This window comes from Bubalus bubalis, chromosome 5, assembly GCF_019923935.1.
Source record: "Bubalus bubalis isolate 160015118507 breed Murrah chromosome 5, NDDB_SH_1, whole genome shotgun sequence".
Lineage (NCBI taxonomy): Eukaryota > Metazoa > Chordata > Mammalia > Artiodactyla > Bovidae > Bubalus > Bubalus bubalis.
Window position 1 is genome coordinate 78,724,266 of NC_059161.1, and position 69,420 is coordinate 78,793,685.

The window sequence follows — 69,420 nt, forward strand, 5'->3', positions numbered from 1 at the left end:
ATAATATTTAATTAAGAGTATATAATTACAAAAGAGTAACAGTGGCATAAAACGTTTGGACCAAACACAGCTGGTTCTAGGTCAGCAGACAACACGAGGGCTGAGCCTCAACTCTGCGTCTTTTCTGAGAGAGGTGGTGGGCTCAGGGGCTTTGCTACACTCGCTCTGCACCAGCGGGGCCTGAAGTCTCTCAGGCAGAGGCTGGGCTGATGGCTGACTGACTCCGTGGTGAGGTGTGAGCAGCACAAGGGGCCCACGCCGAAGCCTCAGTGGCAGCAGAGTCGAGTCCTTTATCTGAGCCTGGAGTCACTCTCTATCTTGATCATCTTTTAGGATACAGATTGGCTTTGTAGAGGAAGAGGGGTTCATTGAGTCTCTCAGTATACAAAAAAGCTTATCAGATTTTTCTTCTCATGGGGGGAGCTGACAGGTTTCAATGACTAGAAACACACACAGCCTTTCCTAAATGAGTAGCTTTGGTTCAGGTGTGCCCTCTAAAGATGGAAAAGGAAATGGCTACCCACTCCAGTACTCTTGCCTGGAAAATTCCATGGACAGAGGAACCTGGGGGGTACAGTCCAGAGGCTACTGTGGATGTGAACCACCACGTCCTCTGATCAGGCCCCCTGGGTGTGGATTCTGGGTGTGGCAGATAGAAATAAAACTGAGATGAGCCTGGAAAGGTGGGCATAGTGCAGCATCTGTGGATGATGAAGACAGCAAGGATTTCATTTTTATCTTATCTCGGCCAGTGTGATGGGTTCTTCCTCCCTCCCCTCTAGGAGGTTGTGTGCCCACCCCCAGCTGCCAGGGGTCTCAGGGAGAAAGGCCTCTGGCTGCCCTGGCTTCCACCGCTCTGCTGAGAGAATGCAGGAGTTGGGAGCTTGGCCAGTGGCACCCAGGCGGATGAGTCAGGGACAATCAGCTCCCATCACCGTTGACCTTGACTGCAGCCACTGCCGGAACTGGAGACTGAGCTGACCATGCTATTCATGACCCCAGTCCCCCGGAATTAGCAAAGAGGCTTGGTGACCCGGGAGCTCTGACTAAACGGAAGGGATGGATTTCTGCCTTTCATTTCCAGGGTCCTGTGATGGGAGCCTGCAGTGAGATGGGGGCCATGGGCCCGAACACTGCTTCCCTGCAAAGGAATCTCAGACCTCTGGCTCTGCGTCTTGAAGAACCCCGGCTTTCTGACAGGAAACTAAGAGACGTCCAGGTCCCTGGAGACAGCGGAATAGTCACAGGTCCAGAAGCTAGAACGTTTAAGCGGGGGAAGAATGTGGAGACGTAGCTTTGGAGCCAGTCAGGCTGGGTGCCTATTAGACTCACCGTGCCTATTAGCACTGAAGGTCCTCAGCGTGATCTTTCGGACCTGTGCCTCAGATTCCTCCTCAGTAAAAGGACCTGTGCCTCAGATTGCTCCTCAGTAAAAGGACCTGTGCCTCAGATTCGTCCCCAGTAAAAGGACCTGCGCCTCAGATTGCTCCTCAGTAAAAGGACCTGTGCCTCAGATTCCTCCTCAGTAAAAGGACCTGTGCCTCAGATTCGTCCCCAGTAAAAGGACCTGTGCCTCAGATTCGTCCCCAGTAAAAGGACCTGTGCCTCAGATTCCTCCTCAGTAAAAGGACCTGTGCCTCAGATTCGTCCCCAGTAAAAGGACCTGCGCCTCAGATTCGTCCCCAGTAAAAGGACCTGTGCCTCAGATTCCTCCCCAGTAAAAGGACCTGTGCCTCAGATTCCTCCTCAGTAAAAGGACCTGTGCCTCAGATTCCTCCCCAGTAAAAGGACCTGTGCCTCAGATTCCTCCTAAGTAAAAGGACCTGTGCCTCATATTCGTCCTCAGTAAAAGGACCTGTGCCTCAGATTCCTCCCCAGTAAAAGGACCTGCGCCTCAGATTCATCCCCAGTAAAAGGACCTGCGCCTCAGATTCGTCCCCAGTAAAAGGACCTGTGCCTCAGATTCCTCCTCAGTAAAAGGACCTGTGCCTCAGATTTGTCCCCAGTAAAAGGACCTGTGCCTCAGATTCGTCCTCAGTAAAAGGGGGGAGTCCGCGCCTGCCTTAGTGTGCTGTGAGGAGGACGACACGCACTGCTCGTGGTGTAGCCACGCGCTCTGGAAACAAGCTCACGCAGAAGGACGGTGCAGGCAGTTGAGCGCGGTGTGTTACACCGGGGGGCCCGAGGCACAGCCTCCTCCTAACCAAGGGCTCCGACCAGTTTCTGCGAAAACCTTATATACCCTACGTGTACGTGCTCAAACCCACCTCCCCAAATTCTCTGAAACGAGTCTGAACAAAGGAAAAGAAAGATACAATCAAAGTTAACCCGTGATTCGTATGCCTTTAACATGTGATTCGCACGCCTTAAACCTGTGATTCGCACGCCTTAAGCCTAGGTAGTTAACAGTGGACAATTATCGATAGGCCTGTGGTCATACCCCAATAAGCATAATAGAATTTATGATTCTATTCGGTTACACAGATAATTAGGGTATTCTTTTAGGCGCTGGAGAGTCTAGGTAGGAGCCCTGGGGCTCTTCCATCCGGGGGTCTGGTTTTCCAGTTGATATGTCGTTTCCATCAAAGGCCACAGTCTGACCCAAGATGGAGTCCTGCTTTCAAGATGCAGCCTGTTCTGTCTGTTTCCTCCTGCACTAGCGTGTTGAATGCTTCCCATTAATGCTAGCTTCTTGGGCTTCCCTGGTGGCTCAGCTGGTAAAGAAGCCCCCTGCAATGTGGGAGACCTGGGTTCGATCCCTGGGTCGGGAAGATCCCCTGGAGAAGGGAATGGCTACCCACTCCAATATTCTGGCCTGGAGAATTCCACGGACTGTATAGTCCATGGGGTCACAAAGAGTCGGGCACGACTGAGCGACTTTCATTTCATTTCATTGTGGAGGATCAGGAGGGGGATGCTGTGGTGTGGAAAGGTGGGGTATAGGTCAGACCTTTCTCAGAAGCCTCCCTGTGCCTCAGTTTCCCTTTCCATACCAGGAGAAGGTACTTTCCAGAAGGAGGCAACAAACCTTGGCAGCAATGCCAAACTGCAATCTACATCCTTTGAGGCTTCAGCATTATCTAGAGGCATGCTGACACATCAGAGCCAGATGGCATGTGGAAATTTCAAGACTAGATCACAGGATTCTCCAGTGACAACCTAACCCAACGGAATTTTCCACAGTAGCCTTTAAATTCCTAGGGACTTGAGGTTGAGGTTCATAGGTCTCCTTCTGATTCTGCCTCTGGCCTCCTTCACCCCAGGCTCCCCAGGGCCTAAAACCTATGTTGTGGTTTTTAAATATGTCTTCAAAATTTTCAATACTCCTCCCTTCTAAAGATGAAGCCTAATTTCCCTTCCTTTTAATGTAAGCCAGACTTCGTAACTCAATTCTAAACAATAGAATGTGGTGAAAGTGGCGCGGTGTGATTCTGAGGCTATGTCATCAAAAGCAGAGCTTCTGCCTGGCTCTCCCGGCGTCTTGCTCTGGTGGGAGCCAGCTGCCACGTCATGAGGACACTCACGCGTCCTCAGAAGTCCACAAGAACAGGAACTGAGGTTTCTTGCCAAACGGCAGGACCACCTACTCATATAGAGAAGCTGCCTTGGAAGTGACTTCTGCAGCCCCTGTCAAGCCCCACCGAAGTCTTGACTGCAGCCTCACAGAGACCCTGAGCCCAAACTGCCTGGCCAAGTCTCTCCCAGGTTCCTGACCCACAGAACTGAGTTTATGATGTGTGGGTTTTATTTTCGTGTTAAGCTACTAAGTTTGGGGATAAATACACATGGAGCTTTAGCTAATAACTATACTCCGTCTCCCTAAAGTTAAGTGTAGCTTGGGCACTCTGCTTTTAGCATCCTGGCCAGTCTATCTGTGGCCCTGGGTAAAGGCAGCAGGGGCTGGTGGGTCAGGAGCAGGGCTTTGAGGACAAAGAGTTTTGCTCCTGAAGATAAGCTAGCCCAACCTTTTACCCTGCAAGGTACTCAGCAGAGAGGTTGCTGCTTCTTAAATGCTGGGGAAGGTCCTGTGACCCAGAGTATAATGACGGAGCCGGTGTGGTTTTCAGAAGGTCTGTGATTGGATGGCTGCTCCGCTGCCACCTACCGTGGGGGCAAGCACTGGACACCCGTGTCCGAGGCCCTCTCGCTTCATTTGAGAAGCAGTCCTGGCCCACTCCACCCCCACGCTTGGCAAATTCACATATGCAGAGAAGGGTGTATTCAACAAAAGTAATCAGGAAGCTGAGTGCTCAGACTCCTCTTGCCCAGGTGCCCGAGTTCTTCAGCGTTTCCTCTGCAAGGGGTTGGGAGCTGCAAGCACATTCCTGAAAAGTGGCACCTTTCATTTTCTGTGTGGCATGACAATCGCAGACTAACGGGAATCTGTTAGAAGAGGAGTGCAGATCAGTTCACGTGGAGAGACTCTTGTCAGCGATGGCACCTTCTTAGCACTTGCCCTTCCCAAACCAGAAATCTAATCCCTGCTCCCAGGCAGGCGCCCCTTGGTGTTAAAACCTGAACACATCTCTTTACTCACCCCTCTTCTTGCTCTACCTTGGATATGTAAGAGATCTCAGCGTGGGAACCCACCTACTGGAGTTTACCCAGCATTCCCCGTGGCAGCTACTGCGACTCCCTGTGAAAAGAATTCTGCACGTGATTCCAGTGTGCAGGTGGGCAGGAGGAAGGAGAGCTCCCCCATACCACAGGAGATTAAGACCCGCTGAATGTCCTACGATTCAACTCAGTTTTGACACTGATAATGTCACACAGATTAAGGGTTTAGTCCTGCGAGACTTCCCTTACCCAGCTGCCAGTAATGAAACCTGGACTTCTGACCAATCAGCTGTAGACTGAAGGTTCCAACAAGCCCCTCCTTGGGTTCATTTAATTTGCTAGAGTTCACAGAACTCAGAGAGCATTTAATATACTGGATTTTCAGTTTGTTATAAAAGGACATAAATCAGGAACAGCCAGATGGAAGAGACACAGAGAGCAAGGTATGGAGAAAAGGTGCAGAGTTCCCATACTCTGAGTGCACCACTCCCCCCAAATTTCCACATGTCCACCAGCACGAAGCTCTCCAAACCCAGTCCTTTGGGTTTTTATTGAAGCTTAATTACATAGGTGTCTGTGCATGCCAAGTCGCTTCAGTCATGTCCAACTCTTTGTGACCCCATGGACTGTAACACACCAGGCTCCTCTGTCCACGGGATTCTCCAGGCAACAATACTGGAGTGGGTTGCCATGCCCTCCTCCAGGGGATCTTCCCGACCCAGGGATGGAAACTGCATCTCTTATGTCTCCTGCATTGGCAGGCCGGTTCTTTACCACCAGCACCACCTGGGAAGCCCAATTATATAGGTACAATTTATTAAATACGTCATTGGCCATTGATGATTGAACTCAATCTCCAGCCCCTCTCCCCTTCCAAGAGATCAGTGGGTGGAACTGAAACTTTCAAACCTCTAATCACTCTGTTGGTTCCCGTGGCAACCAGCCTTCAGCCCTCATTATCTAGGGACATTTTCAGAGTCATCTTATTAACATTACAAAAGATACTTTTATTGCTCTTACCACAGGAAATTTCAAGGGTTTTAGGAGCTCCATGCCAATAAATGGGAACCAATATACATTTTTAAAATTGTCAATCACAGTATTACAACATTTAAAATCTCTTAGAAAGAAAATCTACTTCTTTCCTTTCTAAGAGAACCCAGCTAAAAGACCAGGATTCCAAAGCCTCTCTTGTGCTAGATGAGGTCCTGTGACTAAGTTCAGATCAGTGACATATAATCAAAAGTAATGGTCGAGAACTCTGGAAAACTGTTTAAAGGAAGCTGACTCAGCTGTAGGATGGGGTCTTTGTCCTTCTCCCCTTTCTTATTTTAGGTACTTAGAATTGGGGTGTAGTGGCAGGAGCACCAGCAGCCATTCTGGACCATGAGGTGGCCTTGAGAATGGAAGCCAAGTATTAATACTATGGATGCCAGAGTATAAAATTAGAATATTAAAATACATATGGCACCAGTATGCATCGGGTTCTGTTCAAAACATTTCTTGTATGAAATCATTAAATCCTCAGCAATCCTGTGAGACAGGTACTTTTACTATCCTCATTTTACAGCTGAGGAAACAGAGAGAAAAGATAACTTCTTCACTGTCTCATGGCTTGAGAAAGATGAAAACCCAGACAGTGTGCCTCTGGAGACCATGCTTTAAGCAGCATCTTGCACTGCCTGGGTTCCCGATGACCGAGGATCTGCCACATCAACCTGGGCTGCCTGGCTCTGCCCTTCTTTCATGTGAATGAGAAATAAACCTCAAGCTTGCTTAAGCCCTTGCTATTTTGAGCTGTCTAGTATCAGCTGCCAAGCCTATGCTACCTGATACAGTCTCCAAATTGATTTTCATGCCTCCGGGCGCTTGTTCAAACTTCCTTTTGCCTGGAATGCCCTTTCCCTTGTACCTGCCTGTTAGTGCTTCTCTTATGCAGAACAGCATCATGGCTCCTCGTCCACCCATCTGTCTCCCAAGCCAGAGAGTCACCTTCCAGAGTGTAAGGACTTGGTATATTCTGCACTCACAAAACTTAACCTATTCTCAGTATATTCTGCACCCACAAAACTTAACCTAGTCTAACACACAATAAGCATTCAATAAATGTTTCCTGAATTTAATCAAGTTGGGGGGAAAACTGCCATTCTTATACAAAAGCAGGATAAAAGAGTGTGACATCAGAATGTGTTGGACTGTCCTTCTCTCTTCTCCTTGACCAGTACTGCCAAAAATCTTACTTGCTTATTGATTCTTCAAAAGTTTGTGTTTTATTCCACAGTGAAATAAAGCATTTTTAATAAACACTCTGGGTATGATGGGCACTTTACATATTATTTGATTCTCTGCAACACTGAGAAGTTTGTTACAGAAAGGCTCAAAGAGGTCAAGTGATGCTCCCAGGTCACACAGCTGCCAAGGGGTAGATTTAGATGAACCCAGGACTATCTTACGTCATACACTCATATTCTTATAATTGAGAACCCATTGTTTAAAAAACATCACTTGACATCAAGAGTTCTAATCTGGGATTCCACAGGCCTACTTTCAAATCAAGCCTCTCATCTCTGTTTGGGCCTGTTTCCTCAGCTATAAATTGCGGGTGGTCTGTGAGAACCCTTCCAGCTTGAATGGTAGATGATACTATGACTTAAATTTGTACTCAGTGTAGGTGGTTGAGAGTCTTGTTTATGTAGGAAAGTAGATAAAGGATAGAAATGGTATGGACCTAACAGAAGCAGAAGATATTAAGAAGAGATGGCAAGAATACACAGAAGAACTGTACAAAAAAGATCTTCACGACCCAGATAATCACAATGGTGTGATCACTGACCTAGAACCAGACATCCTGGAATGTGAAGTCACATGGGCCTTAGAAAGCATCACTATGAACAAAGCTAGTGGAGGTGATGGAATTCCAGTTAAGCTATTCCAAATCCTGAAAGATGATGCTATGAAAGTGCTGCACTCTATAGGCCAGCAAATTTGGAAAAGTCAGCAGTGGCCACAGGACTGGAAAAAGTCAGTTTTCATTCCAATCCCAAAGAAAGGCAATGCCAAAGAATGCTCAAACTACCGCACAATTGCACTCATCTCACACACTAGTAAAGTAATGCTCAAAATTCTCCAAGCCAGGCTTCAGCAATATGTGAACTGTGAACTTCCAGATGTTCAAGCTGGTTTTAGAAAAGGCAGAGAAACCAGAGATCAAATTGCCAACATCCCCTGGATCATAGAAAAAGCAAGAGAGTTCCAGAAAAACACCTATTTCTGCTTTATTGACTATGCCAAAGCCTTTGACTGTGTGGATCACAATAAACTGTGGAAAATTCTGAAAGAGATGGGAATACCAGACCACCTGATCTGCCTCTTGAGAAATTTGTATGCAGGTCAGGAAGCAACAGTTAGAACTAGACATGGAACAACAGACTGGTTCCAAATAGGAAAAGGAGTACGTCAAGGCTGTATATCGTCACCCTGTTTATTTAACTTATATGCAGAGTACCTCATGAGAAACGCTGGACTGGAAGAAACACAAGCTGGAATCAAGATTGATGGAAGAAATATCAATAACTTCAGATATGCAGATGACACCACCCTTATGGCAGAAAGTGAAGAGGAACTCAAAAGCCTCTTGATGAAAGTGAAAGTGGAGAGTGAAAAAGTTGGCTTAAAGCTCAACATTCAGAAAACTAAGATCATGGCATCCGGTCCCACCACTTCATGGGAAATAGATGGGGAAACAGTGGAAATAGTGTCAGACTTTATTTTTGGGGCTCCAAAATCACTGCAGATGGTGACTGCAGCCATGAAATTAAAAGACGCTTACTCCTTGGAAGGAAAGTTATGACCAACCTAGATAGCATATTGAAAAGCAGAGACATTACTTTGCCAACAAAGGTTCGTCTAGTCAAGGCTATGGTTTTTCCTGTGGTCATGTATGGATGTGAGAGTTGGACTGTGAAGAAGGCTGAGCGCCGAAGAATTGATGCTTTTGAACTGTGGTGTTGGAGAAGACTCTTGAGAGTCCCTTGGACTGCAAGGAGATCCAACCAGTCCATTCTGAAGGAGATCAGCCCTGGGATTTCTTTGGAAGGACTGATGCTAAAGCTGAAACTCCAGTACTTTGGCCACCTCATGCAAAGAGTTGACTCATTGAAAAGACTCTGATGCTGGGAGGGATTGGGGGCAGGAGGAGAAGGGGACGACAGAGGATCAGATGGCTGGATGGCATCACTGAATCGATGGACATGAGTCTGAGTGAACTCCGGGAGTTGGTGATGGACAGGGAGGCCTGACGTGCTGCGATTCATGGGGTCGCAAAGAGTCGGACACCACTGAGCGACTGATCTGATCTGATCTGAAAGAGACCAAAAAGTACACAAAGGAAGCAACTGGAAGGCTCTGGTTTAAAGGTCAGCTCAGTGTTAATTCTGCCAGACACTGACTCTGCTTGGTATTCCTGTATCTCAAAAGTCATCAAGCCCAACCTCACCTCATATTGTATCCAACGTGGTCACCTTATCTGAGCAGGTGTAAGGACAGCAAGAAGGACATTTGCTGGCAAGAGCCCGAGTCTATGAACAGACCTCTTTCAGCAGAGTCTTGGGGATGGAGGGGGTGGTCCAAACTGGGAGCTGTAGGCCCCCGTGGGCTGTATATATTGATATTCACCACGGAAGCTCCCACCACATCAGGGATTCCAGGGAGGCTGTCACCTTGGGAGTCTGGGCAAGGTGCAGTGACCGTGAACAAATACAGCGGTGCTCTTGGAGGATCCAGAGAGCCAGAGAAACCTCGGGCGCCTTCCAAGATCCACAGAACGCTAGCTGCACCCTGGCTGGAAGGCGGCAGGCTTCCGCCGCTCAGACCCTCTGCTCTCCGCAGGCCTCCCTATGCTCCTGCCCTCCTGTGCGGGTCCACCCAAGCCGTGAATCCTGAGTGCAGATCCAACGTTGATGCCACCTGTCATGTGAACTTAAAATTTTAATCTGTTTCTCAAAATTGCTATTATACAAACAGAATGAAATGAAATGATTCTACTCAAATACATCAGCTCTAGCTTGCCACACATATCTAATAATAATCAATACTGACATTTTATGGCAATTTATAGCTTATAAATTATTCTCACATTGATTACCTCATTTGGGCCTCCCTTTAGCCCTACATGTAAGAATTATTTCACGGAAGCATATGAAATTGCTGACATTCAATTGTTTTTGTCCTACAAAAATGGCAATTTCCTACGGTTCAGCTTAATGTTTGTGCTATCGTTCTCATTTTGCAGGTGAGGAAACTGAAGCTTTTACTTGCTATGTGACTTATCCAAGGCTTTTTAGTAAATGACACAACAGGGATTGCATTTCTGACCCTAATCCAGACATTGTCTGTTCTCCCCACATGTATTTATCGAGAGCCTGATATATGCCAAGCACTTGCTGGATAGTAAATACACGGAGAGGGGAGAGTGCCCTTGCCCTGTCTGATTGGGCCTGCGTACAGGGCAGCAGGGAGCACAGGGCAAAGAGTATCTGGTCAGCACATTCTGAGTGCTCTGCGTCAGGCCCAAATCCTGTTTTATGTTTCTGCTTCGGTATTATTTACATATATATATATATAAAATGTTTTATTATTTGTAAACATAATATTCATCATTGCTGCTGCTGCTGCGTCGCTTCAGTCGTGTCCGACTCTGTGCGACCCCATAGACGGCCTCCCACCAGGCTCCCCTGTCCCTGGGATTCTCCAGGCAAGAACACTGGACTGGGTTGCCGTTTCCTTCTCCAATGCATCAAAGTGAAAGTGAAGTCGCTCAGTCGTGTCCGACTCTTAGCGACCCCATGGAATACTCATCATTATGACATAATTAATCCTCTCACCTCCTTGCCTATGTTTTTGGTGAGGAAATCAAGACGCAGAAAGGCTAAGACACGTGTCCAAGGTTAAGGGGCAGAGAGGACTGAGCCTGCCTGCCTGGGGGCCTCTGGGCAGGCTTCCTGCAGGTGTCCTCTGAGCTGAGCCCTGGAGGGTGAACAGGGCAGAGTCCTTGTGGGCAGAAGGAAAAACACTTACAGAGCTACAGAAGCCTGAGAAATAAGGCAGGCTTGTAGGAGTCAGGCTAAGTGTTAGGGAAAGAAATGGTGCGAGACGAGGTCAGGCAATTAGGCAAGGGAGAAGTTCTGTAAAGGGTCTATATTTTACTCCTGAGAAATAGGGATTCATTTCAATTCTTGTAGAGGGAATGACAGGACTGGATTAGCCTGCTGGCAAGGTCACCTGGATGACAAAGTGGGCGATGTATCAGAGGCAGGAGGGAGGCTTAGAGGGTGTTGTGATTTGGGGTATGGGTCCACTCACAGACCCCTCTCTAAACCTCCTGGTCACTAATTTTCAATCTGTGCTGTGCTCAGTCGCTCAGCCAAGTCCAGCTCTTTTCGATCACATGAACTGTAGCCCGCCAGGCTCCTCTGTCCATGGGATTCTCCAGGCAAGAATACTGGAGCGGCTTTCCATGCCCTCCTCCAGGAGGTCTTCCCAACCCAGGGATAGAACCCAGGTCTCCCGCATTGCAGGCAGATTCTTTACCATCTGAGCCACCAGAGAAGCCCAGTGGCATCTAGTTCCTTTCAAATCCCTGGCTATTGGGCCAAACTGCTTGCTACTGCTCATGAATCACTTTAGTTGCTTACCTCAGGCCCTCTCGCCTCATTTGAGCAGTGAAAACATACTGCAAAGTCCTGTCCCTGGAGGACTTGCCTCTCCGCTGTCCTTCAAGACCGGCCCTGAGGGCAGTTCTGATACCACAGCAGCCCCTTCCCGGGAGATTCCAGAATACTGCACACAGCCGCCTGTAAATCAGGCGCAATCTGTCCTCTGCAGTCAGCAGGCCATAGGATGCCCTCTACGAGCTCACCGGTGTGTGCTGCAGGTGGGGCGGCAACAGAACAGGAGCCGCTGCGTCAAGAGGAAAGAAATGTGACTGGCTTCTGTCTTCAGGCCCTGTTTGACCGAGCCCCAGATTCACCGCTTCCACCTGGTGGTGTGGTGGTGCTGGGCATACGTTTTTCAGCTTAAGGGTCAGATCGTACCGAGTTCATGGTGGGCGATGTGGGTTGCACTGTCCCTTGTACCTATGGTCTGGGGTATGAAAGTGAAAGTGTTACTTGCTCAGTCGTGTCTGACTCTTTGTGACCCCATGGACTGTAGTCTGATAGGTTCCTCTGTCCATGGGATTTTCCAGGCAAGACCATTCCCTTCTCCAGGGGATCTTCCCAACCCAGGAATTGAACCTGGGTCTCCTGCATTGCAGACAGATTCTTCACTGTCTGAGCCACTAGGAGTCTATGAGTTCTGGTAGAAAGTCAAGAATTGTTTCTCGCAGACAAAAAGATAATATCATCTTTCCCAACCCCCAAGGGCCCCCACTAGAATCCTGCCATCGGTGTTCTCCAGTGGCTTCACATGGACTCTTGGTCTACCACAAATGTTGATCACCGTGCATCTGCTGGGTCATGAGAGGCACCGGGCATAGCTGCTTGCATTGTGACTTGGACCCTCAACAGAAGCATCTCTTGCTCTTGGCTCCATTCAAAGCTGGAAGCTGCCGATGACTCCATTAATCTCTGCAGCCATCATGGCTGTGAGAGGGCTCCAGAGACTCCTACTTGGCCCTTCCTTTGACATAGTCTTCACTCCACGGATCAAGAGACGGGACAGGGATTCTGCCAGTTGCTCAAGTTATTTACTCCAGCTGTTTAGCCAGGAACTGAGAAAAAACCATGGGATGGGCCAAATGTCCCATTGGGTCTACCATGAAAGAGACTCAAATAAAAATCTATTTATCACCTGACCCTAAAAGCCTCACATTGACCAATGGATAAAGTGGTATTCTGGGTCCCAAAGAATGAATGTTATACTAGAGCCAGTGCCTGCTAAACCTTGAAAGATCTGGGTAATGCAGCTACCCTGATCAATACAGAATCACTCCAGTAAGTGGCCGCAGATCCCTTCAGGGGAGGCTAGAAGATTCTCAACACATTATCATGGTGTCGTCACAGAATCTTTCATCAAGTGAACTTGACGATCCCTGTCTGTGAACTGATTTAGGAGTAGGGAAGAGGTGAGGGTCATAATTTTCCACCTTAGCTCAGATCAGGCCTCTGTTTGCAGTTTTAAAGTTTGGGCAGTTATGTGATCAGGCAGAGAGGAACAGAAAGAAAGTTGCAAACATCTCCCATCTTCGCAGGGAGAGGCTGCAGTCTCCCTTCCGTCGGCGTCGCTGCTTCTTGGCAGGTCACTGAGCCCCCTGTGGGACAGGCATGAAATGCCAGGCTGTAATGTGAGCTCTTGGGGTCCTCGTGGAGACCAGCATCTACGTTCTCCTGACTGACCAAGGAGATTGACTCTGGCTTGGCTGACTTCCCCATCACCCCTCAATCCTCCCCAAATGTACTCAACCGTGGCCTCCAGTGGCCAGAATGACTTTGCTGGGCAGTCTGTCCTTGTGTGGAATCACCAACAAGACAACTCAAGATGGATTCCCTGCTGCTATGACCGCCCAACTGCTGGGAAACTTTACCCTGCCAAGTGAGAGGAGTACAAGCTTACTGCCCTCCTCCACCCCACACGTGGACCCGGCTCCACCGTTTCCCAGGTCTCCTTTCCCTTCCTCAGGTCAGCAAAGCAGACATCCAACCAGGACGTGACACTGCAGTCTTCTCGGATTCCTTTTTACCCGGGAATCTCTTAGAGCACCCTCTCTCCTTTCCCCACGTGTTAGCTGTGAAAGCAGGGAACAGCGTCTCATGGCAAACAAGCTGGCCTGATCCCCTACAAGCTGGCCTGTGTCTCTCAGGACCCACTGCATATTGTGGGTCAGCGAGGGGGTTGGTGGTGATGGTACGCTGGCACTTCATACAGAGAGGTAGGGTAGTGACTCTGTGTTTAGAAGGTACGCTACTTGGCATCTTCTATCCTAAACTTTGGCCTTAACCATAATTCTAGGGCAACAGGACATGACCTACTAGACATGCTGGTAAATAGATATTTCTCAACACAGTTGGGGAAAGAAATGTCTTCTGGGTCCTTTCAGGATAAGTGGGCAGGTCTCACATGAATCTTCTCCCACATTTCTGTGCCCCCAGTTCTCTGCATTCCTTCCTTATGTCTGAGGAATTGCCGACTTTCTCAGTTCTGTTTAGTGGGAACCAATGTGGAATCCATGATTCAGTCAACCAAACACAGGATGGGAACTTAGAATTGGTGACTTGGGTTAGGACAGTCAATTGAGAATCTCCAGATCCAGACAATCTAATATTGTATTCTTTTTTTGGTTGTATTCTCTCATAGTTCATTCTCATATGAATTCCTCAGATTTTTGTTGATTCAAATTAACAATGTTGCGTCATACTTTTGGCGTGTACATTTTCTCCTCCAGAGCTTGAGCATGTAGTTAACCACACCCACTCCCCCTCTCCCAGCATGCTGGGGTCTGCCGCCAACCACGTTGTTCTGTCTGGAGACTGTCAGGGTCGTGACTCCCCTCCTTGACGGGTAAGGCCTGAGGTGGGTCTGTGCGGGATTTCCAAACAAGACCAAAGCAGCTGCACCAGGCAGAGGGAGGGGCTGCTTTCTCTAGCCAGAAAGACTCAATGCAGGTGAGAGCTTCAGGGCAATTTGAGTCCTCCCAAACTTCCCACATATCCTCACTTTAGGGGTCCCACTCTTTGCTAGTCAATACCTTATTTTTCACATTAGAAATGTAGAGAGCCTGTGATTTTTTTAAAAAACAAATTTGTCATTTGACCACCTACAGGATTAAAGTTTATAATTGATTTTGACTATTTCAGTCCTGCAACTGAGCTAGAAGAAAGCCATTTAGTAAGGTCCTGGAAAGTCCCTGGGTTTCTATAAATGCCTTGGGCTGGAATTTATAAATCTGGGTTTTCCATTTTTCCCTTGAGCTTCCCAGTGTGGCAAAAGCAAGCCCACGGCTACCTGTCTCCCTGCCCTTCCACCTCCCACCCTTTAATTCCTCTTTTCACCCTGCTCCCTGTCTTAGTTTGGGCTCTCCTGAAAGTAAGTTTGAGCCTCAGATTTGGATGCAGGTCGTTTATCTGGGGTTCCCATCAGGAAGCAAGGAGAGTGAGAGAGAGGAGGGAGAAAATCAAAGGGGGTGGGGGATGGAGCTGCTGAATATGATGGGCTCATGCCCACTGGGGCCTTCTGAAGCTCATGTGAGGGACCTTTGAGTTGTTCCCTGAAGGAAAGGAAAGGAACCACTAACCCACTGGCTCCCATCCCCTTTTGGTTGAGGTTTGCCCTCAGGAATGTTCATTTTTCTCACGTTTGGGAGCTGGCGGGACTGATTATGGGCTGAGTGTTCTCCAATGCCTTTGGAGAAAGCTTGGAGGCAGAAAAGCAGAGAGACACTGGCACATGCTTAAATGTGACCGCCCCATATGTGGCTGCGCTGAAAGCTGGAGGGCGGGGCAGCATCTGCTCCGGAGCCCCACACCTTGTCTGCAGGTAGTGACTTCAGGAGCCACAGGCTGCTAGAGATCCTGGCTGGAGTTCACTGCCTTCAGCTCCATCCAGGCAGGTTACAAATCCCAGCACTCCATTTCTCCAAAAGTCTGTTTCCTGCCACCTCTTTAAGGCTCTGATTTCTATATCTGCTAGGGTTCTTGACTGTAAATATCAGGACTCACTTACACTGACGTAATCTGAAAAGGGAATTTATTGCAAAAGCACTGGATCACTCATTAAATTGCTTAGAAGACTGAAGAACCACACTCAAATCAAACAGGAAAGAAGGCAGCCAGCCCTTGGCCAAGCCAGCACTCCATTCAGAATTTACTAAGGATCCCCCAGGTACTGGCCTGGGGTGCTTTACCAAGAGCTGGGGAAACATGTCTAGAAAGAGTTGAACAACCCAACCACTGAAGAGGAAAACAGACAGCTCTATTTGTTTGGAGTCCTCAGGGAAGCAGGCATGTCAGTGGGATAGGTGGGGAGTGGAGGCATAAGCAACCTACCCTGGGGTCACCGGAAGACCCCCTGTAGCCTGCATAGCTGTGAGTGTTGGGGAGGGGTCGCCCCCCTTCTTGGACCTCAGGACATAGGCCATTACTTCTCGTCTTCTCATATACTTCTATTCTAGAGAAGGTTATTAAAATTAATAAGCTCAGCCATTCAGATTGTAAATCTACTTTGCTATGGGGAGAGAAAAATCTTTAAAATGTATACACATTAAATCCAGTGGAATAACAAAAAAAATAAAAAAAAAATAAATAAATCCAGTGGAATAATTTATAGGTACCCAGCCTGATCATTGAATCCAGCTTGGCAACTATGTAAGTCTGCTTTTCAAAAGTCTAACTTTAAAGGCTCTTTGCTCTCTGAAGGCCTTCCTTCCTCATTTCTCCCATGTGTCCTGCAAGAGCCCCTAGACCTTGAACTCTAGCACTTGAGTCCCATCTGCATTCTCACTTCTGCCGCAGCCTCGGAGACCCACCCTGGCCTCCGTCGTGGAGTGAGGCTAAGGAGCCCAGGTGTAAGTCACCCAGCCCGCTCTAGTTCCGCCCTTGCTGGTATCCAGGTTCTCACCAAACACCCCTGTCTGGGCCCCTTCAGTTTTCTATTTGGAAAACTTAGCAAGAACCCAGGTCCTGAAAAACCAAGACCCAGCCTGGCTCCAGTTTATCTCCCCAGGACACTGAATTTCACTATTCTTTCCAGAAATCTTGCCCACAGCCTGGATGGTTGCTAGACCCCCTTGATGCTGACCACCTACCCATTTGGCTCTCCCATGGCCCCTGCTCAGAGCACCCCTCCTCATACCCAGGTCCAACACTCTGGGGTCCTTTTTCCCCTGATAAGCCTCCCTAAGGCTGCCGCCTCCGCCCGTTAGCACGCTGAGTTTACTGCCTGTCTGGATTTCCCCCAGCGCCTGTGGCAGAGCCTGCCCACCACCCCCAGTGTTCCGGCCACTCCTGGTCGGCCCGCTTCCGCTGTTCCTGGGTTTTAGGCTCCCGTTAATAACACAGCCTGTTTCTTTTCTTGAGCCCGCCTGCTTATAATTCGTGCCAGCCCTGGTTACTTGTTCTTTTGTGCTGATGTCCAGCAATTCATTGATTTCAGGTAAAAGCTGCTCTCTCTACAAGAGAATGGCTTCAATCAAGATTTTCATTCTGATGAGAAAACAACCTTTTTCTTGTCTGTATGTTATTACATTCTGTTCATTCACTTCATTCATATTTATTAAGCAATAAATTTTATCAGGCACCGTATTAAGTGCTAGGATATAGGGGCAATTAAGGCATGATTCTTACCCTCAATGGGCTTACAGTCTAGAGGAATAAAAGTCCTATATTAAAAGAAATATAAAACAGCATAGTAAGTGCTATTTTATTTGAAGCATGAGCAGAATATGATTAATTTTTAAAAACTATTTTTTTAATTGTAGTGAATATTTGACCCCTGTGTGTAGAAAAGCCTGGAGCTGGTTCCTAGGAAGACTTGAAAATGCCTAGCTCCCAACCTCCTAGACACCACACAGAGGGCAGGAGTGGGCAGGCATGGTGGGAAGAAAGTTCAGAAGCCTCCAGAAGTGGATGGAAGTTAGACTTGTAGCTAAGTAAGAATAACCAGGTCCAGGGTATGTCCGTCATCATTGTTTAGCACATGAAGGCTGACAGAGCATCACTCTATGTGCTAGAAATGCATTTCCTAAACCCAAAGCGAGAGTCCAAGGAGTTAAGGAATAATAAACCAGTTAATTTCCAATGTCTTCAAAGGGAGCACAGGATGAAGTAAGCTGCTGGACAAGGCCAAGATGATATGCACCCTCATATGTGATACAGACCAGAAAAATTAACAAAGAATAATAAGTAAAAGCTAGACTTCACTAAAAACAAAAATTAAAAAAAAACCATCCAATTATTCTTTTTTTTTCAGGAATCTTTATAAAGTTTTTAATGAGATAAAATTCGCATAACATAAAATAAACTTTTTTATTTTATTTAAGTGAAAGTGAGTTTATTTAGAGAGATACACATTTCAGAGACAGCATGTGGTCTGTCTCAAAAGGCAAGAGCAGCCCCAGGGCATAGAGTCATCTGAGAAAGTGAGAACAGCCTTGGGAGAAACATACTCCACAAACAGAATGTAGGCCATCTCAGAAGAGCAGCCCCAAAATATGGGATGAAAATTAACCATTTTAAAGTCAACAATTCAGAGGCATTTAGTAAATTCAGAGTGTTGTAAACCTCCATATTTATCTACTTGCAAAATACTTTCATCCCAAAGGAGACCCCATACACAAGCAGTCACCCTCTACTTCCCTTCCCCTCTACTCCCTGGCAACCACCAACCTGCTTTCCATCTCCGTGGATTTTCCTGTCTGGATATTTTGTAAAAACAGAATTATGTAATATGTGACCTTTCATGCCTGGTTTCTATATTAGCATAATATTTTTGAAGTTCAAGCACATTATAACATGTATCTGTACTTCATTTCTCATTAGGGCTGAATAATTCTCCATTGTATGTCTACACCACGATTTATTTATCCATTTATTTCATTGATGGACGTTTGGGTTGTTTCTACTTCCTGCCTGTTGCAAACAGGACAACCCTTAGGGGAAGCACACTGGCTGAGACCGCCCCCCCGGCCAGGCACCATAGTGACAATTTGCATGAGCTGTTTTACGACAGGAGGTCCTGGTAAGGAACACGGAACTAATAAGTCACCACCAACAGGAAGAGTTCCAGAAAGGTCAAAAACAGACACCACGTGTTGGGCCACCTCCCAGAATCCTTCTCTCTGGCATCCATCTTGGCTGAACAATGCATGCACCACCAGGAAGGACTCTGAGTCAGAATGATTGGCCAAGGGCAACCCAGAAACTAACCCCATCACCATAAAACCCGAGACTGCGAGCCACGTGGCAGAGCAGCTCTCCTGGGTTCCCTTACCCTCCTGCTCTCCACCCGGGTGCCCCTTTCCAATAAAGTCTCTTGCTTTGTCAACATGTGTCTCCTCGGACAATTCACTTCTGAGTGTTAGACAAGAGCCCACTTTTCAGGCCCTGGAAGGGGTCCCCCTTCCTACAACAAAAGGCGACTCCACCAGGGACTCTTCTTTGCTGAGACTGACATGTTGATCGCTCGGGGTACTCAAGGACCAGCTTGCCCACCGATGGACCAGACCCAGCGGCCACAACTGGGACACTTTTGTCCCTGGTCTCCTCCTGACGTGGACAACTGGCCAGAGTGCCCGACCGGGTAAGGAACAAGAGAATTTATTGACCTCTCTCCCCTCCCCTCTCTCTTTCCTCTCCTTAACCCTTCCTATCCTTCCCCTTTTTTCTAGTCCTCTGGTCCTGGATGCAGGAACGGGCCTCAGCCTGAGCTGAGGATTGGAGGCTGATCCCCTTTGCTTGGCAGAGAACTTGAATTCTGGTTCTGTTCTGGTCTGGTCTGGTTTCTGGTAGGGCCAAGTTCCAGTCCTCCCTTCTCTGGAGGCCCAGGATAAAGTCCCGTAATGCCTGGGTATCTGCAGGTGGCGAGAGGTGTCTGTAAGGCCATCTTTTTTTGCCCCCCCTCTCCTGCCTTCTCTTGTCTTCTTTCAACCTGACTTTCCTCCCTTTGAAATCTTTGAAGACCTGAGATATTTTCATTTTCTCTGTTAGTACTTGGATCCAAAGTTCTGTGTCCTACAGGAGGTTTTCTGAGAGACTGTAATCTTGTATTTAAGGGAGTGTCTGATGAGGACTGCCAGGTTTATCTGTGTGTCTTATACTCTGTGTTCTGTGCTGTGACGTTTGATGGCCATTTTGCTCTGTGTGGTCACCATTTGTTTTAGACGTGCCGCCATTTTCCAAGAACTTGATTTTCTTTCCCTGTGCCTTGAGACCAGGGCTCTCAGGAACACTTATCTAGACCATCTATAACTCCCGAGACTGAGGAAAAACAGGAAGAAGTCTTTAAATTTTTTATTTGTTCCAACTGTTATAAATAAACTAGTAAATTTTATAGTGTAATATCTAATTCATGTCTGAGTTTAGAAAATGAAGCTAGATCTCACTTTGTGTCTGTCTGAATATGTGTATGTCCTGGTATATCTTTGTCTCTGGATAATATTTTTGAGATTAATTTATGAATGAGCGCTATTTAACTGGTTTAAAGAAAAGTAAGCACTTACTATAGCTTTCTTGGTGGCTCAGCTGGTAAAGAATCCACCTGGGAGACCTGGGTTCAATCCCTGGGTTGGGAAGATACCCTGGAGAAGAGAATGACTACCCACTCCAGTATTCTGACCTGGAGAATTCCATGGAGTGTATAGTCCATGGGGTTGCAAAGAGCTGGACATGACTGAGCGACTTTCACATTCCATTCCAAGAACTTATAAATCAAACAATTCTAAACTAAGCTAAATTAATTCCAGGTTCATGTGAAGTGGGAAATATTCAATATTAAATTAATACCTGGTAACAGATATGTCTCTAGAACCATCAATAAGTATAATACTTCTGTTGTACCTAGGTTTACTAGAGGTCAAATAAGACTGTATTCTGTTACAAATATGTCAACAAGAAATGTACCTCACTGTGGAAAATAGGGAAACTAAGATGTGTTTTCAGTAGAAGAAGATATGAAAAAAAAAATACTGAAAAGAGTTATGCATGATTAGGATTTTCTAAAATTGGTTTACAATTAGTTGGATAAATGGATTTTATTAGGAATGACACAGCCATAGGAAAACTGGTTAGAGCCACTATGTCTAGGATGGCAGAGCTGACTTTCACTAGACCTTAAGCCTCAGTATATAGGCCCATTGTGATATATCAGCACGCTAAGTGATACACCAACCAGTGCTGGCTAAATCTGACCGAATTAAATTACATGGGAAATATTATCAAATGAGTAATAAATCCTCTCAGGTTACATTGTGTGGTAAACATTACTAATATAGATATCCTAGAAATTATATGGAGTTCCTAAATTCTGATATGTCCTGGTATTCTAATGGGAAAACTGATGACTTCACAAAGGTTAACAAAAGGACTGAATGAACCAATGAATATGCTTGTAACTTTTATGGTGGTTTGCCATGAAATCAAAAGATGCTTGCTCTTTGGAAGAAAAGCTATGACCAACCTAGACAGCATATTAAAAAGCAGAGACATTACTTTGCCAACAAAGGTCCGTCTAGTCAGAACTATTTTTCCAGTGGTCATGTATGGATGTGAGAGTTGGACCATAAAGAAAGCAGAGTGTCGAAGAATTGATGCTTCGGAACTGTGGTGTTGGAGAAGACGCTTGAGAGTCCCTTGGGCTGTAAGGAGATCCAACCAGTCAATCCTAAAGGAAATCAGTCCTGAATATTCATGGGAAGGACTGATGCTGAAGCTGAAACTCCAGTACTTTGGCCACCTGATGAACTGACTCCTTGGAAAAGACCCTGATGCTGGGAAAGATGGAAGGTGGGAGGAGAAAGGGATGACAGTGGGTTGGATGGCATCACCGACTTGACGGACAGGAGTTTGCGTAGGCTCTGGGGCTGGTGATGGACAGGGAAGACTGCTGTGCTGCAGTCATTGGGTTGCAAAGAGTCAGACATGACTGAGGGACCGAACTGAACTGAGCTGAAAAAATTATAGGTTTGAATCTATGTTTTCTGGGAGTAGAGAAAACATTTCCCTCAGACTAATTATGATGGTAATTTGGTAAAATTATATGTTGTAAACAAATTGAAACAATTATATTTTCTATCTGACTCCTCCAGAGATTGGAAACTCTTAGGTTTCCAGTAACTTTATCAGTTAAGTTAGGAAGGTAATCTCACTAACAGGTACAGAATTTTTGCGACCTTGAAAAGGTAATTTTTGAGACCTTGAAAAGAGAAGAATTCACCTAGATTTGTTAAGCGAAATCTGTGATAAGCCTTTGGCATGACTTTCCCAGCCCTAAAAGGTTTTATTTTAAAAGTTCAGTCTGAGACTTTATAAAAGTTTCAGCAAAGCAATAAGTCTATGATCAATTATGGTTATATAAATCATCAGACCAAATTTATTGAGAGCAGAACGATTTTGCAAACAAACTAATCTTTAATTTAGTTATATTTGGTAAAAATGATAATTTTGGAGAGAAAAAGGTGTTTCAATAAATATTAAATCCCAGTTTGTTGATAGAGGTCTGTATATACTAAGACTCATTTCCTGGATAGTTTTTTGCTTTTATGCCATATTAATGTAAAATTTAATTGAATTCTTAAAGAACACCTTAAATTTGTTTCTGAAGCTTATCTCAGTAATCTATCTTTGGATAAAGATCAGATGCCTCATGACTTGCAACCAGGACTAGAAGAAGACATAATTTAAGGGACTGTCTCCAACCTGGATGGAAGGACCTTTTTATCAGGTACTCTTAACTAGCTCATGCTCGGTAAAATTGAAGGGAAATTGACTGTTAGATTAATTCCCACTTCCAAAGGCCCCTACACTGGACGAGTTTATAGAGAGGACTCCTAACCTGAACTTACCTTGAAACGACATTCAAACAGAGGAAACTGCTTAACTAGGCCAAGAAGATGACATTAGAAGTAGACAGCTTGCCCCAGATGCTGGACCTGATTTGTATGATCTTTTATAATGTTTTCTTGACTCCTTGGACCTTTACACATAAATCAAATGCTTTTCTATCATAGGCATGATCCTATGCTAGTTTTAGAAATCAACCCAATTGTTGGGTTTGGTCAATTACCTGTGTCTAGCTCTGGGTTACCTTGGTAAATTTCTCTACTCCAAGGTTCTGACTGGTTGACACTGAGAAAATTAACTTAAAAAGAAAAATTATAGTCATATTCAGGCCACTATTGATATTACAGGGCTTCCCAGGTAAAGAACCCACCTGCCAATGCAGGAGACTTAAGAGACCCCAGTTTGATCTCTAGGTGAGGAAGATCCCCTGGAGAAGGAAATGGCAACACACTCCAGTATTCTTGCCTGGAGAATCCCATGGACAGAGGAGCCTGGCAAGCTCCAGTCCATAGGGTTGCACAGAGTTGGACACAACTGACGTGACTTAGCACACATTGATATTACTAGAGTGGATCCCCTCTCCCGGCCAATTAATAATGCCTGCTTTGACTCTGGCCATAAATTTGAGTTATCTTCTATTACACAGGGCTTCTTTGGTGGCTCAGTGGTAAAAGAATCTGCCTGCAATGCAGGAGACCCAGGTTTGATCCCTGGGACGGGAGGATCTTCTGAAGAAGGGAATGGCAGCCCACTCCAGTATTCTTGCCTGGAGAATCCCATGGACAGAGGAGCCTGGCGGGCTACAGTCCACGGGGCTGCAAAGAGTTGGACTCGACTGAGCTACTAACCCTTTCACTTTTCTATTACTCAAGCTCAATCAGAGGAACAAGCAAATTTCAACAAAGGAAAAAACCTCCCACAATAATGGGATGGATTTATATAGAGAATACCAGGCTATAATAATTTAGGTTTAAAGTCTCCTCTGTTGGAAACAATTAAATCATACTAAGGATAATAGTCTACCAACACTAGGAAACTGGGCTATGTGCCTTATAGACAGTACCAATATATAATTTCCCTGGAAGATAAGGATTCATACAGAATAGACTAAGTCAGGCAACCTGGGATATACTGTGCTACATCTAATGGGAGCTGTTAGCGTAAATTTTTCTTATGACTTTACTAATAATGCTGGCTATGTTATTTTTATCTTACCTGTTTTAAAAAATTGCTGTTTGTTACACTGCCAAATGTGTGGTAGGCCTCTGAAAAATAATATATAGTTCCATATGAGATCGATGATTGTAACAGTGTAACTCTAGATATGGGAAGAAGCCACAAGAGGGCATGTTTTCCTGGACCAAGAGGCTAGTAAGACAGGTGGTCCAGAGGATTTTGGATACTGTTTTATGGCCTAGTCCAGTAACAGAACATTGAGTGGCCTGTCAACAAAATCTTTGCCAGACCTGAGAATGGACATTCTCAGCTCTGTGGGATGAAATGGTCATGAGGTGCCACCTCCCCCGCACCAAATCATGGTCGAGTTTATGACCAAGAAGGGGCCCTGCCAGCTGGAAACTGGCACTTGCCATCTAATTCCTCAAAGATTAAATCATGGCCACCACAGCTGCTGACCTCCAACACTTCTGAAAGGAGTTCAGGGTGGAAATCAGGAAGGAGGCACTCTGTGCTCTGGGAAAAACTGGCAGAACAGGCCTTCAGAGAGAGATCTTTTCAGAAGATTTTATGAGTCCCAATGCTTGCATCTTCTCATACACAGAGAAACGACATCATTAATGGTGACATCTGCTTTGGCTATTAAGGAGAATATCACAATTAAAAGTCAAAATAGAGTAGCTATGGTTCAGACATCCAAGGAAATAACTAGGAGACACTACGGATGTAATTTCAGACTAGTCCTCATATTGCTAAAAACTTGAGTTTTGTGAGTCTCAAAACAACGTCTGCTGGCAGCTAGTAACTACAACCTTACTTTTTATAAAACTAGGCAACTGGCTACCTGGCTACAAGTCTCCCCAAAGTGCCAGGTCCAGACTGGATTTCAGGCCTATTATTCTGAAAAGAAATGAGATTTATTTTGCCTATTATAATTCAAGTTGTCACTCCTTCAACTACTTCTAATTGTGTCTGTTACACCTAAATGGCAGACCAAGGGATTGAGATTTTAATCATACAAGGCTCAGATCTAGGACTTGGAACTCAGAAATACTTCCAATTCAGGGTCTATTCTCCAAACTGAGTCAGTCTTATGCCCCACTTTGACAGGAAGTTATCAGAGTCATAGTTACCCAGTTCCCTGAATTAAAACTGAGCAGGACTCCGTGGGGGTCTGGAGTACAGAACTTTTCTGCTTTCCCTCTTTCTTGCTTGTAGGATATAGACTTTATTCAGCCTCCTTAACCCTCCCTGAGTTTCAAAGAACAGATCCAAACAGTTGCTGATCAGAGAAGGGAGGGGAAGAACACCCATAACAGTATCTGAGTTCTTCTATGGAACTGGGGCCCCAGGTGGGAGAGGAAGGCTGAGCACAGAGATTCCTGGAGCACCAGCCTGTTGCCTCACTACACCCTGCAGTCCTCACCTCAAATGTACCTTCGTTTTCTGGGGACCAGTGATGAGTATCCTGTTAGGTTTCCTCATGACCCCTGTCTGTTTCATCTCTGATGGGATCCAACAGTTTCAGGCTAAATCGCTGTTACTACAAGTATAGAAGCCTATTTTTTCAGTTAAAAAATACCTCAACTTAGATCAGGTAGAGCGAGACTTCTACTAGGCAGGACTACACCTAGGAACAGCAGGAAGACGTTACAGAAGAAAGAGACCTCTGTCCCAGTCCCCAAGAAGTATCTTGAGTATGAAGTCTCTCAGGAGGGAGTTGTTAGGGGAAGCACACTGGCTGAGACCGCCCCCCCGGCCAGGCACCATAGTGACCATTTGCATGAGTTGTTTTACGACAGGAGGTCCTGGTAAGAAACATGGAACTAATAAGCCTCCACCAACTGGCAGAGTTCTAGAAAGTTCAAAAGGAGACACCACCTGTCCGACCACCTCCCAGAATCCTTCTTGCTGGCATCCATCTTGGCTGAACAATGCATGCACCACCAGGAAAGACTCTGAGTCAGGATGATTGGTCAGGGACAAAATGAAAGGTGAAAGTCATTCAATCGTGTCAGACTCTTTGTGACCCCATGGACTGTACAGTCCATGGAATTCTCCAGGCCAGACTACTGGAGTGGGTCGCCATTCTCTCTTCCAGGGGATCTTCCCAACCCAGGGATTGAACCTAAGTCTCCTGCATTTCAGGCAGATTCTTTACCAGCTGAGCCACCAGGGAAGCCCAAGAATACTGGAGTGGGTAGCCTATCCCTTCTCCAGCAGATCTTCCCAACCCAGGAATCGAATTGAGGTCTCCTGCATTTCAGGCACATTCTTTGCCAGCTGAGCTACCAGAAAAGCCTAGAAACTAATCTCATCACCATAAAACCCAAGACTGTGAGCCATGTGGCAAAGCAGTCCTCCTGGGTTTCCTTACCCTACTGCGCTCCACCAGGTACCCCTTCCCAATAAAATCTCTTCCTATGTCAGCACATGTGTCTCCTCGGACAATGCATTTCCAAGTGTTAGACAAGAGCCCACTCTGGGGCCCTGGAAAGGGTCCCCCTTCCTGCAAGACACTATTGGTACATGGGTGTCCTAAGAGTGGAATTGCCAGTCCTATGGTAATCCATAGAGCCAGAAATCCTGGAGTCTGAAGTCAAGTGGGCCTTAGGAAGCATCACTATGAACAAAGCTAGTGTAAGTGATAGGATTCCAGTTGAGCTATTTCAAATCCTAAAAGATGATGCTGTGAAAGTGCTGCACTCAATATGTCAGCAAATTTGGAAAACTCAGCAGTGGCCACAGGACTGGAAAAGGTTAGTTGTCATTCGAATCCCAAAGAAAAGCAATGTCAAAGAATGTTCAAACTACCACACAATTACACTCATCTCACATGCCAGCCAAAGTAATGCTCAAAATTCTCCAAGCATGAACTTCCAGATGTTGAAGCTGGATTTAAAAAAGGCAGAGGAACCAGAAATCAAATTGCCAACATCTGTTGGATCATAGAAAAAGCAAGAGAATACCAGAAAAGCATCTACTTTTGCTTCATTGACTATGCCAAAGCCTTTGACTGTGTGGATCACAACACAGAAAAGTGGAAAATTCTTCAAGAGATGGGAATACCAGACCACCTTACCTGCCTCCTGGGAAATGTGTATGCAGGTCAAGAAGCAACAGTTAGAACCGGACATGAAATAACAGACTGGTTCTAAATCAGGAAAGGAGTCCGTCAAGGCTGTATATTGTCACCTTGCTTATTTAACTTATACTCAGAGTACATCATGCAAAATGCCGGGCTGCATGAAGCACAAGCTGGTATCAAGACTGCCGGGAGAAATAACAATAACCTCAGATATGCAGGTGACACCACCGTTATGGCAGAAAGTGAAGAAGAACAGAAGAGCTGCTTGATGAAAGTGAAAGAGGAGAGTGAAAAAGTTGGCTTAAAACTCAACATTCAAAAAACAAAGATCATGGCATCCATTCCCATCACTTCATGGCAAATAGATGGGGAAACAATGGAAACAGTGACAGACTTTGTTTTTGGGGGCTCCAAAATCACTGCAGGTGGTGACTGCAGCCATGAAATTAAAAGATGCTTACTCCTTGGAAGAAAAGCTCTGACTAACCTAGATAGCGTATTAAAAAAAGTCCACATAGTAAGAGGTATGGTTTTTCCAATACTCGTGTATGGATGTGAGAGTTGGACTATAAAGAAAGCTGAGTGCCGAAGAATTGATGCTTCTGAACTGTGGTGTTGGAGAAGACTCTTGAGAGTCCCTTGGACTGCAAGGAGATCCAACCAGTCCATCCTAAAGGAGATCAGTCCTGGGTGTTCTTTGGAAGGACTGATGCTAAAGCTGAAACTCCAATATTTTGGCCATCTGATGTGAAGAACTGACTCATTTGAAAAGACTCTGATGCTGGGAAAGATTGAAGGAGGAGTAGGGGACACAGAGGATGAGATGGTTGGATGGCATCACCAATTGGATGGACATGAGTTTGAGCAAGCTCTGGGAGTTGGTGATGGACAAGGAGGCCTGGTGTGCTGCAGTCCATGGTGTCACAAAGAATCGGACACGACTGGCTGACTGAATTGATGGTGATCCCATGTTTTACTTTTTAAAGAACAAGCCATTTATTCTTAACCAGTAAATTGCTGTGTATAAGCCAGAAATGATAGAGAAAAATGACAACAGGATTTCTAAAAGCTCATACATGGGGGGATATGGGCAGACACTACTGGCTGATCATCAAACCAAAGTCTTTGTCTTCCTAGACATACAGCTGGACTACATTTCCCAGTCTCTCGTGCAGCTAGACAAGGCCGTGTGTCTGGGTTCCTGCCAATAGAATGCAAGCAGAAGCAAAGTGGGAGCAAGTCCAGGTCTGGCCCTTGAACACCACCCACAGGCAATTCTCTGTGCTCTCTCTTCTTCTGCAGGCTTGATGCAGAGAAACACAGCAACCTGAGAAACCACACATCGAAGACGGGGGACGCTCAAGAAGGAAGGAGCATAGGTTCCAAAATCACCACTTGGAGGAGAGCTGGTACCATAAGGAATACTTGTTTCATAGTTTGAATGAGTGAATAACAAACTTTTATTGTGTTAAACCATGTGAGTTTATGAGTACTCTATTATAGCGGCTAGCAGTGCCTTATCCTTACCCTAAAAGGTAAGTCAGAAGACCACACCTTGCTCAGACAAAGCTGATACTTGGGCTTAGTGTGAAAAACTGGAAATTGGGAAGAGCCCAGAAGGCCAGGGAAGCTTGAAGCTGAAGTGAATTCAAGCCCGCAGTGCTTCGTGTCAGCACAGAGAGAGGTTCAGGACTTGGGCTCTGGAAAGCTCGCCTAGGACAGCCCCTGGGCCAGTCTGAACGACGACTTGCTGTGGTGTCCTTAGAAGAAGGAGAGAAACGAGGCCTTTGCACCTAGTATATTGTTTCAATCAGGAAAACTGGGAGCTTAAAAAAACAAGAAGTCTTCTCTGAGACTGAATACACTTGATCTTTCTTAGACTCAAAAATCTGTTGATGCTCATCTGTTTTTTATGCTTTGCTGCTTTCTTTGATCACTTCCCATCTGTTTTCTCACAGTTTCTTAAGACATTTCTATTTGAAAACTCCAAATCAGACAGTCAGTGGAAATAGCCATCAGGGCAAATTTAGAGCCCTTAAAGCCCCAGTGAAAGTGGTGAGGGACTGATGTTTCTCAGTATGGGCATCTTGGTATTTGGGGCAGGTAATTCTTTCACGTTTAGGCCATCCCAAGAACTTCAGGGTATTTAGCATCCTTGGCCCAGCCCACTAAATGACAGTACAGACCCAGTTATCAGTTCAGTTCAGTTCAGTCACTCAACTGTGTCCAACTCTTTGCAACCCCATGGATTGCAGCACACCAGGCTTCCCTGTTCATCACCAACTCCCGGAGCTTGTTCAAATTCATGTCCATCAAGTTGGTTTTGCCATCCAACCATCTCCTCCTCTGTTGTCCCCTTCTCCTCCCACCTTCAATCTTTCCCAGCATCAGGGTCTTTTCCAAGGAGTCAGTTCTTCTCATCAGGTGGCCAAAGTGTTGGAGTTTCAGCTTCAGCATCAGTCCTTCTAATGAATATTCAGGACTGATTTTCTTTAGGATGGACTGGTTGGATCTCTTTGCAGTCCAAGGGACTCTCAAGAGTCTTCTCCAACACCACAGTTCAAAAGCATCAATTCTTCAGCGCTCAGCTTTCTATATGGTCCAATTCTCACATCCATATATGACTACTGGTAAAACCATGGCTTTGACTAGGCGGACCTTTGTTGGCAAAGTAATGTCTCTGCTTTTTAATATGCTCTCTAGGTTAGTCATAGCTTTTCTTCCAAGAAGCAAGCGTCTTTTAATTTCATGGTTGCAGTCACTATCTGCAATGATTTTGGAGCCCAAAAAAGTCTGTCACTGTTTCCATTGTTTCCTCATCTATTTGCCATGAAGTGATGGGACCGGATGCCATGATCTTTGTTTTTTGAATGTTGAGTTTTAAGCCAACTTTTTCACTCTCCTCTTTCACTTTCATCAAGAGGCTCTTCAGTTCTTCTTCACTTTCTGCAATAAGGGTGGTGTCATCTGCATATCTGAGGTTATTGTTATTTCTCCCGGCAGTCTTGATACCAGCTTGTGCTTCATGCAGCCCGGCATTTTGCATGATGTACTCTGAGTATAAGTTAAATAAGCAAGGTGACAATATACAGCCTTGACATATTCCTTTTCCTATTTGGAACCAGTCTGTTGTTCCATGTCCGGTTCTAACTGTTGCTTCTTGACCTGCATACAGATTTCTCAGGAGGCAGGTAAGGTGGTCTGGTATTCCCATCTCTTGAAGAGTTTTCCACAGTTTGTTGTGATCTACATGTCCAACTGTGGCTTAGTCAATAAAGCAGACATAGATGCTTTTCTGGTATTCTCTTGCTTTTTCTATGATCCAACAGATGTTGGCAATTTGATCTCTGGTTCTAAATCCAGCCTGAACATCTGGATGTTCACGCTTCACATACTGTTGAAGCCTGGCTTGGAGAATTTTGAGCATTACTTTGCTAGCATGTGAGATGAGTGCAACTCTTTGGTAGTTTGAGCATTCTTTGGCATTGCCTTTCTTTGGGATTGGAATGAAACTGAACTTTTCCAGTCCTGTGGCCACTGCTGTTTTCCAAATTTTCTGGCCTATTGAGTGCAGCACTTTCACAGCATCATCTTTTAGGATTTGAAATAGCTCAACTGGAATTCCATCACCTCCATTAGCTTTGTTCGTAGTGATGCTTCCTAAGGCCCACTTGACTTCGCATTCCAGAATGTCTGGCTCTAGGTGAGTGATCACACCATCGTGATTATCTGGGTCATGAAGGTGTTTTTTGTGTAGTTCTTCTGTGTATTCTTGCCAGTTCTTCTTAATATCTTCTGCTTCTGTCGGGTCCATACCATTTCTGTCCTTTATTGTGCCATCTTTGCATGAAATGTTCCCTTGGTATCTAATTTTCTTGAGGGGATTTCTAGTCTTTCCCATTCTATTGTTTTCCTCTATTTCAGACCCAGTTATAACAGACCCAGTTATAGTGACAATCAAAACCCTTCCAGGCGTTTCTCTTTTTTTAAAGGGTGAACAAGCCCTTTTATCTTGTACTTACTTATTTGGCCATGATACCTTACCATGAATGGTATCAGATTCATGATTGCCAAAAAAGAAGATTTAGCCTCAGGACCAGGGCCCAGGCTTGATCACTCAAGAGCTTTCGTGTAGCAGTTTTATTAAAGTATAAAAAGGGACAGAGAGAGCTTTTGACACAGACATCAAAGGTGGTGGGGGGAGTGCCCCACTGCTAGTCTTGTCAAGGTCTCATATACTTTTACAAGACCCACTCCCCCAACAGACATCTTAAATTAACAAGATTAGAACTAACAGTAGAAAGGTCTTACCAGACCTAATCCCACAACATAAAATAACATATCTTAAGATAACAAGATTAGTCTAGGTTCTTGTTAAGAAGGAGAAACATGTCCTCAAGCAAGATACATTGTTGTGTTATAACCCATTTTCTCCTGTATATGTCACCTAGATATCACCTGATATCTCCTGTATATCACCCTTTTCTCCTCCTTGACAGCCTCGGACCCCTTTTTCCTTCTCGAGGGCCCTGGACCCCTCCCTCCTTGAGGTCCCTGGACTCCTTATCAACCTGCCTAACAATTAGCTCTCTCAGCCACATACAGGCTTATGGGATCCTAGTTCCCCCACCAGGAATCAAACCTGCCCCGTCTGCTCTGGAAGCTCAGAGTCCCACCTGCTGGATCTCCAGGGAAGTCCCCTCCAGACATTTCTAAGCAGCCGTATGTGGGAGCAGCACCCTGACTCCCAGGTTGGGAACCTCTGAATGAAAGGAAAACCAGGAGAACGTAGAAGAGTTTGAGATCTGAGAGACTTATGAGAGATCCTTGAAATCACCCTTGCTTTCCTTACAGCAGATTCTTCTCTAGCACCTTTGAAAAGATTCTCTAACTCAAGTCTTTTTCTTGACTGTTCTCCCTAGATCACTCCAGCACCCTGTTCATTCAACCTCTAGCTAATTCCTCCCACTCTCCAGTGTGGATCACAATTTTCTGATTTTAATTTTCTCAAAGATTTTTTGTGCTACCACTTTCCATCTCAGGCCTCAGACCTTCCAGGTGTCCTGCTGGCTTGTTATTAGAGCCATCTCATTCCAATGTGTGTCTAAAGTCCACCTTTTTTCCACTTCAAAATAATAGACTGGAGTTTTGACCATGGGTCTCAAAGGCTCTGCCAGATTAGGAGAACAGCCTCAGCAAAGGCTGGTCAAGAGGAAGCTTGGTCTCCTGGAGGGATAAGCAGACAGTGTTATCTACAGGCTGTAGGCTGCATGCTGGGAGAGAAGGTGGCAGGGGCAGGAAGGGGGCAAATGATAACCTGGGTGGGAGGGGAGATCTGGATCCCTGGGAACTGAAGGGAGGAACTGAGCTCAGAGCCAGTGTCAGATGAAAGCAGATGAGGACAACTTCCTGCCTTCAATGCTGGGAGTCAATTAGAGTCGGATGCCTGACATGACAGGAGGAGGTGCTCTTAGGGAAGGGGCTCCCAAGAACAGGCAAGGAGTGGGGCACAGCCATTGAACTCAAGCTGGTTGACTCATTGGCCAGTGTGCCCATCAACACACAAAAACCTCTCACCTTTTAGGTGAGAGAGGTTCTCTCTCACAGAAAGTGAAGTGAAGTGAAGTGAAGTCGCTTAGTCGTGTCCGACTCTTTGTGACCCCATAGACTGTAGCCTAGCAGGCTCCTCTGTCCATGGGATTTTCCAGGCAGTAGTACTGGAATGGATTGCCATTTCCTTCTCCAGGGGATCTTCCCAACCCAGGGCTTGAACCCGGGTCTCCTGCATTGTAGACAGACGCTTTACCGTCTGAGCACCAAATAAATCATGCTGACTGCATTTACTGATGAATTCAGTTAGGCCATTGGTTTGACTATCTCCCGATTACCATTTTCTCTTCATCATAATATGCATCTCCCTTCTTCCCCTACACATATTTTAACATTTCTGAAATGAGGATATGTCTTAAAATAGATGTGTAAAGTTTCTTTCTTTCTTTCTTTTTGAAGTAGCTATTAAATCAATGATGCATTTTATAAGCAATGATAAATTAGAATCAAGGAAATAGGCTAATTACCAGAATTGATTTCTCATTTTGATGTAATATAGACAAGAGTATTTGCTGGGCATTAAGAAACACCTGTGCTTACTGGTGCATGCAAAACTGTTTGTGGACAGCCTCAGCAGACATTACACACACACACAAACACCACACACACATGAATGCTCACCACCCACCCCATGTTTGAGGCACTGATGGCTGTGGTTTGATGCCATCAGACCCCCAGGGAGCCCAGGGAAATGCATAATGTGCAAAATCTCACCCTCTCTTAGAAACATCATGATGGAATTGCTTTTGGTCCACTCTGCTGCTGACTGTGGTCAGTGAGAGGCAGAGGAGCTCTTCCCGCAGGAGAGCGGGCCTGGCCAGTGAGATTCCGGCAGACAGATCTGATGGTTGCTGCTGACACAGAAGTGTCCCAGGAGCTGAAGTTCTCCCCACCTGGCACACCAGCCCTGGTTCCCTCGGGGGGCTCAGCCCCTCCACAGTAGCCCCCACTGCTTACCTGTCCACTCTCACTTCCCAACCTGGCTTGGTTAACTTCCCCATCCCTCAACGTAAGAGAAGGAAGGGATGTGTTGAATGAGATGACCAGGATTTGTCATGAAGAACAGAGGATGGTGAGTCACCATTAAGCCCTACTGGCTAGGCCAAGGCAGTTGAGAATATGAATAAGTCGGCCTGATGAAGCAACAGGGCCTCTGCTGGAGATTCCAAAAGCTTCCATCAGGAGAAGTCAATGAGCCGTGGTGGACCACGTGCTGGAAGAGATGGGAAACAATTCAGCTCACCAAATTTCTAAGTCTCTGGAAATTTCTAGCCCAAATGGGCCCTGGGCATGTCACCTGTCCCAGAGCCTGGGCATGGAAGGAGACGTGGTCCCAGAGGAGGAGGACCTTCTCTTGTCAATCTGAGGCTGCTCAGATTCTCAAGGAACCTAGGTTCAGGCTGTGTTGAAAAAAGGAAGTCCCTCCTGGCACCATTCCACAATGGCCCCTGCCCAGGACACCACTCCAACCTAAATTTTGTGGCCTTGAAAATCCCTGACGCAAAGCAGTTTGCCTCTAACTGACTCCTCTTTGAGGGTGACTTTGTGCTACAGGGTGGGGTGGTGAGGGATGGGGTGGAATGGGATGGAGACTTGATCATGATTTAGGCCTGCTTGCTTGGCTCCTTCCCTCCTGACCAGGGGCGAGGGAAGCTGACCAAACAAACCACATGCTACAGCTGCTGGCAGAGAAGTACTGGCCGCCCCGCTGAAGGATCTCCCCACCCCCACTGTACTACGTCTGCACAGAAACCCCAAGGAGATTGACCAGCCAACATCTCTGATTTCTGATTTCACTTAATGCTATTAAGAGGGCAATTTGGGCTATTTGCTGGAGAGGGCTGGCAAGGTTCCAGCATCCTTGGCTAATCCCATTAGTCTTCTCCTGTCTGCCACTTTTGACCAGGTCCCTCTCTCAAGCCCCTCCCAGACCTCAGACCTCTCTTCCCCTGCAGGAGGCTCATGGCTGCTGCCACTGGGGTGGCCTTGCTCATGGGCGAGTTTCACCAGAAACTGGAGGAGCAGCAGAGGCAGTGACTAGGGCAAGGCCTCTGGGAGAGCCAGAGTCTCCGTCTGAGGAACTCCAAGAGGCCACGGAAACTTCCCCCTTTCTCTCTGTAGCAGGGGTTAACAATCTTTAGGGAGCACACACAAACAAAATCACCTCAGGGTCTGCATTTTTAATGACATATTTAACATTCTTATCCAAATAGAGACCCTGTTTGACAGCATCTCTAATGGATGGTTTCTGCTCTCCGATTGGATAGCTTTGTTTTCTGAATTCATGAGAAATAAGCCTAATCCTTTTTCACATGACCACTTTTATTTATTTATTTATAAATATATATAAATTTATATATATTTCTTATATTTGGACCTAGGCCACATGAGCCTCCATCATAGGAAAAAGGAGTCTTAGTTGTAGATTCATATGAATATGAGATTGCATTCCAGTTATGTAGGTAACTGCCATGTGATTTGGGGTACACAACACCCTGGGGATGGTTGGAGCCCTCAATGATGGCTCTTATAGGTTCTGGGCACCCTGGTTTCTAGCAGGAGAAGAAGTTCCACGGTAATTAGGCTATATACTGCTTAGAATCTTGTGATTTGGGAAAAATATAAATGAGTCTCTTTCTTCATTTATGAAACAGAAAAAAATAATGTACTGGGGACTTCTTTTTCCCATTTCCTCCTGTTAAGTACATCAAAAATCCTTGGATATTATATTCAACACGGATCTAAGAAGACGGAAAGGTGGAGAGTTAAAGGCAGACAGGCTTCAAGACTTGAGGAATTACAAGGCTCAGAGCTCTTCTTTTGGCTTCATACATCCCAGACTTAGAGCTGAAGGTGCCAGTGATCCAGAAAAACTAACAGGCACACCCAAAAAGAAAAATCTCCAGCAGAAACCCAGTTGAGTTAGAGGACCTGGGAAGGGGCAGCCTAGCAAGATAGAAAATGTTTAGACAATTACTGCTCTACTCTAGCCAAACACCACAGAAAAAACCCGTCACCCTACCTCCACCCATGCCAGCAAAGGTTGAATGGGAGGCTTAGGTTCCTTTCCTTAATAGACTGCAATGTGGTGCCCCAACACAACTGCCAGGATGCTGTTAGAGAAGGCCAAGCAGGAAGCAGGGACTTTGATGACTGATAGCAAAATATCTCCCAAACACAGTGTCAATGGAGGTCATGTGGGAAGCTTGGACTTACACCTCCACCTAGCAATAATGACGCTCCCCTCCCCTTATCCACTGGCATGGTGTCAGATCTACAGCAAAGTCAGGAATTTCATCATCAGTAAGTGGTAACTAAGCCTCCTTACCACTGTGCCACAGGAGATCAAGCTGGAATTCACACCCTTGACCAGAAGTCAATAGATGACAACATCAAGATGACAAAGATGTTATAATTACCTGACAAATGATAGCCATGATAAAATACTCAGCAAGCAATAATCAGCACACTTGAAGCAGTGGCAAAAAAGTCTCAGCAGAGAAATAGAACATAGAAAAGAGGATTAAGCGGAAATTTTCTGACATAACAATACAATACTCAAGATAAAAAGCTCTACAGATGGGCTCAACGGCAGAATGAAGGAGACATTTTTAAAAACCAGTAAACTTGAAGATACAACAATCGAATTTGGTTCAGTTCAGTTCAGTTGCTCAGTCATGTCCAACTCTGCGACCCCATGGATTGCAGCATGCCAGACCTCCCTGTCCATCACCAACTCCCGGAGTTCACCCAAACTCATGTGCATTGAGTCAATGATATCATCCAACCATCTCGTCCTCTGTGGTCCCTTCTCCTCCTGCCTTCAATCTTTCCCAACGTCAGGGCCTTTTCAAATGAGTCAGCTCTTTGTATCAGGTGGCCAAAGTATTGGCATTTCAGCTTCAACATCAGTCCTTCCAATGAGCACTCAGGACTGATTTCCTTTAGGATGGACTGGTTGGATCTCCTTGTAGTCCAAGGGACTCTCAAGAGTCTTCTCCAACACCACAGTTCAAAAGCATCAATTCTTTGGCGCTCAGTTTTCTTTATGGTCCAGTCTCACATCCATACATGATGACTGAAAAAGCCATAGTCTTGACCAGATGGACCTTTGTTGGCAAAGTAATGTCTCTGCTTTTTAATATGCTGTCTAGGTTGGTCATAACTTTCCTGCCAAGGAGTAATTACCAAGTCTTAAATTACTGAGGGGAAATAGGCAAAAAAAAAAAGAAAGAAAAAGAAAGAAAGAGCCTTAGGGATATGTGGGATTATAGCAAGGATTTAATATCCATGTGATCAGAGTCCCAGGAGGAGAAGAGAAAAAGGGTGGGGATGAAAAGGTACTCAAAGAAATAATGGCTAGAAACGCCCCAAATACTGAGTCACTCTGCTGTGCACCTGAAACTACCACAACATTTTAAATCAACTATACTCCAATATAAAATAAAAAGTTAAAAAAAAACTCCCCTAATTTGATGAGACATAAATGTATAGACTGCTATGCTGCTGCTGCTAAGTTGTGTTCAGTCGTTTCAGTCGTGTTCGACTCTGTGCAACCCTATACATGGCAGCCGACCAGGCTCTTCTGTCCACAGGATTTTCTAGGCAAGAATACTGGGTTGCCATTTCCTTCTGACACCACCATTATGGCAGAAAGTGAAGAACTAAAGAGCCTCTTGATGAAAGTGAAAGAGAAGAGTGAAAAAGTTGGCTCAAAACTCAACATTCAGGAAACTAAGATCATGACATCTGGTCCCATCACTTCATGGCAAATAGATGGGGAAACAGTGGAAAGAGAGACAGACTTCATCTTTATGACCTCCAAAATCACTGCAGGTGGTAACTGCAACCATGAAATTAAAAGACGGTTGCTCCTTGGAAGAAAAGTTATGACCAACCTAGACAGCATAGTAAAAAGCAGAGACATCACTTTGCCAACAAAGGTCCATCTAGTCAAAGCTAAGGTTTTTCCAGTAGTCACATATGGATGTGAGAGTTGGACTAGAAACAAAGCTGAGCACTGAAGAACTGATGCTTTTGAACTGTGGTGATGGAGAAGACTCTTGAGAGTCCCTTGGACTGCAAGGAGGTCCAACCAGTCCATTCTAAAGGAGATCAGTCCTTAATATTCATTGAAAGGACTGATGCTGGAGCTGAAACTTCAATACTTTGGCCACCTGATGCGAACAACTGACTCATCTGAAAAGACCCTGATGCTGGGAAAGATTGAAGGCAGGAGGAGAAGGGGACAACAGAAGATGAGATGGCTGGATGGCATCACCGACTCAATGGACATGAGTTTGGGTAAGCTCCGGGAGTTGGTGATGGACAGGGAGGCCTGGCGTGCTGCAGTCCATGGGGTTGCAAAGAGCTGGACTGATCTAAACGGAAATGTATAGATTCAAGAATCAAAGTGAATCTCAAAGAAGATAAGTCAAAAGAAAATCATACCAAAATACATCATATTTAAGCTTTTGAAATCTAAAGATAAGCAATCTTGATATAATTCAAGAAAAATGGCACTACCTATAGGAAAAAATAATTTGAATGACAGCAATTTCTTATCAGAAGCTATGGAGTCCAGAGAGAAGTGGCAAAATATTATTTTTAAGTACTAAAAGAATTGTGAACCTAGAATGCTATACCTTCTGAAAATATCCATCAAAAATGAAAAGAAGTTAAGACACTCTCAAACAAAGGAAAAGATTTTGTCCCTAGACAATCTATCCTAAAAAATGGCTGAAGGAACATTTTGAAACAGAAAGGAAATAATGAAAGAAGAAATCTTGGAATACCAGAAAGGAAAAAGAATAATAGAAAGAGTACAAGTATGGGTAAATGTAATAAACCTTACTTCTTGAATTTTTAAATATTTGACAGCTGAAGGAAAAATTACGATATAGTCTAATGTGGTTCTAAATGTTTATAGAGGTAATACAGCAGAAAATTTATCTTGCAAATAAGGAGGATAAAGGGACATGAGGAATATTGTTTCCTCTAACTACATTCAAACTGATAAAATGATGACATCAGTAGATAATGAAAAGTTACTATATATAATGTAATGCCTAGAGCAATCACTGTAAATGTTACATAAAGGGATACACTTAAGAACACTATTGATAAATTAAAATGACACCCTAAAAAGTGGTTGAGTAGTCCACCGGAAGTGCAAAAGAAAATAGAGAAATGAATAACAGAGGGACCAAGCAGAAAACAAACTGGCAGGCTTTAGCCCTAATGTATCAATAGTTGTATTTAATATAGTCTAAATATACCATTTAAAAGACAGATTGCAGCCTGGGTTAGAAAACATGACCAGCTATGTGCTGTCCGTAAGAAACTCATTTCAACTATAACAGTATAGTCAGGTTGAAGGTAAAAAGATGGGAAAAGATACATCATGAAGAAATTATTCAAAAGAAGGCAGATGTGGCTATATTAATATCAAATAAATTACCAGAGAAAAACAGGGATGTGATGTAATGTAATGCTATGCAATGATAAAAAGGTCTGCTATCAAGATGACTAGCAATTCTAAATGTGTACTCACCAAAGAACACAACTGCATAACATGTAACGCAAACCTGGTAAAGATGGACAAGCCATAGCTGCAGTAGAAGACATCAATATCGCTCTCTCAACAATTGATAGAACAAATAAACCAAAAAATCAGCAAGGGTGTAGATACTTTTGGGGAAATGTTTTAACTATTAATTTATTAATTCAATTTTCTCACTAGCTATACAGCTACTCAAATGATCTATTTCATATTGGGTCTGTCATGGTAGGTCCATTGAATTGTCAAATATATTTGTACAGAGTCATTTGTAGTATTTCCTTTTTATCCTTTTGATATCTGCAGAGTTTTCAGTGTTATTCCCTGCTTCATTCCTAATACTGTATTGATCATTTATATCCTCTCCCTTTCTTTCTTGCTAGGGGGTTTGCCAATTTTATTGATCTTTTCAAAGAACCGGCTTGTGGATTTTCTCTACTGGTTTACTGTTTTCAATTTCAATGATTTCTACCAGTGTCTCTATTATTTTCTTCTTCCTGCTTGCTTTGTGTTTATTTGCTTCATTTTTCTAGGTTTATTGACTTGAGAATTCTTCTGTGGGTAGTTCAGAACCTATAAAGGCCAGCAGAGAGGGGTCCCAACTCCCCACAAGATGTGACGGCGGGGACTGACTGCACTCAGTAAGGATACTGCCAATAGAATCATCTTCTTTTAAAAGGAGGTAATAATTTCCTTTAAAACATGACAGATTAATCTCACATACTTATCTGAACTTCTTTACAATATCTCACTAAAGTTAGAGTGAAATAATTTAAAGTCCATAAACCCTCAAATTCAAACAGGCTTAAGAGGCAAAGATAGAAATGTTTTCTTAAAACTTAGAACCTGAAATGTTGGTGTGCAAATAACAACTGACTTAGCAGACCAGGAAAATGGAACCTCAGGAAAGCCAATAAAAAGAAGCCAATTACCACCCCCCAGAGCTTTGTAAAGGTTTAGGAATTGGAGGCGCCTGGTATCCCTGAAGTGGGCGTTATCAGGTGGTGCTAAAATGAGATGGTTAGTTGGGAATCTTTAAAAGAAGCACTTAGACTCCACAGATCCAATCTCCAAGCCCTGGAACTATGTACCTGTCCCAGTCCCACTCTAACAAAAGAGTAGTGGCTTATTCTCTTAAGAGACTGAACTAGAGGGGCTTTGTACCTGGAAACGGGCTTCCCAGGTGGCTCAGTGGTACAGAACCTGCTAGTCAGTGCAGGAGACTCAGGAGACGCAGGTCAATCCCTGGGTTGAGAAGATCCCCTGGAGGAGGAAAGGGCAACGCAGTCCAGTATTCTTGCCTGGAAAATCCCAAGGACAGAAGAGCCTGACAGGCTACAGTGCATGGAACTGCAAAATGTCAGACATGACTGAGCAACTGAGCATGTACCGGGAATACCAACACAAGAGTGAGTTGAAGGGAATTAAATCAAAGCCTATATCCTGAAATATGAGTTCCCTGCTACCCCCATCCTCCTTTTCCGCTGTTGTCTCCCAGATCACTGACAGCCTGTCCTGCACCTACCTCCCACCTCAAGGCAGGAGATTACAAAACTCTTGGAGGAAAAGAGGAAAAAATAAATAAATTTATACTTGTTCCACTTCTCAAAAGACAGGATCCTTGCTTGATCATTAGTGAAGCCCACTAGCTGACAAGCCTAGTGGAATTTCTAGTCAGATTTTAAGCCTCTCTCTCTTAAACTTGAAGGGGTAATCAAGTATCCCCAAACAGGAGGAAAACATCTAGACAAGCCTTCCCCAAAGAAAAACAGCAGGGAAGAAAGAATAATGAGCAAGCACATAATGAAAAAAAAAGAAAACTTTAAAAAGTTTAAGTATCTTTGGAGCTATAGGAGAATAAATGGCACCCATGAAACAAAAACAGGATTCTAGGAAAAGAACAGAGAGTAAGAAAAAGTTCTCAGACATTGTATATCATGTGATATATATGCAATATACACAATAAATTATATTGTGTTTATATAAATTACATATAAAATTCCAAAGGTCAAAACAGTTTGAAAAATTATGTTAAGTAAATCTCCCAGGAGTTGGAATAAAAAGAGTAGGAGGTGAAAAATAGAGAAGAGTTAAGAAAACTAAATGATTAATTTATGAATAACAGGAGTTTGGGAAGGAGAGAACAGCAAAATAGGGGAGGAATTAACAAATAAATAATGCTTAAAATTAAACTTTCCCAGAACTAAAGGCATATTTGTTTCCATGTTGACAGTTTCCATATTGATAAATTTCCTAGTACAAAGAATAAAAAAGACCTACACCAGAATATACTCTTGAGAAATTTCCAGATGCCAGAGATAAATAGAAGAATATATATGCTTTCAGAGAAAAAACAAAGCAAAACAACAAAGATTGAAAGTCTGAGTAAAGAATCCAAAAGAGAATGGATCAATGCCTTTGACATTTTATTAAAGCAGGGATTGGCCTACTATGGCCTGTGGACCAAATGTAGGTCACAGCCTGCCCCTGAACTAAGAATGATATTCAAATTTTTAGAGTTTTAGAAAGAAAAAACAAAGAAGAATATGTGACAGAGACCAAGTGTGGCCCCTAAAAGCTAAATATTTACTATCTGCTTCTTTAGAGAAATTCTATGAAACTTGTTCTAAAAAAATTTTTTTCAATCAAATTAAATAATTTTAAAAGTTTAAGAATATATAAAACTCACTTCACAACTTATTCTATAAGATAAGTATTACTCTGATACCAAAACTAAAATCATCACAGGAATACTGCAGACCAATATCTGTTATGAATGTAAGTGGGAAAACACTCAGCAAATATTAGCAAACAAAATTCGGCAACATAAAAAAGGATACGTACACTGTGGCCAGATGAAATTTGTCTCTGGAATGCAAGGCTGATTTAACCTACTAAAATTAATTAGTGCAATACATATTATGAATAAATTAAAGGATAAAAATCCCATGATCATCTCACTAGACAATGAAAAAGCGTTTGACAAATTCAACATCCTTTCAGGATAAAGACACTTATCTATGTATGGCTGAGTCCCTTCATTGTTCACCTGAAACTTATCAAAATATTGTTAACTGGCTATACCCCAATCAGTTCAGTTCAGTTCAGTCGCTCAGTCATGTCCGACTCTTTGCAACCCCATGAACAACAACACGCCAGGCCTCCCTGTCCATCACCAACTCCCGGAGTCCACCCAAAACCCATGTCCATTGAGTCAGTGATGCTATCCAGCCATCCCATCCTCTGTCGTCCCCTCCTCCTGCCCTCAATCTTTCCCAGCATCAGGGTCTTTTCCAAGGAGTCAGTTCTTCGCATCAGGTGGCCAAAGTATTGGAGTTTCAGCTTCAACATCAGTCCTTCCAATGAACACCCAGGACTGATCGCCTTCAGAATGGACTGGTTGGATCTCATTGCAGTCCAAGGGACTCTCAAGAGTCTTCTCCAACACCACAGTTCAAAAGCATCAATTCTTCGGCGCTCAGCTTTCTTCATAGTGCAACTCTCACATCCATATTGACCACTGGAAAAACCATAGCCTTGACTAGATGGACCTTTGTTGGCAAAGTAATGTCTCTGCTTTTTAATATGCTGTCTAGGTTGGTCACAACTTTCCTTCCAAGGAGTAAGCGTCTTTTAATTTCATGGCTGCAATCACCATCTGCAGTGATTTTTGAGCCCCCCAAAATAAAGTCTGACACTGTTTCTACTGTTTCCCCATCTATTTCACATGAAGTGATGGGACCACATGCCATGATCTTCGTTTTCTGAATGTTGAGCTTTAAGCCAACTTTTTTACTCTCCTCTTTCACTTTCATCAAGAGGCTTTTTAGTTCCTCTTCACTTTCTGCCATCAGGGTGGTGTCATCTGCATATCTGAGGTTATTGATATTTCTCCCGGCAATTTTGATTCCAGCTTGTGTTTCTTCCAGCCCAGCGTGTCTCCTGATGTACTCTGCATATAAGTGAAATAAGCAGGGTGACATTATACAGCCTTGACATACTCCTTTTCCTATTTGGAACCAGTCTGTCGTTCCATGTCCAGTTCTAACTGTTGCTTCCTGACCTGCATATAGGTTTCTCAAGAGGCAGGTTAGGAAGAAATAAAATGACTAGCAGATGACATCAGATTGTTTATAAAAAATCCTATGGAATCCACTAATAGGAAGTAAATATAATAAATGAAATCATCAATGTGGCAAGATGCAAGATCAATGTATTAAAAAGTTAATTACATTTCCAGACACTAACAACGGACAATCTAAAAATTAATTAAGGCGTTAAGGAAACAATCCCATTATTATCACAGTAAAAATAAGAAAATGCCTAGGAATAAATGTAATGAAAGAAATGCACCACTTGTATACCAAAAACTACAAGACATTTAAACATAAATTAAAGATGCAAATAAATGGAAAAGGAAAACGTTTAGAGATTGGAAGAAGCAACAGCGTGGTGATGGCAGTGGCCCCGCACTGCTGTGCAGGCTCAGTGCAGTAACTCTCGGGGTTTAGACTCTCTTTTGCAAAAATTAATACGCTAGTTGTAAATTCATATGGAAATGCAAGAGATCCAGAATAGCCAAAACAATACTGAAAAATAGCAATTTGGAGGACTTATACTTCCCAATTTAAAATGGGCTACAGAGCTAAAGCAATTAAGACAATGTAGGACTAGCATAAGAATTGACACATAGATCAATAGAATAGAATTGAGAGTCCAGTCACATGCCTTCACATATGTAGCCAACTTATTTTTAAAAAAGGGTGCCAAGACAATTCAACAAGGAAAAGAAAAGATTTTTTTCAACAAATGATGAGAGAAAACTAGATATCCATATGCAAAAAAATGAAGCCGGACACCCTACTTCATACCGTATGCAAAAATTAACTCAAAATGAATCACAAGCCCAAATGTAAGAGCTAAAACTGTAAATCTCCTAGAAGAAAACATGGGAGTAGATTTTTGTGATCTCTGATTATGCACTGGTTTCTTAGATACAACACTAAAACAAGTGACATAAGGAAAAATAGACAATTAGATTTTATCAAATTTGAAAACCTTTGTGTATCAAAGGACATTAGCAAGAAAGTGAAAAGATAACCCACAGAACAACACATATTTGCAAATCACATATATACAGGATATATAAAGAACTCTTACGTCACTAAAAACACAAATAACACGCTTTAAAAATTCGCGAAGGATTTGAACAGACATTTCTCCAAAGAAGATATACCAGTAGTAAATAAAATACATGAAAAGAAACTCAGCATCATTATTAGAAACATGTAAAGCCAATCATAATGAGATACCACTTCAAATTCACTTAGACGGCTAAAATAAAAAAGATAATTTAACAAGTGTTGGTGAGGATATGGAGAAATTGGAACATTCATACACTGCTGGTGGGAGTGTAAAATGGTTCAGTGACTTTGGAAAACTGTTTTGACAGTTGCTCAAAATGCTAAATATAGAGTCATCACATAACCTAGCATTTCACTCCTAGGTATATTCCCAGAAATTAAATATGTCCACACACACAAAAAACTTATACATTAATGTTCACAGTAGCATTACTCAAAATAGCCAGAAATTGCTGCACGTTTGTAGCAACCTACAAGCAAGTGATGAATGAAGAAATAAAACACGGTGTAGTCAAACCAGAATTATTATGTAGCAGTGAAAAAGAATGAGGTACTGATACATGCCGTAATATGCGTGAATCTTGAAAAAAGTATGTTAAATGAAAGAAGTTAGACGCAAAAGAGCACGTATTATATGGTGGAATGTCAAGAACTGGCAAATTCATAAAGAAAAGGTAAATCAGTGGCTACCGGAGGTTGAGGCAGGGAGTTTAGGGAAGTGTGGTGAGCAGAAACAGCGAATGATTGTTAATGTAGATAAAGTTTCTTTGGGGAGGTGTTAAAAGTATTCTAACATCAAGTTGTGAGGTTTGTACAACTGTGAATATACTAAAAATCATTGAACTGTACACTTTAAGTGGGTGAGTTTTATAGTATGTGAAATATATCTCAATAAAGCTGTAAAAAATACATAAAGACATTTTCAGACATGCAAGTCTTCAAAAATTAACCTCCCACTTATCTTTCACAAGAAGCTACTTGCAGATGTATTCTGCCAAAAAGAGTAAACAAACTAAGAAAGAGGAAAATATGGAATTCAGAAAGCAAGAAATTTAACACAAGAGAGGCAGAAAAACTTCTCCTGTTACTGATGAAGGGATGCTTGTAACGGCAGTTGTACAGCAACCTTAGACAACTACAAGTTAGATGGAACAGAAAGGAAAGGGGGTAGGAGAGAAATCTTTGAGGGGGGAAAAGAAAAGAAAGAGGCTATTAATAAGTTTGTACATATTAAAATATGTACAATATGAACATATGAACAATAAAAATTTATTGTTCAGTCAGATAATTTGAAAAGAATCTGTGATAAGTACATGGAAAACTGAGCAAGCAAACAGTGATTATTAACGCCAGCAAAATGTAACGTTGTCCATAAAGTAAAATAGTATTATTATATTGCCCAGATAAGCAGTGAATTACATTTCTATAACCATAACATGTATGGATGTGAGAGTTGGACCATAAAGAAAGTTGAGCACCAAAGAACTGATGCTTTTGAGCTGTGGTGTTGGAAAAGACTCTTGAGAGTCCCTTGAACTGCAAGAAGATCCAACCAGTCCATCCTAAAGGAAATCAGTCCTGAATATTCATTGGAAGGACTGATGCTGAAGCTGAAGCTCCAATAATTTGGCCATCTGATGTGAAGAACTGACTCACTGGAAAAGACCCTGATGCCGGAAAGATTGAAGGCAGGAGACAGAGCATGAGATGGTTGGATGGCATCACCGACTGGATAGACATGAGTTTGCATAAACTCTGAGAGTTGGTGATGGACAGGGAGGCCTGGCGTGCTGCAGTCCATGGGTCTGCAAAGAGTTGGACACGACTGAGCGGCTGAACTGAGCTAAACCATAGCACCAGCAACACCGAACACTGATTTCACCCACAGGGTGACAGTACTCTAATGGGAGGATGATGGGAGGAAGTGATGATGTGAGTGGCCAGAGTGCAGGAGAGGCTGGTATAGGAGCCAAAAAACTAAAACTGAAATACCAAGTGATAGTCATATAATCCTGCTATTTAGAAATAAGGGGCTGAAGGGAAACAGAAGAAATAGAGAAGAGAATTGAAAGCAGTTTTTTAAGTCACAAACAGCAGGCACTCAACAGCGGTCCCCCACTGCTGCAAAACCAAACTAAGATTGTTGGTAAACATCTAAATTTTTGTAAGAAAAATTAAAAATTATAACAAGCAAAAAAAAAAAATGAAAGCAGTTTTTTCTAGGAAGTAGAAATACAAAAAAGTAGAGGGTTAGGGTTGCAGTTTTTTCATTGTAGGCTTCGTGGTACTATTTTTTTAAAAAAAGCAAAACTGTAGCAATACATTACTTTGACTTAAAAAGAAAAAAAAAAAAGAATAAGTGGTTTTTAAAATAAGGAAGATAGTGGTACTGGAGTTTCCTCAAAGCAATCACCTTTTCCAGAGGAGCTGCTGGGCTGCAGCTCCACCCTGCTCTTCCTTTTCTGAAAGGCTGCAGCCCGCATCAGCTTCCCTCCGCAGTGGCTGACAGCCCCTAACCAGCTGCTCCTTTGGCTTTTGTACGGTGGGCTGTGCTTCTCCCAGCCCTCTCACAGTCAGCCAGGTCCGTCCTCTGTCTCTCTCGACTTTCTCTTCTGCTTTAGCATCCTGGATACGAGCTTTGGCCAGCTTTACTCTAAATTTGTCAGCCTCAGCAATTAGTCCGCCCCAGTCTAATTCTTCTGGCTGCTCCACTAGTCTTGTAAGTGCTCTGTCTGTCCAGCAGCAGCGGCGGCAGTGGGCCTGGCCTCTCCCTGAGACCAGAGTGGGCAGCACAAATCACAGTTGTCCGGGAGTGGGCTGGCAAGATCCTGCCATCTGGATCAAGCCACAGACCACATGGTCACTTCACTTACTCATTCTGAGTCCACTAAACTCATTGATTTCTCTCAAGATGTGATGCCAACTTTCCACCACATCCATGGATTTATGTAATTGATTTTTTTAGCCTACAGGAAGCATATTTATCTATATAACATTTTATCTTTTAAAAAAATCTTGTTTCAACTCATTTGTGGGGTAGGAGGCAAGGATAAACACTGTATAAATGACCTACGATATAGACTCAAAGTAGTTTCTCAGGCATATGGCCGGCAGAATGGACACAGTCCCTTGAGACCCTGGCCACCCCAAAGAGAGGCACGTAAGGCTGACCATGTCTTGGAGGGCCGTGTGTGTGTGTGTGTGTGTGTGCGCACATGCGTGCATGCGTGCACATGTGTGATCCAAGAGAGGGAACCTGGTGCCCCATTGACTTCCACAGTGATGATGAAGGTGGGAGGGGATAGAGCAGGAGCTTCACAACCTGGGTTACAACCTTATTGGCGTAAGGAATAGCCTATCCCCAATGACTTGTGCGAGGTCACCTTCCAGCATTGGTTCCGACCTCAGTTCTTGAATTCCTACTGCAGAGCCTGCGTTCTACTAGGCTGCCCAAGGGTGAGTCTCCAGAGTCATCCGGCAGACAATCTGGTTTGTCTCTCCTCATCTGCTCTTTATGTATCTGAGCTTGCTGACTTTTGTATTATCTGTTCCTCTAAACTTTGTGCTATGTAATCTTTATCCAAGCCACTGATTAAAATATTGAAGAGGTCAAAACCAGTGAAAAAGCCCTGTTGTTTACATCTATGACAATAACAATCAACACTTTTTGGCTATTAAACCAAAAAGATCTCTATCTAATATACTATCATCCAACTTATTCCTCTAGTTTGTCCACAAAGAACAGTGAGAGGAGCCTTTGTCCAACTCGCTAAAATCAAGAAACCCCATGCTCGTCAGGCCCTGTCCACAGCCAGGACATGGACAGTAAGGCCTCAGAAACAGGAGGTGTGGAAGGGGTGCAGGAAGCCTTATCTGGCTCTATGGAGATGCAACTTTTAATTGCCCAGTGGTTGCAGCAAGGGAGAGAAGAAAGCATAGCTGTGAGGAGATCCTGGATCATGAGCCTATTAAAGTAAGTGTAGTAATTAATGTGTTTATCAAATCTTTCCCTCTAGGATTAGTAAGGAAAAACCCAGACAGGCTGAAAGACTTGGCACCTAAAAATAGAGACCACTCAAAGTGGCAAGGGGACAGAGAGCTGGAAGAGAAGCGTCCCTTACCCCCTCCTTTCTCTCCATCGATCTGCTCACCTGGCACCTGGTGTCTTCACATGTCATGTTAATTACTCTCAGAATTATCAATTATGTCCCGCCCAACAGTGGAGCACAATACTTAATCCATATAAGTAAATTCCTTTTTCCGGGCTCAGTAGGAAAAGGATTGGGGCGGGCTGGGGGCGGCTGCTTTCAAACCAGATCACAAGGTGGCACAACACTCACTTTCCGTTTGTTCTCTGCGTACGTAGCCACTGTGCTGGTTGCTATGAGAGAGTTGTTGGCATGTCTCTCACATCTGCTAGATTGTCAGCAGCTTGCTTAATGTAGATACTGTGCTGCTCATCTCTGCATTCCCAGGGCCTGGCATGCACCAGGCATACTCCGCCCATCTGCACAATGAAGGCTGCCCTAGGGGTCCTGCTAAGGGCCAGGGTGGCACCATTCCACTTGCTCCTCCCTTCTTCTCCCCCCAGCCAGTCAGTAAGCTCTGTGTTTGGTGTAGAGTAGCTGCCCAACAAATATTTGATGAATAAATGAAAGCAAAATATTTGCCTGCCGACAAGGAAGGTCTCAGGGCAACATTCACAGGGGACTCTGCCTGCCCTGTTCTTACCTGTCCTCACCTGACCAAGGGCAGTGAAAGAGCCCCTGGCACACTGCTGTGGGCTTCCCCTCGGGATGATGAGAGTCAGCACGGGTCAGAAAGCTCCCTGCGGCCCAGGGAATGGAGAACTGCTTTCACAAGGCTCATCTGCAGCCTGTAGGGCGGAAGGCATCCTGCCTTCATCACACTCAGGAGCACTTCTGACATTTGGCACATGCCGATGAAGCCCCTACTGGGAACCAAACCCTGGGGACAGAGCAGAACACACAGGTACAGTTTCTGCCTTCATGGAACTCATACCCTCTGTCAGGGAGGCTGGCAGTGCAAACAAGTGCGTAAGGTGTCCCGATGGTGGGGGTAATAAAGACCACAAAGCAGGGGAAAGGGAGAGCGCTGGGCCTGGGTGCTGCTCTGCGTAGAGGTCACGGAGGACTGGGAGGAAGGCAATATTCGATCTGGGGCCTGAATTCAGTGGTCCATCCCAGTAGAAGTCCACATGTCTCCCCCCGCACCTCTCCACTTTCTGCAGCAGGCCAAGCCCACCTCAGGGCCTTTGCTCCACCTGTTTCCACTGCCTGTGATTCTCCTTCGCCGTGTCAAGTCCTTGCTTCAATGTCACCTTCCGGGTGAGCCCTGGCTTTACTACCCGGTTTGAAAGGTCAGTGCCTTCCCTCTCCCCAGCCCCTTAAACTGGGCTCTGTGTTCCCTGTAGCGCATATCACCTTCTGACATAGCTTTTCTGCTGTTGCCCTTCTCCCCTCCCTAGCGTGGAAGCCTGACCAGTGAGGGAATTCTCTCGCTTCCGCTCACTCACCCAACCCAAGTGCCTGGAGAAATGCACAGAGCAAGTGCCCATAAGTGCTTCAAACACCCACTGCTCATTTGAAGTGCCTGCCCTGCTCCAGACACTGCCCTGGGGTGGCAAGAAGCCCCTCCGTGTCGGGAGAGGGGGCGTGGAATGCCACCCCTGCCTCCCTGTAAGCTGTTCTGGGCCAACGCTGGGGGAAGGTGGTATGCTTGGCTTGGGAATCCCTGGGCTCCCCTTCCAGGCCCCCTCAGCTCTGAAGAGCACAGGGCTAGGACCTTTCTCAGATCAGCAAGCTGGAGGGGGCCCGCAGAGAGTGGGCATGGCCAGAGCCCCGGGGCAGAGTTGAGGGAGGCTGGGAACCAGGGTGTGCCCGGTCTGCCAGGGTGGGTCGGGGTTGAGGCGAGAGGCACAGGGCCTCCTGGAGAAGCCGAGGGAAGGGGAACCCCTGTCCTCACGGACTCCCACAGGGACTCAGTAACGAGCCTCTAGACACCACCCCACTTCCACTGTGCAAGGCTTCTGGCTGTCTCAGCGGGGTATCTGGGAGAATTAAGTGCCTGAATGCCTGATGAAAGACATGGGAGCGGAGCACAGGAGTGCATGTGTGTGTGTGCGTGTATGAGTGAGTGATGGTGGGGAAGAAGCAGTGCCTTCTCTTGTCACAATTATTTGTGACTGAATTTCAGATTTCCATCTTCAGAGCCGATGTCTGCCATGAACTCAGCCACCCCTCCTCATCCCAGCCCTGCTACCACTGTTCCTGAGTTTCTGGCCAGGGCACTGACCCCTCTGCCTTCCCAAGCAGGGATGTTCAGATGCCTTTTCCTCAAACTTAGCACTGATGCCCACTGTGCCAGGATGCCCTCCCTGCTGTGACCACTCCAGGCTGACAGGTTCCCCAGGCTCTCAGTCTCTTAATGGCCAACAAGTGTTCCCTGGGGCTGCTCAGAGTTCAGTCCACAGCTGTGAATTTCTCCCTTGCTTCCTCTACTTCTGAGCTATGAAATTATCTATTGAGCAAATCAATAATTCATCAGATTATCCACATTTAGTCTAAATTAGATCTCATCGCCTCTGGCTAGACTTTGAAGTCTCGCTTCACCTGACTCCACTGCCCAGCCAGCCACCCCACAGAGTCCAGCCAGCTTGCGGTGCTGGATCCCTTCTCCCCACCACGTGGTCCCCACACCACAGTCCCCTGCTGCCCGAGAGTAGCCCAGTCTGGTCCCCTGGCCAGAAACCCATCCTTCCTCTTCATTGTAATCCAGCTTGCTCGTCTTAAATTCTAGCCTTCACTGTGAGCTTCCCAGGGTTTCTGCTGCAGACCGAATTACTTTACGATCAGAAGCACACAACTTTGCATTGACTTGCACTCCATTTGTTTCACAGTTGCAAACTTAACACAAGGGCTGGACTCTAACAGACCCCTGACATCCCTGCATCACGCCCAGCACAGAACACATGACGCATGCTGTTGAATAGCACCTCTTTGCTTCCACCCTCCTCTCCAGTGCGCCCCCTCTCTCTTCACTGAAACTACCCTTAGCCCTGAGACCTCAGTCCCCCTTTCCCTTCAGTCCGTGGGGACTAGGCAGCCCCAGCTATGCGGTCAGACTTCGGATTGTAGCGAATCAAGCTGGCTGCAAGCCTTCTGAAGAGATCAGATATGGAGCTAGGACGGATCACAGGCCCGTTGGTAGGGCAACCGCAGCAAGTCAGAGGAGAGACGGTGGGAGTCCGTCCAAGGAGCCGCTGTCACCCAGTGGAGACAAGCGACGGATTCAAGAGAGCAGCTGAGGCACTTCTGCATCTACTCATCCTTCCAGATGCATCTCCCCCAACGAGCCATGACAGAGACTGCGTAGTACGCGGAATTCGGTTCTCAGTCTAGGTGATGAAACTGAGGTGAGAAAGGGTGGAATGGGTTGTCCAGGTTCACACAGCTGGTCAGGATGGGCTTGGGACTCACATCCAGACCCTCAGACATCCAGTCCTCTTTCTGGTCTCATGTCCTGGAACTCACACTAGAGCTGCCTTGGGAAGACGGGTGTCAAGCTCGAGAAGCCTGACTCGGCCACCTGCCTGTGGCTATTTACACAGTTTCAACTGATTTGTGGTAACCGGTAATTATTTTTGCTGAAGTTTCTCAAGCTCTATTTGTTTTTTACTCTCCAGCAGACAAGCTACAGGAAAGAGCAGCTTGAGAGATAAATGGGCGGGGAGAGCCTGTCTGACCCTGGGATAGAAGGTTCCGGGAGCCCAGAGGCCAGTCTCTGCCTGGCTCCCCTTGGCTCCCTGCCCCTCCTCAGGCTCTCTCCCCACAGACGGAGGCGGGCCTCCCGAGCCAGCTCTCTCTCCTCAGTGTCTCTCAGGACAAGTCTCTTTCAGGGGGCAAGAAAGTTGCCAGCGTTCCTAACTCACTTTCTGTCATGCAACCATTTTCCGTCGGCACATCTCTCAAGGTACAGACTGTTGGGGGAAGAGAGAAGGAAGGAACACTGCAAGGGTGGATTGTTCATTTTCTGAATGAAGTATGACTGAGATGCTGCCTAGTTGGTTGGCGGGTCATTCCACTCTGCTTGGGGTACCCCCTTCCTCTTTCTAAGGTTGTCTGAGTGTTCAGGGTGTTTGCTCAATTTGGAGACTAGGATCTAGTCCCTCCATGCCTACTTGGCCGTAGAGCCCCAGGCTGGGTGTCCTGGGTTGCTGTGTGGGTATGGAGGGCAGGCCTCCTCCACTCACTGAACTTGCTCCTGCCTCACTCCTCATTCTCCCCTGGGGTTCAGACCACTCCCCCAGCTTCACTTCAAGCAACAGCGTCCTCTCCACCCACGGAGCCAACTCTTCCCAGCCATGCCTTTGGTAAGGTGGATTTTCTTTTGTTTTATCTTTTAGAGTGGAGACACAGGAAGCTGTCAGCTCCACCCAAAGTGATCAAAAGAGCCTAAATATTAGTATTCAAAGCATGGATGATCTTCCTGGAGTAGAAGCTGGAAATTGCTCTCTTTTGTGACATGCCTATAGGCAGGAAAATAAACACAATAATTTCTCAATCTGGCTGTCTTACCACACTACCATTTACCAGGTAATTCATAAGCACAATTTATGGGCCTCACTATTATTATCTCAAGGTAGTTACTATTAACTACATTTTACATGTGAAGAGATTTGGAGAGATTAAAAAAATTTTTTTTTTCCATACAAAAACACTCAGCTATTAAGTGATGGAGTGGGGATTCAAACCCCAGGCTGGCCAAAGGCTGTTTCCACTACCCCAGCTGTGGCTGGGTAGAGCTGAGTTCTCTTCACCAAAGGCATTTGCATTATCAAAGCCCTGGAAAAGCCAAAAAAAGAAATGCCCAAGTAAAGTCTTCAGGAGTAAATATAGTGGGGAGTTAGTTTCTGGAGACTGTTTCCAGAGCCTCTCCAATGTATACCAGAGCAAACATAAATAGATATATGAATAAATAAGCATTTAATAAGATGCTAAAGTGTTTAGAATTTAAATGTGCTGATGTCTGCCGCTTACACTGAAATGTGTCAAGCATAAGAATGGACTGATGGACAGATAGATGGACAGATGTGTGATAAAACAAATACACCAAAATGCTAGTTATCCAGTCTAAGAGGTGGGAGTTCATTGTGCAATTCTTTAAATTCTTATGGGTGTTTAAATTTTTATAATAATATATTCGAGGGAGAATAAATCATACAACTGAGTCACACCCACCTCTTGTCACAACACCTTGGCTTGAGGGAACTTGGTCATTAGTCACCGAGTTCTTCCTACAAGAAGAGTCCTAGACTATACACTTGAGACTACAGAATAAAGAACGGAAAGGTAGTTCCTGCTTTGTGAAAATTTAAGATACCTGGGAGAAAATAGGACAGTCATAAAATCAGCAGTTGTAACAATAGTAGCTCTTTATTTTCTGCAAGGTTACAAATTGCTTGTAACTCTACCCCACTCCACTACTCTTGCCTGGAAAATCCCATGGACGGAGGAGGCTGGAAGGCTGCAGTCCATGGGGTCGCTGAGGGTTGGACACGACTGAGCGACTTCACTTTCACTTTTCACTTGCATGCATTGGAGAAGGAAATGGCAACCCACTCCAGTGTTCTTGCCTGGAGAATCCCAGGGACGGGGGAGCCTAGTGGACTGTCGTCTATCAGATCAGTCGCTCAGTCGTGTCCGACTGTTTGCGACCCCATGAATCGCAGCACGCCAGGCCTCCCTGTCCATCACCAACTCCCAGAGTTCACCCAGACTCACGTCCATCGAGTCAGTGATGCCATCCAGCCATCTCATCCTCTGTCGTCCCCTTCTCCTCCTGCCCCCAATCCCTCCCAGCATCAGAGTCTTTTCCAATGAGTCAACTCTTCGCATGAGGTGGCCAAAGTACTGGAGTTTCAGCTTTAGCATCATTCCTTCTAAAGAAATCCCTGGGCTGATCTTCAGAATGGACTGGTTGGATCTCCTTGCAGTCCAAGGGACTCTCAAGAGTCTTCTCCAACACCACAGTTCAAAAGCATCAATTCTTCGTCGCTCAGCCTTCTTCACAGTCCAACTCTCACATCCATACATGACCATAGGAAAAACCATAGCCTTGACTAGATGGACCTTTGTTGGCAAAGTAATGTCTCTGCTTTTGAATATGCTATCTAGGTTAGTCATAACTTTCCTTCCAAGGAGTAAGCGTCTTTTAATTTCAAGGCTGCAGTCACTATCTGCAGTGATTTTGGAGCCCAGAAAAATAAGGTATGACACTGTATCCACTGTTTCCCCATCTATTTCCCATAAAGTGATGGGACCAGATGCCATGATCTTCGTTTTCTGAATGTTGAACTTGAAGCCCACTTTTTCACTCTCCACTTTCTCTTTCATCAAAAGGCTTTTTAGTTGCTCTTCACTTTCTGCCATAAGGGTGGTGTCATCTGCATATCTGAGGTTATTGATATTTCTCCCGGCAATCTTGATTCCAGTTTGTGTTTCTTCCAGTCCAGCATTTCTCATGATGTACTCTGCATATAAGTTAAATAAATAGAGTGACAATATACAGCCTTGACGTACTCCTTTTCCTATTTGGAACCAGTCTGTTGTTCCATGTCTAGTTCTAACTGTTGCTTCCTGACCTGCATACAAATTTTTCAAGAGGCAGATCAGGTGGTCTGGTATTCCCATCTCTTTCAGAATTTTCCACAGTTTATTGTGATCCACACCGTCAAAGGCTTTGGCATAGTCAATAAAGCAGAAATAGATGTTTTTCTGGAACTCTTTTGTTTTTTCCATGATCCAGCGGATGTTGGCAATTTGATCTTTGGTTCCTCTGCCTTTTCTAAAACCAGCTTGAACATCAGGAAGTTCATGGTTCACATATTGCTGAAGCCTGGCTTGGAGATTTTAAGCATTACTTTACTAGTGTGTGAGATGAGTGCAATTGTGTGGTAGTTTGAGCATTCTTTGGCATTGCCTTTCTTTGGGATTGGAATGAAAACTGACCTTTTCCAGTCCTGTGGCCACTGCTGAGTTTTCCAAATTTGCTGGCATATTGAGTGCAGCACTTTCACAGCATCATCTTTCAGGATTTGAAATAGCTCAAGTGGAATTCCATCACCTCCACTAGCTTTGTTCGTAGTGATGCTTCCTACGGCCCATTTGACTTCACATTCCAGGATGTCTGGCTCTAGGTCAGTGATCACACCATTGTGATTATCTGGGTCATGAAGATCTTTTTTGTACAGTTCTTCTGTGTATTCTTGCCATCTCTTCTTAATATCTTCTGCTTCTGTTAGGTCCATACCATTTCTGTCCTTTATCGAGCCCATCTTTGCATGAAATGTTCCTTTGGTATCTCTGATTTTCTTGAAGAGATCTCTAGTCTTTCCTATTCTGTTGTTTTCCTCTATTTCTTTGCATTGATCACTGAAGAAGGCTTTCTTATCTCTTCTTGCTATTCTTTGGAACTCTGCATTCAGATGTTTATATCTTTCCTTTTCTCCTTTGCTTTTCAATTCTCTTCATTTCACGGCAGGAGGAGCTACCCCACCCCCCTAAGCCCAAGGCCAGGGGCAGCGGCCGGGAGGACCAACCCCATGCCATGGCTGCGCAGGCACAGGAGGGTCTAGAGGAGCTATCCCACGTTGAAGGTCAGGAAGGGCGGCGGTGAGGAGATACCCCTCGTCCAAGGTATGGAGCAGCAGCTGCGCTTTGCTGGAGCAGCCGTGAAGAGATACCCCATGCCCAAGGTAAGAGAAACCCAAGTAAGACGGTAGGTGTTGCAAGAGGGCATCAGAGGGCAAACACACTGAAACCATACTCACAGAAAACTAGTCAATCTAATCACACTAGGACCACAGCCTTGTCTAACTCAATGAAACTAAGCCATGCCCGTGGGGCAACCCAAGATGGGCAGGTCATGGTGGAGAGATCTGACAGAATGTGGTCCACTGGAGAAGGGAATGGCAAACCACTTCAGTATTCTTGCCTTGAGAACCCCATGAACAGTATGAAAAGGCAAAATGATAGGATACTGAAAGAGGAACTCCCCAGGTCGGTAGGTGCCCAGTATGCTACTGGAGATCAGTGGAGAAATAACTCCAGAAAAAATGAAGGGATGGAGCCAAAGCAAAAAGAATACCCAGCTGTGGATGTGACTGGTGATAGAAGCAAGGTCTGATGCTGTAAAGAGCAATATTACATAAGAACCTGGAATGTCAGGTCCATGAATCAAGGCAAATTGGAAGTGGTCAAACAAGAGATGGCAAGAGTGAATGTCGACATTCTAGGAATCAGCGAACTGAAATGGACTGGAATGGGTGAATTTAACTCAGATGACCATTATATCTACTACTGCGGGCAGGAATCCCTCAGAAGAAATGGAGTAGCCATCATGGTCAACAAAAGAGTCTGAAATGCAGTACTTGGATGCACTCTCAAAAACGACAGAATGATCTCTGTTCGTTTCCAAGGCAAACCATTCAATATCACAGTAATCCAAGTCTATGCCCCAACCAGTAACGCTGAAGAAGCTGAAGTTGAACGGTTCTATGAAGACCTACAAGACCTTTTAGAACTAACACTCAAAAAAGATGTCCTTTTCATTATAGGGGACTGAAATGCAAAAGTAGGAAGTCAAGAAACACCTGGCGTAACAGGCAAATTTGGCCTTGGAATACGGAATGAAGCAGGGCAAAGACTAATAGAGTTTTGCCAAGAAAATGCTCTGGTCATAACTCACACACTCTTCCAACAACACAAGAGAAGACTCTATACATGGACATCACCAGATGATCAACACCGAAATCAGATTGATTATATTCTTTGCAGCCAAAGATGGAGAAGCTCTATACAGTCAGCAAAAACAAGACCAGGAGCTGACTGTGGCTCAGACCATGAACTCCTTATTGCCAAATTCAGACTTAAATTGAAGAAAGTAGGGAAAACTACTAGACCATTCAGGTATGACCTAAATCAAATCCCTTATGATTATACAGTAGAAATGAGAAATAGATCTGATAGATAGAGTGCCTGATGAGCTATGGAATGAGGTTCGTGATATTGTACAGGAGACAGGGATCAAGACCATCCCCAAGGACTGTCGTCTATGGGGTCGCACAGAGTCGGACATGACTGAAGCGACTTAGCAGCAGTAGCAGGAGCTACATTGTCCTAAAACCCCTTCTGATTGACTCTGATGCATAGGACAGCTCACTACAGTTGAATGGGCAGTAAGGAAAGATGACTCACGTTCTCCGGGGGATTACAGAGTGTCCCACAGCGGAAAATTCACCTGCAGGTCCTGAAGATGTATTCAAGAACAAGAGTGGCTTCTTTGGGTGGCAGATTGGTTTAGTGGAAAGTTCAGCCAGTCCCAGCTCTGACCATTTATATCAACTTGAATGAGTCATGTTCTCTTCAAAGCTTAATTTCCTCTTCTGTTAAGGATGCTAAAATGTTGCCTGCCGGTCAAATTCTGCCTGTGACTTGTTTTTATATGGCCTGGGAGTTAAGAATGATCTTTATATTTTTAAATGGCTAACAAAATCAAAAGAAGAATGGTTTGTGACAGGTGGAAATTATATGACATTCAGGTTTCATTGTCGTAAGTAGAAGTTTATTGGAACAGAACTCGTCTTGCTTTCTTACACATTGTCAACAGCTGCTTTCAACCTACAACAACAAGATCAGTTGCAGTAGATGCTGTATGGCTTACATTGCCTAAACTATTTACTCTCTAGCTCTCTGCAGAAAAGTTTGCTGACCTGGTGTGAAATGGGCCATTCACTAACTTCACTTCTCCACCTGCCTCGCTTCACAGAACTGGTACGAGAACTAGCACAAGCTTTGGGCCGGCCATGAGGTTCCATCAGATACACGGTGTTACAGCTGCTGGAACTCGCGTTCCTCAATACCATCCTAACAAGGGAGGGGACTCTGAGAGGAAGATTGTTTATTTATTTATTTTAACTGGAGGATAGTTACTTGACAGTTTTGTGATGGTCTTTGCCATACATCAGTCTGAGTTGGCCACAGGCATCCATGTATCACCCCCTCCTGCACCCCCGCCCTGCCTCCCTACCCACCCTGTCCCTCCAGGTTGCTACAGAGCAGTGGCTTTGGGTTCCCATGTCAGACACCAAGCTTGCACTGCTCATCTATTGCACATATGGTAATGTACATGTTTCAATTCTATTCTCTCACATTATTCTATCCTCTCCTTCTCCCACTGAGTCCAAAAGTCTGTTCTTTATGTCTGTGTCTCCTTTGCCACCCTACACATAGGCTCATTGGTACCATCTTCCTAGATTCCATATATATGTATTAATATATGGTATTTGTCTCTTTCTGACTTACTTCACTCTGTATAATAGACTCTAGGGTCATATACCTCACCAGAACTGACTCAAATGCTTTCCTTTTTATAGTGGAGTAAAATTCCATTATGTATATATACCACAACTTCTTTTATTTTTAATTAATTTATTTAATTGGAGGCTAATTACTTTACAATATTGTAGTCGTTTTTGCCAAACATTGACATGAATCAGCCATGGGTGCATATGTGTTCCCCATCCAGAACCCCCTCCCACCTCCTTCCCCATCCCATCGCCCAGGGTCATCCCAGTGCACCAGCCCTGAGCACCCTGTCTCATGCATCGAACCTGGACCAGCGATCTGCTTCACATATGATAATATACACATTTCAATGCTACCTTCTCAAATCATCCCACCCTTGCCTTCTCCCACAGAGTCCAAAAAGACTATTCTTTACATCTGTGTCTCTTTTGCTGTCTGGTATATAGGGTCATTGTTACCATCTTTCTAAATTCCATATATATGCTTTAATATACTGTATTGGTGTTTTTCTTTCTGACTTACTTCACTCTGTATAATAGGCTTCAGCTTCATCCACCTCATTAAAACTGATTCAAATGCATTCTTTTTAATGGCTGAGTAATATTCCATTGTGTATATGTACCACAGCTTTCTTATTATACCACAACTTCTTATCCATTTCATCTGCCGACAGATATCTAGGTTGCTCTCATGTCCTAGCTACTGTAAATAGTGCTGCAATGAACATTGGGGTACATGTGTCTTTTTCAATTTTGATTTCCTCAGGGTATATGCCCAATAGTAGGACTGCTGGGTCATATAGTAATTTTATTCCTACTTTTTAAAGGAATCTCCATACTATTCTCCATAGCGGTTGTATCAGTTTACATTCCCACCAACAGTATAAGAGGGTTCCCTTTTCTCCACATTTTTTGTCTGTAGACTTTTTGATGGCCATTCTGACTCGTGTGAATGATGACACCTCACTGTGGTTTTGGTTTGCATTTCTCTGATAATGAGTGATGTTGAGCATCTTTTCATGTGTTTGTTAGCCTTCTGCATGTCTTCTTTAGAGAAATGTCTGTTAGGTCTTTTGCCCACTTTTTGATTGGGTTGTTCGTTTTTCTGGTATTGAGCTTCATGAGCTGCATGTATATTTTGGAGATTAATTCTTTGTCAGTTGTTTCATTTGCTATTATTTTTCCCATTCTGAGGGCTGTCTTTTCACCTTGCTTACAGTTTCCTTCATTGTGCAAAAGCCTTTAAGTTTAATTGTTTATTTTTGTTTTTATTTCCATTACTCTGGGAGGTGGTTCATAGAGGATCCTGCTGTGATTTATGTCAGAGAGTGTTCTGCCTATGCATTTCTCTAAGAGTTTTATAGTTTCTGGTCTTACATTTAAATCTTTAATCCATTTTGAGTTCATTTTTGTGTATGATATTAGAAAGTGTTCTAATTTCATTCCTTTACATGTAGTTTTTCCAGCACCGTTTGTTGAAGAGACTATCTTTTTTCCATCATATACTTTTTTCTTCCTTGGCCAAAAAGAAGGTGTCCATGCTGCTGCTAAGTCGCTTCAGTTGTGTCTGACTCTGTGCGACCCCATGGAATGCAGCCTACCAGGCTTCTCCGTCCATGGGATTCTCCAGGCAACAACACTGAAGTGGGTTGCCATTTCTTTCTCCAATGCATGAAAGTGGAAAGTGAAAGTGTCTGAAAGAGTTCATTTTTATGTATGATATTAGAAAGTGTTCTAATTTCATTCCTTTACATGTAGTTTTTCCAGCACCGTTTGTTGAAGAGACTATCTTTTTTCCATCATATACTTTTTTCTTCCTTGGCCAAAAAGAAGGTGTCCATGCTGCTGCTAAGTCGCTTCAGCCGTGTCTGACTCTTAGCGACCCCATGGAATGCAGCCTACCAGGCTCTTCCATCCATGGGATTTTCCGAGCAACAGTACTGGAGTGGGGTGCCATTGCCTTTTCCCAAGGTGTCCATAAGTGTGTGGATTTACCTCCAAGCTTTTTATTTTGTTCCATTGATCTATATTTCTGTTTTGACAGTACCATACTATCTTGATGCCTGTAGATTTGTAGTATAGTCTGAGGTTGGGAAGGTTGATTCGTCCAGTTCCATTCTTCTTTCTCAAGAATGCCTTGTTTAGCTGGGGTCTTTTATATTTCCATACAAATGTGAAATTATTTGTTAGAGTTCTATGAAAAACACTGTTGGTAGTTTGATAGGAATTGCATTCAATCTATAGATTGCTTTGGGCAGTATAGTCATTTTTACTATATTGATTCTTCCAATCCAAGAATATGGTATAACTCTCCATCTATTTTTGTCATCTTTGATTTCTTTCATCAGTGTTTTATAGTTTTCTGTATACAGGTCTTTTGTCTCTTTAGGTAAATTTGTTTCTAAAAGTATTTTTTGTTGTTGTTGCAATCATGAATGGGATTGTTTCTTTAATTTCTCTTTTTGACTTTTCATTGTTAGTGTATAGGAATGCAAGGGATTCTGTGTACTAATTTTATATCCTGCAACTTTACTACATTCATTGATTAGCTCTAATAATTTTCTGGTGGAGTCTTTAGGGTTTTCTATGTGGAGAATCATGTCAGCTGCAAACATGAGAGTTTTACTTCTTTTCCAATCTGGATTCCTTTTATTTCTTTTTCTTCTCTGATTGCTGTGGCTAGGATTTTCAAGACTATGTTGAATAGTAGTGGTGAGAGTGGGCACTCCTGTCTTGTTCCTGATTTTAGAGGACATGCTTTCAGTTTTTTGCCATTGAGAATAATGTTTGCTGTGGGTTTGTCATTTATGGCTTTTATTATGTTGAGGTACATTCCTTCTATGCCTACTTTCTGGAGAATTTTTATCATAAATGGGTATTGATATTGTCAAAGGCTTTCTCTGTCTTTATTGAAATAATAATGTGGCTTTTGGTCTTTCAATTTGTTAATGTGGTGTATCACATGGGAGGAAGATTTTACAGGGCAGATAGGGGAAACTGAAGTTGAATAAGGGAGACAAAATGGGCATGCAGAAATCAGTGCCCCTATTTCACTCACAAGGCTCCCACAGCAAGGACCTCAACTCTGTACTTCTGCAAACCTCAAAGTACTTCTGAAAAGGACAGAATGGGGAGGACTATGCATTTTTCAGAAATTTTATGAGAAAGTTGTTAAAGCACACCCATTAAAAGCAAATTACATAAAGTTACAATTAAATAAATTATAGAAGAAAAGGTAATAAATACTCAAAATTCATCACTTCCCAATTATTTTCCTACATTTTATTACTATCTCTGCTTTTGAGGTTATTTTTGCCTATGAAAATACTGAATAGTGTACTTTTGCACAGCTCTTCCTGATTTTACATTCAATGATGTCACTTTTGATCTTGAAATTAGCTTTGGTGGGCATGTTTACACCTTGATAATTGGTAAACCCTACAAATCAGGCATTTCCCTCATCTCAGAGCTGAGCTGAAACCTGTACAATGCTGGGACCAGACCTTCCAGTTATAGGAGGTTTAAGAGAGAGAGTGGGTAAGAGAATGAAGAATGAAGAATGACGGAGAACAGAGAATGGATGTCATGGAAATAGAAGAAGAAGAGGGTCACAGCCACTTTTTTCTGGCCCAAGATGTCTTTGAACTAGAAGAGGAATATTTGGGGACTTTCCCCAGGGAACCCTAGAGCCTTATTGTCTGCAGCCATTACTGTGATTCACAGTCTTTGGTTACACCTCCAGAGTGGTGAGGCCTGAACGACTCAGATTCCTTAATCTGATTAATGCGTGTGCCAACAGGTGTCTGGGGCCTTTCCACACAGCAGAGTCTGACCAGCCTCGTCTTCAGCTCATTTGTCCCTCTGCTGCCCCCTCTCTCACAGCCCTTCAAGTCATCTCTCTGGACCATTCTCCTAACACAGGCTCGAAAAGAGCACTGGGGGTGTTCAGCAAATGCAGTGCTGGGCTCACGGGCAGAGTGACTGACTGCGGCTTTGGGAAGCTCCTGGAAGCTGTCGTGTAGGCAGACTGTCAAAGGGCATGTTTGATCTGGACTCCAGCAGGAGCCGACCAACCGAGAGGGTACACTGGACGGGTCAGAAGATGGTGTTCAGGAAGGGAACTGCTCTCCAAGCATGAAATGAGCTTGATTGTCACTTGCACTCTGCATCATGTGACACAATAGGCCCTTGGAAAGTCATGTTTGGAAAGAACCCAGGAGATCACCACATCTAGCACTTCATTTTACAAAGGAGGAACCTGAGGTCAGAGAGAGGAAATGATAAGAGCAAAGACATTCCTAGGAAGGCACGTGTTGGAGTCAAACCTAGGTCTCCCTGAAGTTTGTTCTTTTCTAAAATCAGCTAGAATTTGGTCTCTTCACTGCAGAAACAATTTGAAATTCACAGACCATAACTTTTTAAAAAAGTAATCTAATATATATGTCTGGAAGTATGCTGAGCACTGTAAAATGAATTCAATAAACACCATTTCTGCCATTTTCGATTAGGCTTATAGTTTAAGACTGAGAAATGAACATAGACAGAAAGGGAGGTTTAGACTTAGACAATGGATGTATGAGCAGAATTTACATTCTACAGCTGGTGATTATAGATGTGAGCTTGGTGCAGATGGGAAGGCATGGGTTAGAGAAACAACCGTCTGAGTTCAAATCCTCTCTCTGCCCTTTATTATCTATGTGATCTTGGACAAGCTACTCAACTTCTCAAAACCTCTGATTCCTGACTATAAAATGGGGATAGTGACATTTATTTAACAAGGATGTTGTGAGGCTTAAATGAGATGTTGGTAAGGTAGTATAGTACCCGGAGCTTAGATGCTCAAATAATGGTGATGGATAGTGGCATCCTAAAGGAGATCGGTCCTGGGTGTTCATTGGAAGGACTGATGTTGAAGCTGAAACGCCAATACTTTGGCCACCTGATGTGAAGAGCTGACTCATTTGAAAAGCCCCTGATGCTGGGAAAGATTGAGGGCAGGAAGAGAAGGGGACGACAGAGGATGAGATGGCTGGATGGCATCAACGACTCAATGGACATGGGTTTTGGATGGACTCCAGGAGTTGGTAATGGACAGGGAGTCCTGGTGTGCTACAGTTCACGGGGTTGCAAAGAGTTGGACACAACTGAGCGACTGGACTGAACTGATAATGGCAGGTGCAGGGAGTGGGTTGGACCAGAAACAGGTGAACTGGAGAAGAAAATGACTTACCTACCTGGTGCTGGTCAAGATAATGGCAAAAATTCCCCATATTTGCACGTCTCTTTTTAACTTACAGACTGCCCGGAGAGACAAAGCGGTGTTGGTCCTATTTCCCAGGGCGGCATAGGTTCATATGCTTTTCAGCTGAAATGCGTTGTCGCAGGCGTGTTCTGGGTTTTGGGGCTTTTTGATGCAGAAGCAAAGGCTAACGGACAAGGTAGCAGCCCAGACTCCCTTGGGTTCTCTAAGTTGCTATCTCTTTTAGCTCCACTCTTTCTTGCAGTTTGGGAAAGGCCTGGAATCTCCCATATGTCCAGGATTCTGAGGAGGAGAAAAAGGGGCTGGGAAGAGCGTGCCGCGTGCTGACTCACGCCGTGGCGCTCCTGAGCACCGTGAGGGCGGGATCACCTCGGGGGCTGCTTTCCTGATGGCACGCACCCCTCCCAGGCTCAGGGAGCCTCACTCTCACCGGACAGCTGCTTCTGGACTGCGGCTCTGGGCTCCGTGCCAGGCAGACTCTGGCATTCAACCCAGCCGAAGCCGGAGCGAGAGGACAGGTGCTGCATGTCAATGACAGGAGGGAGGTGGAGACCACCCCTGCTCTGCCGGTCTGTGTGAACACCGGCCCAACTGTGAGAGCCTGGGGGGGAGAGGGAAGACACGCATGTTCACACGTGGAGGCGTCTGAGTGGCTGGGCGTGGTGGGGATGATGGGAGAGGCACATGTGTTTATGGGTACGTGTTTATGGGTACGTGAGTATGTTTGTGACTTGGGTGTTCGAGTGCGTGCTGTGTGTTGTGAGAATGGTGGGTGGGTGTTAACGTGCATATGAGCTGTACACAAGATGTAAATTGATGGCAAAAAGGCTGTCTGCAAAGTCCACAGACAGAAACTTTGCAGACGAATGTTTCAAGCATAAACCTGTATGTGTCGTGTGGCTTGGGCATGAATATCTGGTCTAGTGTGTTCAAAATTGTGTACAAGTAGATGAGCGAGTGTTGTGTGCATTTGTACAAGAGGCTCAATATGTGTGTGCTGGGTGTGTTATATGTGTATCTAAGTCGGTGTGTGCTTCTGGCCGGGGGACGGTGGGGACAGAATACTAGTGTGGGACAATGACAGATTCCTATTTTCCTGTAGTTCCAGGACTCTCCCTCCCATAGCCTGTTATAATTTATCCATCCGGAGTGAAATCCTAAAGGTTTGGATAAATCAGTTGAGGTTTGGACCCCCAAAACTCTACCTACCTGCCGCTCACACCTAGGCACCCAGAAACATCTCCCACATAGGTCCTACCACCAGGAGGAGCCTGGGACCCAATGGCTGGACAACACAGCCTTTCTTAGCCTCCCCTCTTTGCATCCCACAGTGAGCAGGGCCTGCTGCGAAACCCAGAACAGTCCACCCTGGCACCCCGCAGCAGTGCCTCGTTGAAAGTCTCCCAGTGCCCTACCCGGGACCTGGAGGGGCCAGTTGTAAGGCCCAGATAATTTCTTCACTACCTGTCATCTCTGAAAGCTGCTCACTCTAACAGGCCCCCTCTGCTCTGGGGCTGACATTCCTTCTTTGCTCATTTCTCTCTTCTTTTGTCTAATGAGGTACAGGAGGCTGCTGAAACTGACATAGAATTACCTGGGATGCTAGATCCCGTCAATCTCCATTAGGAGCCCAGGGAGAGAGCAGTCAAAGCACCGAGACACACTGGTGCTGTTATTGCAACTGGCTCGCTGTGAGAGCAAGCAAAACAACCTTTGCCCTAGGCCCAGGAGTCAGCCTGGCTCCAGCCAGGCTGTAGCACCCCCTCACCTACCGTGCCAAGAGCCAGAACCTGGGAAAGAAATGTACCTCACTGCTGAAGGTACTAAGATGTCAGCTAGGTTCATTCTCCCCAGCAGATCTGCCTGAGGTTGACTCAGCAAGCTTTCCCCACTAATGACTTATGCAAAATATGAAGCCTTGGTATAATTTCCTGGGTGACTCATTTTCTTTTAATCACCTCTGGTTTTGAGCTGCTGGAGGATTGTTTGCTACAAGAACCATCTCTCTGATCCCTCCTCCATTCTCTCCTAGTTCTCATGTGTGATGTTGTGACTTATCAGTTCAGTTCAGTCGCTCAGTCGTGTCCAACTCTGCGATCCCATGAATCGCAGCACGCCAGGCCTCCCTGTCCATCACCAACTCCCAGAGTTCACTCAGACTCATGTCCATCGAGTCAGGGATGCCATCCAGCCATCTCATCCTCTGTCGTCCCCTTCTCCTCCTGCCCCTAATCCCTCCCAGCATCAGAGTCTTTTCCAAGGAGTCAACTCTTCGCATGAGGTGGCCAAAGTATTGGAGTTTCAGCTTTAGCATCAGTCCTTCCAATGAACACCCAGGACTGATCTCCTTTGGGATGGACGGGTTGGATCTCCTTGCAGTCCAAGGGACTCTCAAGAGTCTTCTCCAACACCACAGTTCAAAAGCATCAATTCTTCAGCGTTCAGCCTTCTTCACAGTCCAACTCTCACATCCATACATGACCACAGGAAAAACCATAGCCTTGACTAGACGGACCTTTCTTGGCAAAGTAATGTCTCTGCTTTTTAATATGCTATCTAGGTTAGTCATAACTTTCCTTCCAAGGAGTAAGCATCTTTTAATTTCCTGGCTGCAATCACCATCTGTAGTGATTTTGGAGCCCAAAAAAATAAAGTCTGACACTGTTTCCACTGTTTCCCCATCTATTTCCCATGAAGTGATAGGACCGGATGGCCTGATTTTAGTTTTCTGAATGTTGAGCTTTGGGCCAACTTTTTTACTCTCCTCTTTCACTTTCATCAAGAGGCTCTTTAGTTCCTCTTCACTTTCTGCCATAAGGGTGGCATCATCTGCATATCTGAGGTTATTGATATTTCTCCCGGCAATCTTGATTCTAGCTCGTGCTTCTTCCAGCCCAGCGTTTCTCTTGATGTACTCTGCATATAAGTTAAATAAGCAGGGTGACAATATACAGCCATGAGGGACTCCTTTTCCTATTTGGAACTAGTCTGTTGTTCCATGTCCAGTTCTAACTGTTGCTTCCTGACCTGCATATAGGTTTCTCAAGAGGCAGGTCAGGTGGTCTGGTATTCCCATCTGTTTCAGAATTTTCCACAGTTTATTGTGATCCACACAGCCAAAGGCTTTGGCACAGTCAATAAAGCAAAAATAGATGTTTTTCTGGAACTCTTTTGCTTTTTCCATGATCCAGCAGACGTTGGCAATTTGATCCCTGATTCCTCTGCCTTTTCTAAAACCAGCTTGAACATCTGGAAGTTCACAGTTCACGTATTGCTGAAGCCTGGCTTGGAGAATTTTGAGCATTACTTTACTAGCGTGTGAGATCAGTGCAATTATGTGGTAGTTTGAGCATTCTTTGGCAGTGCCTTTCTTTGGGATTGGAATGATAACTGACCTTTTCCAGTCCTGTGGCCACTGCTGAGTTTCCCAAATTTGCTGGCATATTGAGTGCAGCACTTTCATAGCATCATCTTTCAGGATTTGAAATAGCTCAAGTGGAATTCCATCACCTCCACTAGCTTTGTTCATAGTGATGCTTTCTAATCCCACTTGACTTCACATTCCAGGATGCCTGGCTCTAGATGAGTGATCACACCATCGTGATTATCTGGGTCGTGAAGCTCTTTTTTGTACAGTTCTTCTGTGTATTCTTGCCACCTCTTCTTAATATCTTCTGCTTCTGTTAGGTCCATACCATTTCTGTCCTTTATCGAGCCCATCTTTGCATGAAATGTTCCCTTGGTATCTCTGATTTTCTTGAAGAGATCTCTAGTCTTTCCCATTCTGTTGTTTTCCTCTATTTCTTTGCATTGATCACTGAGGAAGGCTTTCTTATCTCTCCTTGCTATTCTTTGGAACTCTGCATTCAGATGGGTATATCTTTCCTTTTCTCCTTTGCTTTTCACTTCTCTTCTTTTCACAGCTATTTGTAAGGCCTCCCCAGACAGCCATTTTGCTTTTTTGCATTTCTTTTTCTTGGGAATGGTCTTGATCCCTGTCTCCTGTACAATGTCACAAACCTCCGTCCATAGTTCATCAGGCACTCTGTCTATCAGATCTAGTCCCTTAAATCTATTTCTCACTTCCACTGTATAATTGTAGGGGATTTGATTTAGGTCATACCTGAATGGTCTAGTGGTTTTCCCTACTTTCTTCAATTTCAGTCTGAATTTGGCAATAAGGAGTTCATGATCTGAGCCACAGTCAGCTCCTGGTCTTGTTTTTGCTGACTGTATAGAGCTTCTCCATCTTTGGCTGCAAAGAATATAATCAATCTGATTTTGGTGTTGACCATCTGATGAAGTCCATGTGTAGAGTCTTCTCTTGTGTTGTTGGAAGAGGGTGTTTGCTATGACCAGTGCGTTCTCTTGGCAAAACTCAATTAGTCTTTGCCCTGCTTCATTCTGTACTCCAAGGCCAAATTTGCCTGTTACGCCAGGTGTTTCTTGACTTTCTACTTTTGCATTCCAGTCCCCTATAATGAAAAGGACATCTTTTTTGGGTGTTAGTTCTAAAAGGTCTTGTAGGTCTTCATAGTACCGTTCAACTTCAGCTTCTTTGGCATTATTGGTTGGGGCATAGACTTGGATTACTGTGATATTGAATGGTTTGCCTTGGAAACGAACAGAGATCATTCTGTCATTTTTGAAATTGCATCCAAGTACTGCATTTCAGACTCTTTTGTTGACCATGATGGCTACTCCATTTCTTCTGAGGGATTCTTGCCCACAGTAGTACGTATAATGGTCATCTGAGTTAAATTCACCCATTCCAGTCCATTTCAGTTCGCTGATTCCTAGAATGTTGATGTTCACTGTTGCCATCTCCTGTTTGACCACTTCCAATTTGCCTTGATTCATGGACCTGACATTCCAGGTTCCTATGCAATATTGCTCTTTACAGCATCGGACCTTGCTTCTATCACCAGTCACATCCACAACTGGGTATTGTTTTTGCTTTGGCTCCATCCCTTCATTCTTTCTGGAGTTATTTCTCCACTGATCTCCAGTAGCATACTGGGCACCTACCGACCTGGGGAGTTCCTCTTTCAGTATCCTATCATTTTGCCTTTTCATACTGTTCATGGGGTTCTCAAGGCAAGAATACTGAAGTGGTTTGCCATTCCCTTCTCCAGTGGACCACAGTCTGTCTGACCTCTCCACCATGACCTGTCCATCTTGGGTGGCCCCACAGGCATGGCTTAGTTTCATTGAGTTAGACAAGGCTGTGGCCAGTGTGATCAGATTGGCTAGCTTTCTGTGAGTATGGTTTCAGTGTGTTTGCCCTCTGATGCCCTCTCACAACACCTACCGTCTTACTTGGGTTTCTCTTACCTTGGGCGTGGGGTATCTCTTCACGGCTGCTCCAGCAAAGTGCAGCCGCTGCTCCTTACCTTGCACGAGGGGTATCTCCTCACAGGTGCCCCTCCTGACCTTGGATGAGGGGTAGCTCCTCTTGGCCATGCTTCTGCACGGTCCGTTGCAGCCGGCGCGCTGCTGTGTGGTCTGGAACGTTTGCTAATAAGAAATATAGATAGATAGATAGATAGATTTTATCTTTATTTCTGGCACAGAGCTCCTAAAACCCTTGGAATTTTCTAAGCAATAAGAGCAATGATGTCTTGATAGTTATAAATTCCTTTTGGTCACACTTGAGTTAATGTTAATGAGGTGACTTTTGGAAAGCAACCAAAGATGGAGGCTGGTTGCAGGAGAAACTAACCATGTGATTGAAGGGCTAGAACTTTCAGTCCTGCACTCCTGACCTCAAGGGGAGTGAGACTGGAGACTGAATCAGCTGTCAATAGCAATGATCTAATCAATCATGCTTATGTAATAAAGCCTCAATCAAAAGCCCAGGAGAATGGGGTCCAGAGAACTTTGAGGTTGGTAAACAGGTGGAGGTGCTGGGACAGTGTGAGCCATGGAAACTCCATGTCCATCCCACACACTTGCCCTGCTCATCTCTTCCCTCTGGATGTTCAACTGTATCCTTTATCACATCCTTTTATGATAAACTGAATAACAATATGTAAACTGTTTCTCAGAGTTCTGTGAGCCGCTTTAGCAAATTATCTGAACTGAGGAGGGGGTG

The 69,420-nt window shown here is 44.6% G+C and overlaps 1 long non-coding RNA gene across 1 annotated transcript; it reads left to right on the top strand.

Annotated features, from left to right (window-relative positions):
* The first annotated feature begins 18,552 nt into the window (after positions 1-18,552).
* Positions 18,553-27,840, top strand: LOC123333581. The gene is made up of 2 exons (XR_006641041.1): positions 18,553-18,846; positions 27,670-27,840. It is a non-coding gene; the product is annotated as an uncharacterized LOC123333581 (long non-coding RNA).
* The last annotated feature ends 41,580 nt before the right edge of the window (positions 27,841-69,420 follow it).